The sequence below is a fragment of the Lactuca serriola genome, chromosome 2, assembly GCF_051521515.1.
Source record: "Lactuca serriola cultivar US96UC23 chromosome 2, Lser_US96UC23_V15, whole genome shotgun sequence".
NCBI classification, from domain to species: domain Eukaryota; kingdom Viridiplantae; phylum Streptophyta; class Magnoliopsida; order Asterales; family Asteraceae; genus Lactuca; species Lactuca serriola.
This window is the reverse complement of record NC_136409.1, coordinates 149,859,599-149,920,546: the sequence shown is the minus strand read 5'-3', so window position 1 is coordinate 149,920,546 and position 60,948 is coordinate 149,859,599. Positions and strand designations below refer to the sequence as shown.

The window sequence follows — 60,948 nt, the reverse complement described above, 5'->3', positions numbered from 1 at the left end:
CTACTCTGTGAACCCACTGGTTCTAACTCTGGGAACCCTCCGGTTCCAACTCTATAAACATGTACAGCATAAATCACATAGAAATAATGCAGTACAACACATAACATACATATAGCATACAATTACTCTGTCACATAACTCTGGTTACCTACTCAAGGTAAAGTATAGTGAGAAGACTCACCTCGTATATCTCGATAACTCGCGAATCCTGGAATCACTCGTGCTCGATCCTCCGAGCTATAATCCTCCTATAACATCATACATCTCTAATTAACACTTTTACCACTAAGGTTGACTACCCCTATCAAGTCAACACTGGTCAACTCTGGTCAACGGTCAACTTTGACCGGACTCGGCGAGTGTACTAGAGCGACTCGGCGAGTCTATACGGGCTCACCAACTCTCTAGGATTCTCTCTCGACACGTCGAGTACTCCCCTGACTCGACGAGTTCCACCTGGCATGAATCGCGGGGCCACCACGACTCAACTCGCCGAGTCTCAAGAACAACTCGGCGAGTTCCAACTCGACTCAGTCCACCTGTTAACCCTCTCTAACTCTCCCTGACTCACTGAGTCGACCCTTAACTCAGCAAGACCACTCGCTAAGTGGTTAAGGACAAACTTCATGCTACTCGCCGAGTCTGTTCTTCGGACTCGGCGAGTCCATGCCATGCACCAACTCAATCTCACTTCTGAGGTCAGATCCGCTCCAACAACTCATAGATCTGGCCCTCACAAGCACATTCATCACGTAAAGTTCATGTCTTGGTGCTCATAACACACCCCATAACTCATAAATGGTGTTTTGACCTTAAGCACAAAGACCCCAATCCAAAACCCCCATGGATTCATAAAAAGCTTGGACAAAGGGACACTTTGGACCTCTAAGGGTCCAGATCCAGAACCTAATTCGCTTAAGGGACCAAGGAAGCACTAGATCTAGCCACAAAAGGGCTCAATAAGCCCTAAATCAACATGAACATCAACATAACAGAGAATAGCTTGAAGATAGTACCTCAAACGTGATGTTCTGGACCTCAAACCTTCAGGAAGTGGCTCCTCTTGTTTCCCCTTGGCTATTGCTTCCTTTCCCTTGCTAGATAACACCTCCAAGGTCAATAATGGCTCCTTGACTTACTCCAAACGCTCAAGCTCACTAGGGTTTCAATCAGGGGACTGGTGAGCACAAATGACGGCCATAAGGCCCTTTAAATAGGATCCAAACCCGAGAAATTAGGGTTTCATTAAACAGCGCGGACTCGCCGAGTCCAGGCGCGAACCCGCGTCCAGAACCGCGATCCTACTCGGCGAGTTTGAGCTCCAACTCGCCGAGTCCCCTCACAAAACACCAAAAATATATGCATAAAAGATACCTGGAAATCCGGGCTGTTACATAAAGTACCGTTTTACCCTCGTTCCATACCAGTTTCTACTTTTGAGTCTAAATAAATCAAGGACCAAGCAGTCAAATAACAAATAGTATGGCAACCATTTAATAACCTCATAAATACTTGCTATTGTTGTTATTTAGATCTTATTTAAGCTTATAGTTTAATCACTTGATAAAATAATTTATAAATTGTAACAACTTATTTTGTTTCCTTAGGCCTCAGAAATCTGGAAGAAATCAAACAACAGTCGCTATCATTAATGCATTGCTAGACCTCGGAATCAAAGCAGTAAGTCATGATCATTTTAGGCTTTTCAGCTGTTAACAAATTATAATTTTGTATATTAACATTTGACTAAAATCAAATAGAATAGATAAACTTATATTTATGTTCAGTGACAATTATTTATTAATTTCTGGAAAGATATTCTGATTTTTTTATTTTACTTTTTAGAGAGCAGCTCCATAACAAACGGATATTTTCTCTTTCATGCCAACGGCGGATTGAACCAAATGAGGACATGGGTGAGTTCTTATCCCTCCAAATTTATTATTTTTAGAATTCTTACATGTTACAATTTTTCTATTTTTAGTAAGGGTTAAACCAATATTAATTATTATTATTATATATCTCAGATGTCTACTTTTAATAAAACCAATCTTATTTATAACGTCAGATATGTGACATGGTGGCTATCGCCAAGATAATGAACGCCACTCTCGTTCTCCCATCTCTTGATCATCAATCTTTTTGGACAGATCCGATGTACTCAATCCTTTCTACTCTTGTCTATAAAGAAATGGAGTATTAATTTACTCTTCTAGAACAAAGGAAATCAAATGAATGAAAAGTAGATGATTTTTTTATATATATGTTATATGTAGAGGAAGTATGAAGAAGTTGTGTATACTCTTGCTCAAATGGAAAAGAGAGTTGTAATGGCAAAATCTACTTTAGAGGCAACAATGCAATACAATTATGGCCAAGTTAAAGCAGTACAACCAACAGGGTAAGGCTACTTACTTATCTTATATCTATTATTATTATTTATTGCTATATGTTAATGTTATTTTTTTATTAATATATAGGTTAATTCGTCTGGAATCTAACACAGTTGGAAGAAGGTCGGGGATACTTTCATTTGGACTTGGTTATACAAATAGGTTATATAGTTAGGGAAAACCTCTTAATACCAATGTACAATCAGATCCCCTTAATACCAATGTATTACAATTTTTTGACATGATGTTATTAGATGAAATTGATTGTTTTGGTATATATTTGTTTCCATATTTTTGTACTATGCGTAAATGAGTATCGAAAAGACGTGTCGTAAATGTATATCGTAAATGTTTGTTGAAGTTTATGACATGCGAATGTGTGTCATCTTCTTTTATGACAGGGGCTTTAATGATACGCAATGTGTGTCCTAAACGCGTGTCGTAAGGTTATGACACGCAAATGCGTGTCATCTTCCTTTATGACAGGGCCTTCCTTGACACGCAATGCGTGTCGTACACGCGTGTCGTAAATGTGTGTCATAATTGCGCGTCGTAAATAGACGACGCGCAAAAGCATGGCGTCTCTCGTTATGGCAAGGCCTTCCTTGACATGCATTTGTGCATCGTCTGAGCGTTTTACGACACGCATTGCGCGCCGTAAAATGCTTTTTTTTAGTAGTGAATGGAACCTCTAGTTTTCTTAAGCATTCTAAGGCATGTCCCAATAAACCCAATCATGTTGCCCAACATACTTTATTATAATTCCACTCTAATACCATTAGTGGAAAAGAAGGAGAATGTTCACTTTCATATTAGAGATACAACACATGTTAATCATGGACGAGCTGTGACATCCCCAAAATCTCGGCCAGAAAAGACCGATTTTCATTTATGCTTTTAAATATTTTCAGAGTAAATCCTTTTGATTTGAAAGAATTGCGGAATTTGTTCCCAAAAACAAAACATGATAAAACATTGTTTACCGAAGCATTTCATAAAAGAAATGTATTTTCATTATAATCAAAACTCGGGGTGTCATGTTCCGATACAGACCAATAAGCATAAACGAATACATTACAAGTCATATAACAAATATAAACATATGCAGACTTGTAAACAAAACAACTTGATGGTTCATCCATCTCATGCCCTTCCGCCACTACCTGTAATACAATTTAAAACTGAGTGGGTCAGGCTTGGGAGCCTGGTGAGCATATAGGGTTTTCAACCCACAATAAATATCATATTTAATTTTCACCAACCAACAATAACCCAATTACCCATTCCCGTTATTCTCACTTTAATGTCCCTAAAACAACTAACATAAGGGACCTAGTCTAAGAATATTTCATCGGGGCGACAACACATGCTTCGGGGGTACCTCAGCAATATAAGTCAAATAAGGCAACCATGAGGGGGATGGAGTACAGCGAATGAACACCCAAGTTCATTAACACCTACAGGTGGCGAACCTGCTAATGTTTCCACAAGACTGTCTAGAATAGCCAGTGGTCGTCATCTAAACTCCGCTAGATGACTCAATCAAACAACAACGAGGCCTCTCATCTGTTTATTACACACCAACTGTCTACCCATGTTCTACCCAACATATTAGTAGATAAAAATATACATTTGTATACATAGTTTAAAGAAAACCTGTATAGCATGCTTTAATCAACACATATATCACAAAACAGATGAGGCACACACACACATAACTCATATTTCATAAAGAAATAAGCAGATCTGTAAGATAGAAGAGAGTGAATACTCATTCACACATAACACAACCAAATATATACACATAGCACGTATTTTATATATAATACTTCGTATTATTGTATTTGGAAAGAAAATAACTACACACTCACTTGATCAGAAGATGATCGGACAGCACTACGGCTTATAGAAGTAGTAATCCACAGCAGATCTGGAAGATCTTCACAAAAATCGAACTTCTCGCGGGCAGAGCTTCGACTCGGGAACCGCACTTCTCGGGATCTTCGGGATCTCGGGACTTGCTTCGGGGCTAGAGTATGATACCGGGGCTTCGGGGTAGCTTCGGGGGTTTTTGCGCAGAGCTTCGACACGAAAACGAGAGGGAATTGGCAAAAATACCCGGAACCCTCGCATCCTATTTATAGGAGGCTGGAGCCTCGGAGTACGCGGGGCGTACTGCCCAAAACGTCATTGCTTACGTATCCGAAGTGCTCGAGTGCGAGTGTCGACATCCCTCGGAGTACGCGGGGCGTACTCGAGTACGCGGGGCGTACCTCGGATCAGATCGGTGACTCCTTCGGATAATGCTTCCGAATTTTGATTTAAATTTAAATACAAAATGATTAATAAACTTTGGAAATTCATAACTTCTTCATACGAACTCCGTTTTCGACGTTCTTTATATCCACGGAAAGGTGAGACCATGCTCTACGACTTTCGTTTAGACTCCGTCGGCTAATTTTTGACTTTATTTTTATTAATTATTTTTAATAGGCCGGGACAGAAACTTTCGTTATAAATTCATAACTTCTTCGTTTGACGTCCGTTCTCGCCTAACTTTTTATCGCTTCGATACCAATAATGAGATCTTCGATTCTCATTTAGATTGCTTCGGCTAACAACCGCTCGATCTCAAATCGAGTAAAACAGGTTGTATACCGCTAAGCCGGAACTTCGATAAATCATAACTTCCTCATACGAAGTCAGATTTGGGCGTTCTATATATATTCGGAAACCTCGTTTCAATTACTACAACATTAATCAAATATATTAAGTTTATTTTACACTTAAATTTTGACGCTTATTTTTATTCTTAATTAATCAAACCACATAATTAAGCAATTAAGCACAAAACACAAAATACTCAAATAATACAATCTTATTATTTCAAAACGGGTTACAGAGGTTAACCTAGACTATTACATTGCTAAAAATGGCAAGCCCGGAAACACAGGCGTTACACGAGCAATCATTCTTATTTGTTTAGAAAGGGGGTTTTAGACATTTCATGTCAATTACTTACCTTAGATTTCAATTTCCTTTCGGATATACCTAGATGAAAGAAATAAATTACAACAATGGTTTGCTAGGAATGGTCGACGTACATCTCACCGCTATACTTGGATTTCATTATACAGAGTGAACTACATGCGTCTTAAAGCACATTTTGTTGATCATGAATGGAATTTATGCAAGAAGGTTTTGAATCTTGTCCCATATTGAGTCACAAAGGGAGTCAAATTGGATAGAAGATTGAATAATGCTTGTTGGATTAGGGGATTGATACATTTTTAACTATCATTGTTTGACAATGCAAGCTCTAATGACACGACTGTAGCTTACATGAAAGAAAGAATGGAACAATGGGGCAGTGATATACCGAAGGGAAAACGTATCCACGTGAGATATATTGTACCATATCATTAATCTAACGTTGAGGTTGAGTTCTTGATTCTTTTAGCCCTAAAATGGTCCAAGCTCTCTTATATGGACCCAAGATTGAATCTGAAAAATCCCATAATATTTTAAATTATGAAGAATAGATACTTGAAAATGAAGAACTTGTTGAATGTATGTATTATATCAAATTTTAACATTTAATTTTTGTAAACTTTAATTCACAACTTAATCATGTGCTTTTATTTTATTTTTTTAGAGTTGAATAAGATGACGGAGGATCTAAGCACTCTTCATCAATGTAGGAATCATCTATAACATGAGAAATATGGAATATCTCATTGATGAGTTCTTCTTGATGGTTTCTGACAAATTCATCAACTACCAAAATATTATATCAGATCTTGAATCTGATAATTGACTTTGAGTCATGAACACTGAGATGTAATCCATGTCTTATGATCGAGCATGGGCTTGATTAATCTTCCTCCCTATAGCAAGGCTAGAAGGAGTAAGTAATTTTTTTAGAAATAATACATTACATGTCATCTATACACGTTTAGTAAGACTTGTTAAAGGATTTAATCATACTCATGTCAATGATATGATCAAATCTTTTCTCAATTAGCTATGATTAGATCAATAAGGATATTATTTACCATAACTACATATTCTTAATATGAGATATGGCTAATAGATTTCAAGAAAAAACGCTTTAATAGAGACCTATTTGGAGATGTCTATATAGCTTAGCATGTAGGTTCTCTTAATCTAAGTTATCCTAACAAAATGTGTATGCCTTAAGATCCATTTGTGGATATAAAAAATACACATCAAGGTCGGAATCGGCATTTTAATATGAAAATACAAGGTATGTTTTTAGATCAAAATGAAGATAACAACTATGTTTACATTTAGACTTGATTAGGTTATAAAATACAATTTAAGAAAAACAAAATTTAGCAGCAAAACTAACTAGAGAACAAGATTTCTGAAAAAAAAAATGATAAAAAATACTTACATTTAGACTTGATTCTCCCTAACATTATGGTTGATTCATACAAAATGCAACAAATATTGGTCATTATTCACTGATTCCTGAGTTGATTAGATCCATTGGTCTATTCACTAATCCTAATGATACAAGGACTATAATCACAATGGTCCTATAAACTAATCATCCCTAAATCAGTCTTTATTTTCTCATGTAGGACTTAATTTGGTAATTAATCTCAATGGTCATCATAATTTATTTATGCATATAGTGGTCATCTAATGCAAATCGTTTACATTAAATCACATACAAATCCACTCATCTTCTTAATCGCCTTCCAACCGCGCATAGGGTAGTAAATACTTGATGACACCCATGGAACTCTCTCGAATCCATATCTAACAAAATTTATAAGTAAATTACTTTCAAATAAAAAACTAAAACTTTGTTTATATTATTTAAATCATTCCTTGAATGGAAAAAGAAAACCAGAGACATGTACTTAAATGGTTGGGTGGATTCGTTATTCTGATGACGATTTGCATGCTTATGTATTTTTTTTAAATATTTGTGCATCTCAACAGAAGTGTTTGGCCACAAGAAAAAAAAAAAAACAATCCCTCATGCATATCCATTATACAAAGAATTAAATCCTCGACCACTGAAAAATATGGTCAAGACAATTCAATTCAAATAACTAACTGTCAAAGAGTTATATGTTTGCTCTAGAAGCATCGTGGCACGAACATTGATTCAACATTGGTCATTTCCTTATTTTCTGATCTGCCAAATTTGAATCTGGTTAGTAAGCAAAAAATTTAACATTCACATTACCCTGTAAACAATGAGTGGGTCTACCCAACATCCATACGTGGTGGACCAAAATAACTCGAGTTATCTTCCTTGTTAAAGAGTTTATTTGCATTCATCTGACCACTAAATGTGTACACATGCTACATTAAAGATAACAAATAAAATGTTAAAAACAAATAAAAAATAAGTTGTTAATCATTTTCTAAAACAGATTTGAGTTTCTTGCAGATCCTAGCTGCGAAATCTTACCTTTTTCTAAGAAAATATTAGATTATATGTGTTTTTTTCCTGATAGATATGGAAAAATAGATTTTCAGGTAGAAAAACGTCAACGCGTACTGTTTCAGGTAGAACGTCGTCGTTTTGTGTCATTTTTCTTTGCAAATATTTGTGTAGCCTGTATGAGTTTTTGAGAGAGAATTATTTATGGTTTGCGAAAATCAAAAGTAAAAAATGTGAAAATAATTTTTTTACCTTAAATAAAGGGTCCATAATAGACCCGTAATTTCGTCTCATTGTGTGATTTTCGAAGTCCATAAAAACTTCTCCGCAGCCCATATATAATATTTTATTAGACATGTTTTGTACCAAAAATAATATTTTATTAGAAAAAAAATAGATTGTCGCGGATGGGAGGAGATTTTTGCGTGTCTTATCTGCAAAAAAAAAATAAATAAATAAATAAATAGCTATTTGGGTATAATGCCTAATTTTTTATTTAATCTTAAAAAAATAATAAATAAAAATAGACTTATTTGTCTTTTTCTCATATATTATGTAATAATATAGAGGTTACTTTTGCACATGTTAAAAAGATAACCCCATCAAATGAAATTTAGCCTTCTATCTTTTGTTTCTCTTTTGTCTTTTCCTAAAAAATAACCCCTTTTAAAGCAAAAACAAATTTGAAATCGTACAACCATCTAATGATCCAAAGCCATAATTCTTCAAAATATCTAGTACCTTTCTAGCTTGAATTACCAAAACACCCCTGTGGTTTGTATGTTATTCCATCCTAGACCCTCCATATCTATTGCTTTAAATCCCGCCATTAAGAACACTTACCAATAACATTATTAAAAAAAAAAATCAATTTCTTTCATATATAACAAATAAACAAGGAAAATAATAACACATACTTGTATACAAGATTACATAATACTAAAAATCATGTCAATATGTACACATAACTCATGTATATGGAAGATGGTATATCATTAACTTAATAATTAAAATATATATATACATTTTCAAGGCTCAAATGTGGGAACTTGATGCACGGGGGTTAAAATCGGTTGATTTACAAGTCTATTAACAATCCCACGATAAGGATCCTCCTCTCTCTTCTTAATCAAATAAGCCATACTCTTTTCCACTTCAGACTTTATCTCCATATACAACTCTTTTGCATTTTCTCTATCTTTCAACATCTTTTCTTTTCCCTTTGTTTGTATTGGCTTCCCAAATAAATAGTAGAATCGACCAGGTACCTTTGGTACAAGGCCTGGAAGGAATAAGTCCTGATTACCAACTTCTCCATCCATTTCAGCCCTAGTTGACCAAAACATTGTACATTTGACTTTTTAGATCAAAAGGCTTTTTTGTTTTTATATTTGAAAGCAATCTAGAGAGGATCAAAGGAGAAGTGAATTTTACCTTACATTGATAGCCTCTTCGTTTGATTTTTTTATGTAATTGTTTAGGATAGGGATTTTCATCATGTCATCATAGTCAAGAACCAACTAAAAAAAGAAGTCAAAGTATTAATGTCTGTTTATCTGACTTTCCCTATTAAGTTCTTTATGCATTAAGTGAAAAAGAAACACATGTATATTTATAGGTTACCTCAGTGATGTCATCTTCTCCAACACTTCCAAATGGTATGATTGTAGCCCCGAACTTTGCTGCCATTCTTACAAATTCGGGTTCATCAGGCCAAAACAACTTGTATTCCTCACCCTGCCACGAGTCATTAAACATTGTAAATGACTATTTTACCCCTTACATTCCAACAAACATATTTATAGACTCAAACCATCTGAATGATTTAGTAAAGCAGCTGAAATCGGTAAATGATGTCTTTGTATACATAATATTTGTTTCTTTTCTAGACTGAATAAACCATCTGAATGAAAACTAAATGACCATTTTACCCTTGCATGGGTAAAGCAGCTGAATCGGTAATGATGTCTGTCCAGATAAAGTGTTGTATACACACCTTTTCTAGAATCTAGACCGAATAAACCATCTTAATGAGACCAAATGACCGTTTTACCCTAACATTCGAACAAAAAGAATTTCTAGACTGAATAAACCATCTTAATGAGACCAAATGACCATTTTACCCTTGCATGGGTAAAGCAGTTGAACGAGTAAACAGTTTTGTACATAATGTTTGTTTCTTTTCTACACTGTAATCACCAAATAAACCATCTTAAGGAGACTAAATGACCATTTTACCCTTACATCCAAAAAAACAACTTTTTAGACCGAATAAACCATCTGAACGAGACGAAATGACCATTTCACCCTTTCGTGGGTAAAGCGGTGGAATCGGTAATGATGTTTGTGTGGATAAAATGTTGTATATATAACATTTGTTTCTTTTCTAGACCGAATAAACCGTCTTAATGAGACTAAATGACCATTCTACCCTTACATTCCAACAAACAATTTTCACAATATTCATCAATTGAGAGGAATCATAAGGAAAAAAGGACAAACAAGTAAAGGCCATTCTGTCCAGATTAAGTGCTTAACCATTAAAAGGTCAACAAAAAGTCAACTAACCTTACGATGAAGAGCCTCACGTGCACCACCAGGGTAGAGCAATGCAAATGATTTTGAGGAAAACAATTTGAAGAGATTGGTTGGAGTAACAGGTAAAGCACCAAAAACTTTCATCAAATCAACATAAGAAAATTCCGGAAGCTCATTTGTAGAATTCATTTTAAAAAGCTCAGGGTGGGCCACACCACGAACCATAACATTTTTTTCCCTTAAAAACTCTAAAATAATTGGAGCAAGTTCTAATCCCATCAGCATATGATAACCAACTAACAAAACAGGACCTTCATCTGGAATCCCACTAAGTCCCCTCACTATTCTTCCATCTTCTAAAGTTGAAAACATCACTGGACTTGTAGCAATTTGAAACCACCTGATTTTTTTATATTATCATGCAATTAAAAACTTTTTCATAAGTGTATAAACTATAAATAATAAAAGAAATATTACCCGTTTCCTCCAAGGGCACTTTTGTACTCTAACATGCTAGGGGGTATGAAGTCTTTTACAAAGTCATGTTTCCATGTTCTTCGGTATTTTAATCTTCCTTTGATTATTGTTAACAAATTAATCCCATCTTCCTGAAAGAACAAGAAAATTGGATTTGATTGGTTATATAAAAGAAAATCATAAAGAATAAAAGAAAATTATTAAGTACCAGTAAAAGAGTGTGGCCATTGTCCTTAAAGTAACATATCTTGCAGTTTTGCAACGTTTTTGAAAGCCTTTGAGCTTCATTGCTACTTGGAAGCATGTTATCTTTTCCACTAAAACACAAGTATATAATTTATGCTTCTTTATGTAAATTAGATTACAAGTTTGTATTTTTTTTAAAAAAAATCCCAAATGAAACTAACCTTGCAAGAACTAGAACTTCAGCTTTAACAGCATGAAGCCGAGAATTAGTGTATGCAGCAGCAGATTTCAGTAATTTCAGCTTCCATAAAAGTGTTGATCTTGGAATAATATCAGACAACCCCTGGAATCAAATATAAAACGGATGAACATTACAAAAGCTGTTTGGTGATTGCAAGGGTAAAATGGTCATTTAGATAATCCCTACCGAAAGGCGAGGAAGCAAAGCAGTAAGATTGTCAGCTACTTTCCCAACATTTGGAGTAAGTGAGGTTTCAGCAGTCACCATTGCCATCTTTAAAGGATCACCTGATACGATAACAAGATTTAACAATGTTAGATAATTAACCATAGTTATTAACCATAGCATCTAAAAGAAACAGATGATAGATGATGTATGATGTATGATGTATGATGTACATACCCATAACAAAGCTAAGAAGATAAGGGATTGTGACATGAAGTGTATCAGGCATGACCTCTAAAGCAGGAAACAAAGGCTGCAGTTGTGACCTGTCAAATGAAGTTGCTGAAATAGATAATTTAAATAAGTTGTTTTAAAAAAAATAAAAAATTATGGATGACAGTTAATTTTTTTAGAAAAAACTGACCTGGATTTGAGAGTATAACTACAAGATCTATAGCTGGATTACGTGCAGCAACTGCAAGAGCTAAACAGCCTCCAAAAGAATCTCCAACAAGATATATCGGCCTATTTGGAAATAAAGCATGCTCAAACTTCAAGGTTTCCTCCACAAATGTCACCAAATCTTCATATACAAAGTAAAAATGATTTAATTTATGAAGCATTTAAATGTAGGGAGGTGAATAAGTTATTTGATTAACATAAGACCTTCAAATGGCGTTCGATCTTGAACTGGGATGTGTAAGCATCGAACTTCAAACACCCTGTAATAAGATTATAAGAATAGATCTTTATAATAAGGTGAAATATGTCTTATATGATGATTAGGTAACATGTCAACAATAGCAAAAGATTTCACTCACTTTTTAAGAGATTTGTGGTGCAAAATGAGACCTAAACCAAGCCCATCCATCCCTACATACATCACCAAGTTCAAACACATTAATAGAAAACTATATGTATATGTGTATACATACTGAATCTTCTGAAGAGAAACAAGAAATTACCTGGTAAAAACAGAAGAACAGGTGAATTGGGTAAAGGAGTTTCATTCCCATCTGCAACAACAGGGCAAAACCATCTGGGAGGTCCACCATCGGGTTTAATGAAGTCTTTGGCTAAATCAAGGTAATCTTTCACACTCTGAGTTCCATATCCATCATCCCACAAAGGTTCAAGCTTTTCTTCTTTCCATCGACTCTTGTCATCTATAATAGCATTTGAACCAAGAAACTCCCTCCTTTCAACATCATTCAGAGACCCAACTCTCTGATTTAAAGAAACTCCATTTACTTTAACTGAATCTGTAGACTCCACAAGAGATGAATCTGCTGCTGTTTGTGTGCACTTAACTGAAACTCGAGAGAATTGATTCTTGTAACCAGATTTCAAAGCAAAACATGGTGACAAATTCACAATTGATGGTGTAGCTTCTACAAACATGGCTCCGAATCAGATTCAAATTCGGTTTCGTGTATCGGAATTAGCTAGAAGTATAACCACTTGCAGTTTGCATTAAAGATTGAGGGTTGTAGCTTCAACAAGAATGGTTCGAAAGTCGAAATCAGTTTCCAGTTTTGAGTTTGTCTTGTATCACAGTACAACAATTTGAAGTTTGTATCATGTGAATGGTGGAAACCCCATACCAGGACAACGAAAAGAAACGTGAGGTTTTTTTAACTAAAATAGAAATTAGAAGGTGAGTGGGTCTACGAGTACCAAACAGAAAGTTTTCACATAAAGAGGTAGAGAGATAGAATCCTAGAAAGGGGATGATGTGCAAGTGAGCGGAGGAATGGTGTTTTCGTTCATTAACAGTGTTCTAATGCCAGTTAAAATTGGCGTAGCTAAGTGAATGATTGATTGATTTGGACAGATGAGTGAAATGATGTGGGTGATTTCTGACCATTGCTTCAGCAGAATAAAAAATTCGGGTTATTCGACCACGAAAACGATTAACCACCTCTGAGATTTGATTGTTGTCCATGCGCCACGAAACGATACGCATAAACGCATGCATATGAGAAGGTTACAGTAACAAAATCATGATCTAATCGCAACCTCGAAGACCACAATGGACGGTTGGGAGTATCGCAACCCCACCCCGCCACCAACAAGGTGGAGAACAACCTTGCTCCGCCGCCAACATCGTGGAGAGGTACAAGGGTAAACAGGTAAAGTAAAACTAATTGATAAATATTAATTATGTAAATAATTTAAGGATTTATATATCATATTATATTATAAATAAAGCATTTTTCCTTTCACTACATTTATTTGAAACTCTTATGTATTTTTCTTTTCATCATATTCATTTGAAACTCTCGTTACTTTTCAATTTCTTTCTAATAATAATTATAAGTTGGTTAATAAGGTTAAATAAATATCAAACCTAAAGTGGTGTAATCATATATAAACTAAATTTCAATATTAAAAGAATATATTTACTTCTATTTATAAAGTTATGTTTTTTTAACTTTTAACATATTATACTTAATTTATTAGTTTTAATATATTGTTGGATGTAAACCATTATCATTTTAAAGCTACAACTTTTGAATAATTTGTATAAAATACTTAAATTATAAATTTAAATATAACATTACAGGATCAACTTAAATATAAATTTTAGTTTAATTTAAACAACCAAAAGAATATTTTATAAATAGTTAAAAGTGATAAATTATAGTGTCTTTCTAATAACGATTATAAGTTGGTTAATAAGGTTAAATAAATATCAAACTTAAAGTATAATCATAAATAAACTAAATTTCAATATTAAAGTAATATCTTTACTTATACTTATAAAGTTATGTCTTTAACTTTTAACATATTATACTTAATTTATTATATTTAATATGTTGTTATATGTAAACCATTATCAGTTTAAAGCTACAATATTTGAACAATTTGGACAAAATACTTAAATTGTTAATTTAAATATAACATTACAGTGTCAACTTAAATATAAATTTCAGTCTACTTAAAAAACTCAATGAATATTTTGTGAATAGTTAAATGCGATAAATTATAGTGCTAAATGCAAAAAATAAATTATAACCTCAATTTAACTAAAATATTTCCTAAATATATTTTGATAATCGTTAAAAGTTTTCAAATAAGTAGCTTAAAATAACTTACAATAACAATAGTTAAAAATAAGTCTATATAAATGATTATATGGTTACCTTTAAAATCAAAAAACAATGTTTGATGTTTTAAACAATTATAACGATAGAAATTAAAACGTTAAGCAGATAAATTTTAAAAAAATAACTAAAAACAACAGCAACTATAAATAGCATTAAACCATATATTATATTTAATTTTATTCATGAGTAACTCGCGGGTGGAAGTTATTCAAATGGTTGAGATTATACAGTTATAATAAATGTATATATTATCATATAATTTCAAAATATTCAATATATTATATCAATTTAGTATACGAATTATTATATCAAATTTAACAACAACTTTATTGTTATATTTAAAAAAAACATATATTTGTAAAGATTTCAACTATATAGATATTTTTGCGCAACGCGCAGACATTCGATTAGTTCCAAAATAAAGCTATCATCATATTTAAATAGATATATGGTTGTTTCTTCGTTTGTCTTGTCATTTTCGTTATACTAAATTATAAATTATAAAAATAAAAAAATATTAGCTAAAATGTTAATTAGGTCAAACTTGTTATGTCTAGTTTAATATTTAGTCTGAAAACGATTATGTTAGAATAATTTAGTAGAAGGGTTCTAGACTTATAATCATTAACTTAGAAGTTTGACTAGGTTAAGTGGTGTACAAAAATAGGTATTAGATAAGCTTAGATGTCAATTAGCCAAACATTAGACATAACCCAACTCTTTTCTCCCTATGTGAGAAAAAATAACTTAAAGAAGGGGCAAAGGAGTTTCATGACGATTTTAATATTATGGACGTGTATAATTGAGATTTGAAGAGTTTTGAAGATGAGAAACTAGGAATTTCACTATAGAGTTTGTTTCTCATGAATTCGGCCTACGGTTTGACTTTCTAACCAAATCAAAAGTTTGCATGTTATTATATGATTTGCATGAGATTTGGGACAAGAAACATGCATTAAATCATCAAAGAAGCATTATCCCACCCTTGGAATGATTGATTCCACCAATATTGGTGGATTTCGAGAAAATGGAACCCTAACTTGGTGAAAGGGTTAACTATGATTCTAGATCTCAAGTTGAATTGTTCTCTAGCTTAAATGTGTAGTTTTGAATTTGAATTCATGATTCGCAGTTGATTAAGTGAGTTATATGCATCTATTTTGATTTTGTATATGATTTCAATGATTACATGGAGTTTGTGAGTTCAATTTTTGATTTTCAATAACTCTCATTTGGAATCGAAGGAAATAACTTAAATCAGTTGTATTCTAGCTGAAATGTGTAGTTTTGAAACTAATTCCATGATTCGAAGTTGATTAAGTGAATCATAGGTATCTATTTTGATTTTTTATATTATTACATAGAGTTTTTTAGTTCAATTGTTGTTTCCAAAGGTAATTCTCCTTTGAAATGGACTGACATAAATTCAAAATAAAGGATTACTATCAACTAAAATACCTTATGTGGAAATATGCAACTGCAACAACTATCATCTACTTTGAGAAGACAAATAAAGGATTTATATGCCTTCAAGAAATTTGCATATAAATGGCTTAACAAATACCACCACCATACACAATGAGAATGTGTGTAACTATTTTAATCATTTTGTGTTATATAATATTCAAAATTGTGACTACATGTACATGTTTAAACAAGGTCGGACATATTCTGATATTTTTTTAATAACATGAGATATTTATTGTAAAACTTATAGATTATAGAAAAAAAACCCATAATATATGTTTTAGAGTACATAATAAAATACCTTAATTATGATAATGATGTGTAATGTTCCAGAGGTAATTAACAAATGTTATGGTCTATTAACACCAAGTGCTGCAAAGTTGTATGTCCTAAAAATTAAGACTAAAAATTTTGATTTTTAAATTAGTAAAACTATTATCCAAAACATCATAAAAATCGTAGTAAATTAGAGTGTATCAATAATCATCCCAATACATCAGAGTAATACAAAATGTTGAACAATGTGGTGTGCGCACTGTCATCATCCCGAACTCCTCCCCTTTGAACCAGAAGTACATGAAACATAAACTGGAAAACGTAAGCACAAAGCTTAATGAGTTCCCCAAAATACCACATATCATATATATACTACGGTGACGGTGGATAAACATGAAAGTTTAGAAAACAAAAGGATGAAAGTGACAATTTACAAAGTTGAATGTGAAGGGGTGAAAGTGTTATTTTAAAAAGTAAAATGATGTAAAATATCATTTTACAAAATAGAATGGTTATAAACAGGAAAAAGTGATAATTTACAAAGTTGAAGGTAAATAGTTGAAAGTGATATTCTACAAATAAAAAAAATCTAAAATATAATTTTATAAAATAGAAAGGTTGTAAGTGACAAATAATACAAAGTTAAGAGAATGAAATAGTACTTTACGTACTAAAGTACTTGTATATTGTGCATTAGAAAAACTACTTTTAGCTACGGTACATCTCCTCATATGAGAAGTTGGGTTTTGTTAATATTTATAAGACCATCTCGTATACTTATACGTATCACTAACCACTATAATAGAAAATGTTAAGTCATCACTGCATTCAACCACTAAAATATTGAGGATACATACGACTACAGAGACTGAGAAAGAGAAATAAGTTTATTGTATGTGATCCTACCATAATTAATTCTTCCACCACTAAACATATGAGGTGGTGTTTACAATTATGGTGTGTGACCACATAAACTACCTATATTTTCATTGTAAGTACATGGTCTAATATAATTACGAATCAAATAGTTAAAAGTGCAACAAATCTTTTATTTTTTTTAGAAACAGCAATGATATTATAAAGGGAACGCCTCAATAGCAAGTAGCTAACAGAGGCCCCAAACCAAGTACATGAATAGAGAAGAAAGTAAATGAATTACAGTTAACTCAAATAAAAGGTGAGACAATCCAATCTTTCCAACTACAGAATTCACCCTTGCCCCTATATTTTATCCAAATAAACACCATGGACTTAATGTTCTCGACAACTTTACGCGGGTTAAAGAAACTCGCCTGAAACAACCTTTCACTTATGTTTTTCCAAAGCATCCAAATTAGACCATAACAGATAGCAATGAGTCACTTTCGTTTTTTTGGATTATTTCCCCATTTAGCCGCAAAGTCCACAATATCCACCACTTCATTTACTTCAATCAAATTAATCTCACACCACCTAAAAATCATCTCTCGCACCATTACCGCAAATGGGCAGCTAATAATAATATGGTTGGCATCACTCACTGCCACTGCTCACCCCAGGCACTTATCAAATCACTTCCCTCTAACTTTGGCTTTGATTTCCAAAGATTTTGGTCCTCCATCATTCAAGTTTTTCAATTCTTGGCTCACGGTGGATGGAATTGACCAGATTGTTAGCAATGCATGGATCAGTTTCAGACTTTCAATGGATACGGTCGGGCGGATGTTTACCTGACTGCAAAACTTAAACATGTAAAAGAAGAGATCAAGAAATGGCGTAAGAGTGAACATAAAAAAGAAGCCCAAGAACTCACAAATTTAAAAGTAAAGATCAAGGCTTGAAAAATGTAGCTGAAACGCGTACCCTGTCAGAAAACGAACTATTGATCCGATGCAATGGTCTAAAAAGGATTATGGAACTCGAACGTATGGCAACATTAGATCTTAAACAAAAAGCCCGGCTGAAATGGGTGGTGGATGGAGACGAAAACACAACCTTCTTCCATGGTCATGTTAACAACAACAAACGGAAGAACCAAATCATTGGTCTAACTATCAATGGTAGATGGTCAACTGATGTAAGTGATATCAAAAATGAAACTTACAAATTCTTTCAATTGAAGTTCAAGGAGAGATGGAAGTCAAGGCCTAAATTTATTAACACAAACTTCAAGTCTCTATCGATGATGGACGCCATACGTCTTGAAGCTACATTCTCCGTTTCTGAAGTTAAGGCGGCCGTTTGGGCTTGTTGTGGAGACAAAGCACCAGGGCCAGACGGGCTAACGTTCAAGTTCATAAAAAAACTATTGGAACCTGATGTGTGATGATGTGATGAAAGCCATGCGTCGCTTTGAAGACCGGGGATCACTTGCCTCATGTTGTAACTCTTCATTCATAACACTTGCTCCAAAAACAAAAGACCCTACAAGTCTATCAGACTATCGCCCTATCAGTCTGATTGGATGTTTCTACAAGATAATAACCAATGTTCTAGCAACGAGAATAAAGAAGGTGATTGGCAGTGTCATCGGTGAAGTACAATCTGCGTATGTCAAAGGAAGGAATATTTTGGATGATCCTCTAATAATTAATGAAATATGCTCTTGGGCAAAAAGTATTAAGAAAAAAGTCATTTTATTCAAGGTGAACTTTAAGAAAGCCTTTGACTCAATTAATTGGGAGTACTTAGATTCAGTTCTAGCCCAAATGGGTTTTAGGAACAAATGAAGATCCTGAATTTCTGGATGTTTGACATCCGCTTGTGCTTCTGTATTGATAAATGCAACAAATCTTCTAAACAAGAAAATGGTGTAAGAAAATATAGAAAGATTATAGACAAGAAGATCAAATTAATGTAGCAAATGCTTAGGATTAATTGTATCGAAAATTGTATATTATTAAATTAAAAACCAAATTATATTGTTCACTTTAAAGTTATATAAATATTTATTTTTCCTTAATTTTATCAAGGATGCGCTAACGTTCACGGCAAACCACTCTATCTTGGAAAAGAAATGGTTGTATTTGATTTAATAAAATTTATTTTTAAAAAATCATAAATCCCCAAAGTTCTGCTAATTGAGAGTAGATGCACAAGTGGACCGACTTCCACCTTTTCTCCACGTATCTCTTTCTCTCTCGTTATCTTTACAAATCACAATTCATCATTTCTCTGCGTTCTTTTGAATCAAACCCATTGACGCCAACTCACCTTTCCTGAAACCCCACATGGAGGATGCTAACGGTGAGTCTTTCATTTCTTTCGATCGCCTTTCCCTCCACATGGCCTTCCTTTTTCGTTTTTCTGTACTTTTGCTTTTGCTTTCAATGTTGTTGATCATGTAATGTCCAAGTCGATCTTCCGATCTTCATTTTATATCATTGATTGCTTCTTGTGTGGTGGGTTTTCATCTGATGATCCCCAATTTAATTTCATATTTACCTAACAGATCCCATTTTCCCTTTGTTAGGTATCGAAATTGACAATTCATAGTCGAACAGTTTTCACAATTTTGTTTTCGTATTTAGTTTTATGTTTGCGTCAATGATCTTCTCATGGAGTAGTACTCTTACTACTTTAGACTTGACAGCTTACGAAAAAGGATAAACGTCAAAGATGGAACTAAGTCAATGATAGTACTATATATTATGCATTTATAACTATATCATTTTTTTTTAAAAAGGATCCACAATCCGATGATTGATCTTAAGATGAAACCCTGGTATAAATCTTATTGCAAACTTGTATTGAATCACAGGCTAAATCTCTCTTCATCAATCGTACATATTCCAATTACATCAAAATCGTAATTGGGATTCTTTCATTTTAACTGGTTTCTGAATCGCTATAGTCTGATCTTTAGTTTTATAATTAAATCGGGTCTCATCGTTCTTCCTTTTCTTGATTAGTTGTTGAAACTAAAGATGGAACCATCGCTGTTGCTTCTGCTTTTGCTGGACACCAGGAAGGTAAGATAAAAAAGATACAATGGTGAATGGTGAATAAAAGTGATTAATGCATTTTGCTTATAAAGATTTCAATTCTGGTGAATTTTTTTTTGAGCAGCTGTGAAGGATAGAGATCACAAATTCTTGACAAGAGCTGTTGAAGAAGCGTACAAAGGAGTCGATTGTGGAGATGGAGGTCCTTTTGGAGCAGTTGTTGTTCGAAATGATGAAGTTGTTGTGAGTTGCCATAACATGGTTCTAAAACACACTGATCCAACTGCACATGCTGAAGTTACAGCAATAAGAGAGGTTTGATCTTGTTGCATATTGAATATTGTATTTTGTTTATGTATTTTAATTTTTATATTTTTGTTTTATATCAGGCATGTAAAAAGCTGAACCAAATTGAGCTCTCAGACTGTGAGATATATGCCTCGTGTGAGCCTTGCCCAATGTGCTTTGGTGCCATTCATCTTTCAAGAATTAAGGTTCTTTTTAAATATTGAATTTTATATAATCATTTGAAGTTTTTTTTTTAATCTTTATTTGTTATTTGCAGAGGTTGGTTTATGGAGCTAAAGCTGAAGCAGCAATTGCAATTGGATTTGATGATTTTATTGCAGATGCATTGAGAGGTACTGGATTCTATCAGAAGGCTAATCTGGAGATTAAAAAGGCAGATGGGAATGGAGCAATGATTGCTGAACAAGTGTTTGAGAAAACCAAAGCCAAATTTGCCATGTATTAATTCATCTCAATTTGCATATTTCTAACTTTGTAATTGTTCAACAATTTGTTGCTGTTTACTACTGATGATTAAAAATGGTATAAATTCTGATGTTATAAATGATCAATTCGTCATACGTAAGTTTGTTTTTTTGAAGTGTTAGGTAGTGTTTCTTAAAATAGCATTGAAAGTGAGAGACAATACTCTTTTTTTGTGGATATACACTTTGTTGAGGTTTTCTGAAACTGAGAGTTTTCCAATTTGTTGAAGGTTTTTTTAAACAAGAATTTTCCAAAAATGGAGTTTTTGGAAATGAAGTGTTCCATAAACAAAACGCTTTAAAAGATATACCCATGTGCAAAGTACAACTTTCGGCTTTTTAAGATAATAATCAATTATCATCCGTCTCTTCTTATTATAGGTTTGTTGGTGGATTTTATTTCGATCGACTCAAATAATAGTCGTTTGTTCATATTCATTCCATTATAAAAAATAAAAAAAAAACCCTACTATTCTTAAATGTCCCATCAATCAGTTTTACAATCAATAGATACAGAATATCTAGTTTTTCTGTGTATTCAAATGTTAAATATTTTAATTAAACTTTAGGCCATCCGGCATGGAGGTTTTTTTTTCACACACAAAAATCCTATATGGATGTGATTTTCACTAGTAAACATCATCCCAAAGCATAATAATTGTATTGTGGAGTGGGGGTGGTCACAATGCTTAGGGGGAGTCTCTCTCTCTCTCTCTCTCTCTCTCTCTCTCTCTCTCTCTCTCTCTCTCTCTCTCTCTCTCTCTCTCTCTCTCTCTCTCTCCCTGAAATGTGTAGATAATGTGTTAGGAAAATACATGATGATGATGTGGTTTCGTTTTCACTCTTAAATGTATTGTAAGGATACCCTTTCACCTTAGGGACAAATAAATAATGACATTAGTAATTGATATTCATCACCATTCATGACATAACTTACAGATTTTCATTAATTATAAAAATTAATCGATATACTTTAATAATTGACATATGCTTTTATATATATATATATATATATATATATATATATATATATATATGTGTGTGTGTGTGGTTAGGTTATTTTGTTTTTACTAAGTATTGTGTGCCAAAATGCACAGATCTGGACCAACAGATGAAATTAATCAATGAACATGATTTGAGAGTGTATGATATTACAATGGGGTAACATGTACCATATAATCACACAATTTTTAGCAAAAGGGTATTTTGGATAATTAACTACATTTATAAAAGGAAATTTTCGAATTTTTAGGGATGATTAATTCTCCTAATTTAAAAAAATCTGAATTTTTTAATTAATTCAATTTCAATTTTTACCGATTTTATTCTATCAGAATATTTTTGTTAGAATAATACTCTTTCAGAATTTTATTCTAATAGAATATTATTGAAGAAAAACAAAATTCATGAATAAGATGTTGAAAAATAACAAACATTCTAATATATTTTTATACATCCGAACTTAAATACAAATTCATACATATTCTTACAGACTAAAAGTCTTGTACATTTTAAATATAGTTATAAATATTCTAAATGAATATCAACAAAAATGAATAATATTCTTAAAAAATAACAACATTCTGCTAGAATACTCTCGTTCTTCATGTTTTCTTCTTGAATTCTTGAATTCTGAAAGAATGCTGCTGTTTTTGGATGTTGAATCCTGAAATTCTGAAAGAATATTGTTGTTTTTCTTCATTTTTTGAGAATGAAGTATCACAAAGCTTTTTTTCATAAGTTACCTCATCATTCCTGCATCATCCTAACATACATTAAATTCCAACAGAATATCTGAATCATGAATATTTGAAAGAAACACATGTTCCTGCTTACATCACCACAAAAATACACACCAACTTTTAACTTTTGTTTTCTTCTTATTATCTACAAAACTCAGAAGTTTTTACTTTTTTTATATAATTTTACTCAATTTAAATGGTTTAGAAAAACAAAACAACTAAAGCATAGTTGAAAATTGGAATCGATTTAGATATTCTGTTGGAATTTAATGTATTCAGATATTATCTAGTCAAATCTCAGATAATAGAATATTGTAATCAATAAAGAAAATAAGATATCTGATTGAGTTTTAAATTAACTTTTATTTTGTTTCAACATGTGTTTCCTTTTGATTGACAGTCAATGAATCACCAAAGAAGCAACATCCAGTTTCCTTATTTCTTCTTCTGAGTATCATGTTCCGGTCAAGAACACGGTGTTGTTCATGACAAATCAATCAAGAAAATGGGGCATCAAACCTTCATTGTTTCTCCTTCATTTTCCCTGTCAAAACACCAAAGCTCAAACACCCAATCCAAACACCCATGGATTTCTTTCAAAACTCAAACCCATATCCCCTTTATTATATCGATTTTCTAGGAAAACCCAAACACCCCAATGATTTCTATTAAAAATCAAATAAAAAAGAGAATTTTTTTTACCTGATTGATGATCGACGAAATGTGGAGACGAAAAAGATTTGGAGAAGATTACAGAGAGAGGTTGGTTCTAGGTCATCCTCCGCTGCAGTTTGAGGAACGGAGACCTTTTTTGGGTATAATTTGTGTAATCTGATACCTGATTCGAAGAAGGACAAAGACGGGGCAATCAGAGGGGGAGCTTTGTATAGTAAAATCCAAACCAAATCTTTAAAATTTTGGCATAACACAAAAAACATATAAAAATTCAAAATCGATCATTGGAGATTGACTTTGAGAAACTGCGGAAGAAAAAACGGAGATTGCGTGGGCAAAAACTCCATCTCCGGTGGTATCTGTAAACGGTTGTAGTCAGGGAATCAGGTGACTGAATTCAGTAGTCGGTTCTTGGTCTAGAGAGATTCTGGTAGGTCGATTATACGCTAGGGTTTTCCAGACCATGTGGTTAAGCCCTAAATCTGGAACGAACTTGTGGAGATCTTCTCCAACAATCGCCTGCTGTGGGTGGCATACCAACCCAACCTTGATCCGGCCCGGAACAGTAAACGATTCTCGTGCTGCCGGGGCACACCTCCTGCGGCCAGTCAAAGACCGAAGACCCTTCCCTTACTTCCCGTCGATCCTCGATTTCAGCCTCACTTCCCTTCATCCTCTTCTCTTCCGATCGCACAACCCCTCCCCTCCAGATTTCTCTTTCTCGGCCGATAGCAAAAAGGGAACCAACGCAACACGTCCTCACACAATGGACTTGGATGACTAGGGTTAGTTTATGGCCTTTTATGGTAATTGTTCCATTAATTAAGGAGTTTTCTATCTATATAAGAGAATTATTTTTGGTTTAATAAATGAAGGTGATGTAAAGTTACAAAATTACCCTTATATTATTTTTTAAAAATTTTATTATTCTTAAATTCCTATTGGTGCATTTATGCACACAATAGTTGCTAAAAACATTTGAACCTAACTCTCTCTGTGTGTGTGTGTGTGTGTATATATATATATATATATATATATATATATATATATATATATATATATATATAACATTTCCATCCATTATAAACTTATATTTGACGACTGATGTACTATCAATTAATTATCTATGTTTTTTCTAAATTCATATTTTTAATTAATAAATATGTTTGAATGTCTGAAAAATATGTTTTTCTTAAGAATATTAAATTACAACCTTTTGTTTAAAAAAATATTACAGCCTTAAACCGTTTATTGAACAAAACATCAATTTTTTTTCTAAAACTATAAAAACAAATATAAGTAAAAACAATATTAAATAATAAGACGATGTTAAATAATAATTGATTTAATAAAAGTAAAAGAAAAATAACTATTATATCAACTAATTTATAATAAAATAAAAAAACAAAAAAAAATGATCATGAGTTTCATTGGAGCTTATTTAAGAAAAAACAAGGGTTAATTTAATATCAGTCTTCTAAGTTAAACTTGAGAACAAGATGGTGTAGGGATTCCATTTCAATTTAATCATTTAATTCAAGGAAAATGTCTACACCAACAAAATGACAAAAAAAAATAATAGTAAAAACATGAGAATAAAAACTTATACTATAAAAGGATAACTAAAAAAACAAAATAAATTTATTAAAAAATCACTTGATTGTAGCATTCCAAAATAACAACACTTTTTGGTCTATACTTGTATTACATCTTCTACACTGACAATACTTTCTAAATAAACCTTCTTTTTTCAAATTTTAATAAGAATATTTCCAAAGCATATAATGGCTGCAAAACTATATATATTATATAGTCCACAACAAGCTGCAAAATCATCAAACAATAACTAATCTATTTACCCTTAAATAACACACATCATCTACACACCTTGTTCATATTGAAGAACACCATTTATGTCAACTTTGGGGGATCAGGGCTGATTAAATTCGCCCATAAATTTGCAATTGTTACAAAAAATGTTTCTCCATTCCATATCACCATCTTCATTTCTGCATACAGCACAAAAACCAATTATAGGGTCAGTTTGGTAATTTCAATTGCTACTCTAATTATTCATTGATTTACACACCTGGAACTATTCGTGGTGATAAAAGTGACAGCTGGCATTGAGATTCCTCTTCATCAAGATTGACAATTGAAAATTCATCAAGATCTCGAATATGACTAATGGACTCTGATAAAGAGTCAACAGATATAACCTCCTCAAGTCCTGAAGTTGACCACAGAGAGTCACATTCTGCTAAAAGACCATAAAGCCCCTCTAAATTTACACCATTTAACAGAATCCACGGTTTGTAAAACTTGACTGCTGCTCCTAATATCACCACCACTCTATAAATCTCTCCAATGGCATTCACAAACTGTTTACCTAAAACAAAAATAAAAGATTAAATTTGAGATTGTGTTATAAATTATAACACAATCATAAATTTCATCATAGCAAAAAGCAAAAAGTACCTTGTTGTTGAGAGAGTATTTGATGATTGATGTTCTTTTGTAATGATTGATTCAAAATCCATGTGGCATGTTTGAGTTCTTGAGAGCATACTTGAATCACCTTAAACCATTGAGTGACATAATTACATGCTTCGCCCTTTGGAGCTAATTTTATAATTTTCAACACTCTTGTAATGTGGTTGATGAGGTCAATGGCTGTTTGCAAATCTGATTCTGCCTAATCACAAGATACAAGTTAGATTTTATGCAAATAATCCCTCAATCACAAATAAAAATAAAAAGTTTGTAACTTTATATTTATATGAATTGATAACTACATACTAATGGCAATCTTTTTGATATGTTATATTCTGAGTCGAATATTAGAAAATGTGGCTCATGGAGAGTTTTGATATATTGGTTTAAAGAAATAACTAGTGCCACGTCATCATCTTCATTGACTTCTGTGGATATTATATCTTTTTGGTGAAGCTTCTCAAAGGCCTCCTACAATATGCAAAATAAGTTATTGTTTTTATATAATGTTTGCATAATCGTAAAATTTACTAATAAAACAAATTTAAAAAAAAAAAAAAAAAAAACCTGAATTTGTTTATCAAGAGCAGCCACTTTCATCTCTTCACCAGCTAGAGTAGCAGTAATTTGAGCTTTCTAGAAAAAAAAAAAAAAAGATATAGAAATTACCAATTTAGTGATTTACTAAATCAATATTTTAAATTAAAAACATATTTAGTAGAGCACTGACCTTTAGACCATGAAGATGGTGTCTTGCAACAAAACATAACTCATCCTTTAAATTGGAATATAAATCAATGAAATTGTTTAGTTTCTCTTTAAATGATAAATTCTGATTTTGAGCTTTTGATTGAGAGGAAGCATCCTTGAATTCCCATGAACCATCATCAAAATTATCATCATCATCATCATGATTATTATTCACTACATCAGAACTGATTGGCTCTGATTGGCTGTACAAATCGGATAAAATATCATTTATTGATAAATTTGAGCTAAGAGTACGCATGTGTTTCCCATGTGATGATGATGATTTAAACAATTCATGCTCAAGATTTAAGGAATTATCAACTTCAGTTTCCTCTTCAATGCCAAAAATGGAAAGTGGCACAGGTTGTTTATAATTCTTTGGACTTGGCTCGTATCCCTAAAACAATCAAAGAATCATAAAAATAAAATTAATAAAAGGGTTGATGAGATGAATATTGGTAACAAACTATCTGAGATTTTTTCATTAAGTCTGAATGAAAATGCTATAATAAAAGATATAATGGTAGGAAATAGAAGAATAAAACAAGCTTAAATAGTTAAATCTACCTGTGGCTTTGATTCAGCTTCTTGAAATGATATCTCAGATTTCCCAACATTTTCATCATCATTTTCATTACCCTCAACAGGAGGTTGTGACACTGTGGCATTTTTACTTTTGTTTGACTCAGTTTGAGAGAATGAATCTGAGGAGACAATGTTTTGAGCCACTGGACTTTGTCTGAAATCAAATCCATTGTTCTTCTCCTTGTGTGAATCATCATTAAGTCCATTTGGAAATGAAAATAGATCATCTTCATCGGATATTTCCTGCATGTTTAGGTCAACCTCAAATTAGATGTGGTCAAACCTGGATATCAATCAAGTGTATGATAAGGTGATAACTAATGTCGACCCTATCATAGAGTAACAGTTTTGATTCATTTAAGTTTATAATTGCGTAAAAGTAATTAAAATGTTGGGCATAACTTATTAATTGAAGGAAAGGGGATTTGTTTTGATCAACTATATAATTAATTAAAAGATTTGGGGAAGATAACATGGAAGTTATGTTATGGAAAGGGACAAAATATGCTGCCATTTAAGTGTAAGTGAAGTTGTAATTGGAAGTTTAGGGAGGGTAGTTTGGGGAACTCACTTTGATAGCTGGTGGTTAGTTAGCCTAAGGAAGCTATAAATAGAGGGGAAGGAGAAGATTAAATCCCTTAATCGCCTTTTTCTAATGAATTTCACCATAAAAACAGACTAGAGAGAAAGGGGAATTTGGGCCCTTAATCAAGTTTTTAGTGTTCTTGAGATAATTAACACAAACTGATGAATTAAATGAAGTTTGGTAATTGGTAGTGCTAATTTGTGCAATTTCAAAACAGCAAAAATCGTTCAGTAATCATTAGCAATAGAAATCATCATAATCCAGAATTGAAGATCACATGTAAGAGGAAACACCAAAACATCAGGATCCAGAGTTGAATGTTCATAGAAATCACAAATCATAGAGAGAAATGATTTCATATTTATACACAGAAGAGAGGAATCATACAAATCGGAAATTCCTATCCACAGAATTAGGAAATCATAACACTTCATATCATAGAAATCACCTATAATGCTTTTATTGAACAACCATAAATTCCGCACATGTGCAATAAAAACTCTCAAAAGGAGTTTACATCTTCACAAGTTATGTTAGGTTTCAAATCTACAAAAAGTAGTCTTGTTAAATGCATTATGCATATGCAAATGATACTTATGCCTTTTGATTCTTTATGTTTTAAGTGTTTTTCACGATTGTTTACATATGTGCATATTTCATTATGTAATATAATATACATGCACCTCTGAATGCGATAAAACAGAGTTTTCTGGTGGAACAGAATCAAATGGAGTTTTTGGATGAATGTGAGTAGGGTTTATGGATGAACTGGATGTAATGGAATGATAATCATGCCCTTGATATTATGCGATAAAACAGACACTCAGATTGTACATTATGCATCTAAGCAACATTTGAAAGAATTTGTCCCAGTTATCTCTCATCAAGACCACCTTAAAATAGCCTAATATGTTTGCTTCATAAGATTTGAATCTGATTCATTTGCTTCATTCAACACTGATATTGAAACATGTGCCACATATTTTCAAGAAATAACAAAAAAAGACTACAAAAAAAAGTCATGTGATTGTGTACCTTCTTCTTTGATGGTTGTTCCATAAATGCAGCCTCAAACTCCCCAAAACTATCAACACTTCCACCAAGTGGATTTGAATTTAACTCGTTTGTGGTATCTTTCGAATTAGCTTTTGTGTCAGCTGCAAATCCATTCTGAATGTTTGTGATTGGCTTGGAGTTGAATCCACTATCAGTTACATGAGATTCAACAAAAACTCCATTGCTTGGTGCTCCAAATAGATCATTAGGCCTATGCGAACCATTGTTTGGTGTTCCAAACGGATCATTAGGCCCATGTGAGCCATCTTGTAGACTTGGAGGAGACACATTCTTCTCAGAACGTTCCTAAAAGAGAGGATTCAAATAGTCAAGGTGCACTCTTTTCCTATGGCGGAGTGTAATTGTAAGCAGACGCATCAAGTGAAATTCCAGAAAAGGGATTACGATCTCAATACTAACATGAAGCAACAATCATTACCTTATTATCCTTCCCATTTTGCGCTAACTTGGACTCTGAGTAGGCATCCATGAATTCCCAGCCGCCTTCATCATCAGATCCATGATACCCAGAAGCACCAACTGAATGAAAGCTAAAAGAACTCAAGGATTCCGATTTTGAAAAAGGATCCTTGGATACAGCTGAATTTCTTGCAGTATAGTTCAATCCATTGCCATTATCGGCCGCCTTTGTGGCAACTGAATGAAAGCTAAAAGAACTCAAGGATTCCGATTTTGAAAGGGGATCCTTGTATACAGATGAACTTCTTGCAGTAGAGTCCAATCCATTGCCATTATCGGCCGCCTTTGTAGCCATCTGCTGCTGTCTCGGACCATAAAGATCCGCGATCAGGTCATTGATACCCAGATTAGCATTACTTTTATCAGTATTGTTATTGGATGGAAAACCACTATTACCAGGAAAAGATGATTGCTTAGCATCATTTCCTGCCAAAGGCATAACCGGTTTCTTATCTTCCTCCTCCTCCTCTTCTTCACCTCCAAATAGAGATAGCGGCAAAGCTCCTTTTATCTTCTCCCACTTTGGCGTTGTCTGTATCTGTGGCTGCGGCGGTGGAGAATTAAGATTGTGATCTGTTGCGTTGTTTCCGACAAAATTGAAATCCCCCCAATCGTCGTCGTCGCCGGTGGTGGCTGGAATCTGAGAGGAGGAATTAGGCGTCGGCTGGTTAGAGGCGAATGTGAATTCACCGAAAGAGTCGTCGTCGTCGTCGTCCGCCATAACTGTGGGTTGCTTTTCTTCTCCGACGCTCCGAATAGTTTGATGCGCACAAGATGGTATGATCAATATCTTCGTCTTGTGCTCAAATTGTGAGGTTTCATTGTGAGTTGGTTTTGCATCGACACATATGGGGTGTTTGGACGTGCCTTTTAAGGGTTTTCAGGTTTTGCAGAATTACACAAAGAGAAATGATACTTTTAGTTGCTCTTTTGTATGATAAAAATTGAATCTTTTTCTAAATCTGATTCCTTTTTCTGATTCACAATGTTCTTGGTCTATGGATTGTCAAAATTAACGGTTAATTTGTTAATACGTTGAAATAACTATTTAATATTTAATATTTACTGTAAAAAAAAAAAAAAAAAATCTTGTGTATTCATCTAGATTTAGTCTTTATATGTATATTTTTTATTCATTTAAATCCCAAAAATCAGAAATCAAATTCAATTGGACCATTTTATATTCATTCATCTTTTAAAAATTATCCTTTTGGTTCAGATTTAAAATTTTTTGGTTGAGATTTTAAATTTTATTATAAATTTGGTCTAAAATTTACCTCTTTTGCCCAAATTTTAGAATTTTGTTATGAATTCATCATAATTTTATTTTTTTTAGAATATTTTTTTCTCAAAAAAAATCAAATATATTTTTTCTTTATAAAATCATATTTATACAAAAAAAACATATTTTCACATAAACAATTTTATATTTTCTATATAAAAACTTTTTTTAAAAAACTTTTATGTATGCGAAATACCTATTTATAAAAATAGGTATTTATTAGATACATAAATATATACAAATCCATTTTTAAAAAAATATAAACAAACACGTATTTTACAAGAAAAAATATATAAAAACATCTATTTTTGTAAAAACATATTTACATGCATCCAAATAAATATTTGTATACATTTCTTTTATAAAAACATATTTCTATATTTTTTATAAACACCTATTTTATAACAAACACGTGTTTTATAAAAATATATTTAAACACGTTTTTATAAACAAATATATACAAACATGTTTTTATTATATATATATATATAACACAAACAACGTTTTCGATAAAAAGCATCATTTGAGAGGTAGATTATCGACAATTAAATTATCCTTATAAATATATATTCTAAATAATAGTTATATAAGAATTAATACCGTAAAATAATAACTCATATTTAAATTCAAAATGAATTTTGACCACTGATAAAAAAATGTGTGTCATCAAATTAAAAAAACAAAATTTATTGTCATACAACTTTTTTTCAACCCACACAACGTTATATTTTTGTTTTAAACCCAAAATAATATATCAAATGGGTTAATTTCCAAGTTATAAGTTATCATCTTCAAAAGCAAATTAGATTTCACTGTTAGGGTTTACATTTTATGTGAATATATGTTTTTTTTTTGTATAAATATGATTTTTTTTAAGAAAAAACATGTTCAAAATTTTTTTTTGAGAAAAAAGTTGTAAAAATACCAAAGTTAAAATGAATTCATAACAAAATTCTGAAATCTAAGCCAAAAGGGTAAGTTTTTGACCAAATTTGTAATAAAATTTAAAATTTGGGTCAAAAGTGTAAATTTTAGACCAAATTTGTAATATGGGCCAAAAGTGTAATTTTTGAAAATTGGATGACCTGTTGACCGGGTAAAGGGGTTAAATTGAATACTATTACCGATTTTTATGACTTAACTGAATAGAAATATATATATAAAGACTAAATTAATTATGAAGTCAATATGTAATGATTTTTTTACAGTTTTCCCTTTAATATTGAACAAAATGATCATTGAATAACTTAATAAAAAATGCTATGTTTTTTGGTTTTGGGTAAATGAAAATTTTGTTTGGTATTTTGGACTAACTTTATGTCATTTAAAAAAAATATATGACAAAAAAGTATATTCAAGACTAATATCTACTCTAATAAATGAAGGGGTTTTTTTTGCCACTTATCACACTCTCATTCAATTTGCCAAATGTCATTTTGTGGTTATTTTGAATTAATTTTTTTTCACATGTCATTTTATAAGTTTTTCTGTTTTTTTTTTTATTTCACATAATATTTTAATGTAATAATTACAATAAATATAATAATAAATATATATAAATTTCATTAATGACCTTACCTTTTAATTTCAAAATTCTCAAACTTAAAGCTCATTAGTTTCTTATGTTTAAATATTTAAATTGTTTGTTTAAATTTAAAAAATAAAAAATATATTTTCATTATAATAATTTATTATTTTTCTTATTTTCTTATAAATTCAAAGATCTCAAATATTTAGACATTTATATATATATATATATATATATATATATATATATATATATATATTAAATTAACTCATGTAATACATGAGTCTCACAACTAGTTGTTAACCATTCGTGAATCCAGACAAATTAAAACTATTCTAGAATTTTGAAGAAAAAATCTAGAATTTCGAGGGATCTTTATTTTTACTAAAATCCAACAACAAATTAAAGAATCAAAAACAAATGAAAAGTAGATACGATAAAAGGACTCGGGTATATGACACTTAAATAGAAAGATGGTGATATAAATTTCAAACCGGCCATTTAAAACATAAATAGAGATAGTTTTTTTATTTTTTGGTGAAAATAAGAAAAAAAAAAACATATTATATATTTTGATTAGTCTGGAATAACTCATTTTGAACAAAAAAAATTAATTTTTTAAAACACACTGAACTTTTTATTTTAACTAAGTTCTTCATCTGTAATAGTCATTTTTCTTGATATCCTTATTTTTTTTTCATTAACGTCTTCTTATTACATTATTGTTAATAATAGCATGGTCACACCTTCCCTCCCAAACCGACAGTTGACCATGACAAATAATTGATAAAGATGAGCACCAATCTTCTGTCAAAGTTAAACTCAACAGTGAGTCTTCCACAATAAAACTATAAAAATACAACATTGCTACTTCACATCCACCCTTAGAGATCATTGACATATGACTATTTTTTAACATTCAAGACCAAAGTTTCTCACTTGATGATGGCATTGAGCTTTATTCTAAATTGTTTTTCCAAAAACACTAATAACAATAACAAAAGTCTAAAAATAGAATAAACTTAAATCTATTTTTAACTCGCTAATGATTATTTTGCAAAACATTAAAAGATTAACAACCATATAAGAAAAAAGTGTTACAACATTTGAAGATTTTGATTTCTCTCGGGAGATTAGAAGTTGATGAAGATGACAAAAGACTCACATGAGATCTTCTCTAGAGGTATCCACCAAGCAAGAGAAAACTACTTTAAGATACTAGTCTTCACTTGTATTAAGTTGTTCTTAAGACATTAAGACTTATACCAAATAATCCTTAAGAATAACCAAATTATAAAGCCTTAAACTCTACACCGCTCAAAGCAAGAGAGGGGAAAGGAGAGGAGAGAATGTCTACGGTTTTGGCAGCCCAAGAGGAAAGAGAAAGAGTGATAAAAAAAAACTAGCAAGTTTTTGGTCATAAGACTCCTTTTTATACATATACATTTAAGGAAAGCACTAGGAACATGCTTCGGGCCGGAACTGATACCCAAACCGGACCGGACCCGAATAACCCGAAACCTGAATTAGATGAAAAGTTAGAACCAAAACCTAAACCAATTATATTAATATGGGACCGATTTGGTTCAGACAATACGAGTTTTGGTTCGGTTATTAACCCAAAATAACATGTACACTATGTTTTGAACCGAAATGACCCGAATAAACCAAATAAAATGAAATGACCCAGATAACCCATATGAGGAAATATTATATCTAGTTCAAGAAAAAAAATATTACACATTGATAATTCATATTCCAAAATCCATCAATTTCTACGTCGATCATTTTGGCCCGATTAAACCGTTATTCGGGTAACCCAGATCGAATAACCTGAGAACCAAATAAGTCTAAAATACATACCCAATAACTGACCCGTATAACTTATTCGGTCTTAATTCGGTTCGGTTTCGATATCGGTTCGGGTTTTCGGTCTAAACGCTTATCCCTGTAAAGCAATATGCGTCATTAAGTGTCAAAGTACTTGAAGTGTAATTGAGTATGGGATGGAAAAGGGAAGTCTAACACTGAAACTCACCCATCCCTAACAACCCACGACTTTGACTCTCTTAAGAGTCAAAGTTGAGTGTCTTACACATAAGATATAACTAGCTAGTTACAATTCAACTAAATGACTTACTTAAAGTGTCCAAACAGTTGTACATAACATATATATATATATATATATATATATATATATATATATATATATATATATATATATATATACACACACACATATATATATATATATATATATATATATATATTCATACCTTATGAATATAACTAGTTTTTGCTCTCTTTTGTTATTATTTCCTAGAAAAAATAATTCTTAATATGTTGGTAAAGTATTATTTCAATAAAATAATGTTTTTCCAATTAAATACAATTATTGATTATATCTATTAATAATCAAATTACTCTAATAAATAAGCAATAAGTAATAACTTGCTATAAGGTGCGACCTTATATGATCATATCCTATTAACAAATATCATTCTATAATGACTCTTGGGTATAAAAATCTTTCTGACGAGACCTAATATGTAATATCAAATTACAAACAAAACCTATAATTTAAATTTCCATAAAATTAATTTTCAGCATAAAATGATTTAAACTCTTTTAAGACATGCATATAAAAAGGGATCACATAGTGTAACACCCTGTTTCGAATCGTTTCATAATTCGGGGTCGTGACCTGAAGATCAATTATCATAAAGCTTCAGACTTTAGGGGAAATAGGGGTTTAGACCCCTTTTGATGTGGGTAATGTAGAGTAAGGTGATCTGAGAGTTCGTTTTGTGCTTTAAGGCACAATGGTATATTGGTAAAAGGGTGATGGTCTGGGGCTTTTATGAATTTAGGATTTAAGTTTGAAAGGTTTTAAGTCAAAAGAGAGTTGATATGATTGTAGAGCTTCTCGTTACCTTTTTGTGGATATAAGGATCGTCAGAATCAGAGTTAGAATGAATAATTTATGGCCACCGAAGGATAAAGTGATAAGGGGGTTGCCGAGTACGTTGGGCGTACAAGGGATGTACGATGGGCATACCTGGTTGGAGTAATCGCGAAGACTCCTTCGTGTACGATGGCCATACGTAATGTACGATATGTGTATGCGACTAAGTCTAAAACCCTAATTTAGGGCCTTGGACCCTATTTAAAGGCCTTAACTCATTCTCGAACCCTCTTATCTTCAGCCTCCATCCCATATGACCCTAAGTTAGAAACCCAAGCCTCTATTGTGTGAATTTCAAGCTTAGCTTGGTGTGTTCTTTTGGTGTGCTTTGGAGAATAAGAGATATTGTTAGAAGCATTGATTGGCTTAGAGCTTGTGGATCAAAGCTCTAATCATCTCCATCAACTTCCAGGAGGTATAAAGTTTCTAACTTGATGACTCTGTTGGATTAGGTATCTAAGCCCATAACTATAATTAGTATGTACTTGACCCGATAATAGTATGGTCCATTTGGGTTGCCTTCACCAGAATAATCTGACATGATGGATATTTGAGAAAGAGGATATTTATGATTTACTAATATATTATAAGTATAATATATTAATTGAGAAATCATAATATTTAATTAGTATTGATCAATAATTAATTTGGAATTAATTTAGTGATCAAAAGAGACTAATTAAAGAGTAAATTACTGAAATCGTCCCTATGGTTTGGTCAAAATTGCATGTTTGGTCCCTAACTTTTTTTTTTGACTCGGATCCTCCATGTGGTTTAATTTTGTTGCGTTTTTCGTCTCTTACATACATAAAGTTAGGGACCAAACGTGCAATTTTGACCAAACCATAGGGACAAAAAATGCAATAAAATCAAACCATAGGGACGATCCAAGTGCAAAAAAAATGACCAAACATGTAATTTTGACCAAACCATAGGGACGATTTCAGTAATTTACTCCTAATTAAATTAACGGTGACTGATTATGTAAATCAGTGTATATTGGTTGGGCTATTGATCCATGATGTGCTAAGTTTATGTAAGTATCCATGAAGAGTTAGCCCACATGAGATATGGATCATAACCTAAGTGTATGGATTAGGGTTTACCCATGACTCTTGGAATCCTACAATATATATGTGTTATCTGATACCTCTTAGCTAAAATCTGATGGGTTTGAGACTTAAGAACTTTCTCTAATTGAAATGTAATGTTTCCAAGGCTTATAATTCTAGATCCAGTGAAAACAATTGAATCATAACATATGAAATCAGATTTGGAAGAATACCTTAAGTTGCTTGCTTGAATCTTCTTGTTCTTGGAGCTTAGAGTCACAATTGTCACTCCTCTAATGACTTACAAACACCAACTAGCAAGAGGATGATTTGGAGAGAGAGGAGAGGTGAGGAAATCGCCTATAGGGTTTTAATCTAACAAGAATGGCCGATTTCCCTCACCCATAGGGTCTATTTATACTATGAGCTACTAGGGTTACATCCTTAACCCTAATTGAATAACTTAGGCCCTAAGCAATCCAAAGATCCTTTTAGATATGAGGCTTGGACGAATTTTAAGATATCTAACCCTAAAATTCGGCCACCCTAATATCCATAAGGATCCATAGCCCAAAAACACAACTATCACACATTTGACAGTTTATGCCCCTTTATTCAAGTAACCTCTTTTAGTCACCAAATTAATTTCTAATTAATTTATGACGTACATTAATCAAATAATATTATTATTCCTTTAATATATTATTCTCATAATATAATAATATATCTTCTCTCTTTATAAATCACCATGTCAAGTTGCTTTGGTGAAGACAACCCAAAAGGACCATGCACAAGCGGGTCAAGTACTTACCAAATATAGTTACAATCTTAGACACTAATCCAACAGTCTCCCACTTGGATAAGTCTAGTAACTATAAATGCAAACATAATCCGATTAGCAATCGTAGCTCCCAAAGACGCTGTCAAACTCTAATCTTATCAGTATCATGTCCTTCAGATAAGGGATCGTATAATCCTCTGTTCTAGATATTGTGCGGACAATTACATGGAACATTGGCATACTTATTGTCCAACAATTGGTTTCTTGATCTCAGATTCATTTGACGTAGAACTTAATTGAACACATCAATTCAGTCCTGACAGAGACTGACACATAAGTAAAATCAAATCATCGAGGGGCCCTGATATCGCTTTTACCCTCCAAGGATAAAAGGAACAGATAAACTTCGACTTATATTCATTTACTATTTACTAATCAAATCATACACAACAATGCGTTTTATATCATCAAGTTACTGATGCGTTTTCGCATTATCAATGCACAACCAATCAGCAAACAATAAACCATATATCTAGGTTTTAAGACCATATGATATTATCGTCTTGCGATCACTCGTGATAAATTCCATGAAGTGATTCCAGCAAGCACGGGTTTATTCCAATGCTCAAAACTTGTTCATAAGCACTCATGAATGTTGTAGCAAACTTTTGCTATGTCTAATACCTTTTAGACAATCTACACACCTATTCATGGCAGTCTTCATTCATACCTACTTCCAACATATGATCGAATGTGGACCGTTCGAATAATTTGATTATTCTTAATAACTCAATTATTCAGGAAGTCAAAACATGCAAAGTGAAACAATAGTTAAACAATTTGATGGGTTTTGGTCATAAGACATCCTATGTGCTCATACAAACCCTAAAGCTCGGATCTAGGTTTCTCTATTGTACATACTTTGAATCCAAGACTTTGAACCCTAATACTAGCATATGGAAATCAGAATTCACATGTAAATAGGTTTAAGAACATACCTTGATTGTTATATAGCAATAACAATCTAATTCCTCCTTGAATTGACCTTAGAAAGCAAAGAGTCACAAGTGTCACTCCTCTAATGGCTCACAAACACCATAAGCAAGTGGAGAAGGTATATAGAGAGAGGAGGGAGGTTAGAATTCGTGTTTTGGACTTCTTGGGAAGGGATACACGAATTCATGACCTTGGGGTTGTTTATATAGGTGTAGAGATAGGGTTTCAGTCATTATCCTTATCTAGTTGATTATCCATTAAGCAACCAATAAGATAATCCTTGAATCCTTATCATACTCGAATTCTAAGGCTTTCCAATCTTAAATTCGTTCACCATACTTATAAGATAATTCTTACCTTATTTTGTAACTATCACATAATTACAATTCAGCCCCTCTAGTTTAATTAATTACACTTGATCACAAAATTAATTCTCAATTAATTATTGACCAATATTAATTAAACAAATATGATTTCTCCTTTAATATATTATTCTTATAACATATTAATAAATCATATTATCCTCTCTCTCTTTATTCATTTCTCCAATCAAGTTGCTTTGGTGAAGGCAACCCAAAAGGACCATGCACCATCGGGTCAAGTACATACCAAAATAGTTATGGACTTAGACATTAATCCAACAGTCTCCCACTTGGATAAGTCTAATAACTATTCTGCGTATGACTTCGGATCCCGATCTGCAATCGTAGCTTTCCAAAGCCGCTGTCAACTCTGATCATATCAGATACGCGTGTCCTTAAGATAAGGGATCATATATTCCTCCATTCTAGATATCATATGAGATATGATTTCAAATCATTCTCTTTGTACTATATCTCGATTTCCGATTTATGACGACAGACTAATTGAACAAATCAAATTAGCCCTAGCCCGGCCGAGCATTTACGTTTGTCATCACTAAACCATCGAGGGGCCCAAAGATATCGCTTTTATCCTACTTTGGATAAAAGGAACGGATAAACTTTGATACAATGCTTGCTTGTACTCACGCACCGAATCACACACAACAATATGTTTTATAACACCAAGTTACTGGTGCGTTTACATATTATCAATGTGCAACCGATTCGCAAGATACAACTCACACATCTCGGTTTCAAGAATATAAGATGTTATCGTCTCACCAATCACTCGTGATACAATTCATGGAGTGATCCAAGTGAGCGTGGGTCTAATCCAATGCTCAAATCACATTCATAAGCACTCATGAACGTTGTAGCAAACATTTGCTTATGTCTAATACTCTTTTAGACAATCCACACACCAATTCACGACAGTCTTCATTCATATCTACTTCCAACATATGAACGACTGTGGCCCGTTTGAATAATTCGATTATTCTTAATAAACTCAATTATTCTGGAAGTCAAAACATGCAAATGTGAAACACAAGAATAATACTAATCCCATATGGCCTCAAACCTTTGAGTATAAATAAAACTCCTTTTATTTATCACCATATCGATTACTCATTATTTGTCGTTTCGGGTAATCAACTTCTTACTTGAATTACAACACTTGTCCCATGCTCCTAGCATGCACACAATGTTTACCTATGGTTCTTACTTTGTGAAATAGATCATATTGAACACATTTCCAATCCTTCTCATTTCACAACTCCAAATCCGTTTTTCATAAGTTAAAGAATATCAAATTCTTGTTACTTATAGAATATGCTAGATTCTAACATTCTATGCAACTATCCTTTCGTAATGTCACTGCACCAAAGTCACAAAGACTATTGCCAATGATATTACAAAGTCTTCTATCGGAGATTGTTACAAGACAATTCCATAGATGTGATGTCTCTCACTCAAGGTACTTTCTTTGAACACCCTTTTGCATAGAAGTTTCTAATCTAGTCATAGATTTCTCAATATTCAATTCCCAATATGGACACACTTCCATATGTTCCATATGACAACTCATTCTTAATAGAATCTTATCTATTCGTAATGATGTCGATACGGTCCATCCAATATGGAAACATTTCCATATTTTCCAATACTATACTTCCAACTACTCACAAGCGACCAATCTTCGTCGAACTTGGATTGTCCTTTGATAGTTGTTTAATTATTTTAGTCAAAACCAATTCTAGTCCCTTTTCCCTCTAAATGTGCTCGTCATTTGGAAAATTTTAGAATGGTCAAACATTAAGCATTTGCAATCGATCCTATACCCGAAGCGTATGGGACACGACGCATAATGTTTTATTTGCTATGTTCTCAAAATTCGAATTGTGAAGAGGGATGCCGTAATCATAATCGAAATTTTAAGAACACACTTTGTACCTATGACTAAATTTATTAACATTTCTCAACCTAATCCTTTAGATTTGAAATGAAGCATAATATTCTCTCCCTTAATTATAGTAAAACAACCTTTCAACTCTTACAACTTTGCAAAGTATGACTCTTGTTTTCTATAATTAATATTGCTAACCTTGCAATACTTTCCTTAATAATCATACAATCATAACATTTATGCTCCCACTATCATGATGATTATTATAAAACATAACACTTATGCTCCCACTAGCTTCGACATGTATTCATAAACATCTTAACTTTCAGAAAACAATACTTATTGAATTTCTTAAGTTCATGTTTCTAATGCTTAGTGCTTTGATAATCCTTTATCAATGCTTCTTGAACTTATACACCTTTGCCTTCGATAGTTCATATGTGTGTCTAAACAATTAAGACTAATTGCCAAACCTCACAATTCAAATTATGGAAAGGGATGCCGTAACCATAATTGAATTCGAGAATGCAATTTTACAATCACTATCTTCTTAAAATCTTTCTTAGTGAAAGCATTTCCTCACAATCATTTTCATGAAGGAGGAAATCTTATGACACTTAGATTTTAAACGGTGTAAATGTTGCTATCCATGTGAATTTGTCAAAACCAACGTTTACGACAAATTCAAACTCATATGGATCGAACTTTCTTAATCTTGATTTCTTGCCTCATGGTAGCACAGCTGCCCACCACGTCTTCCAAGTAGTTAAGCATCTCACCCTTTCAAATCAATGTACCTTTCATTGATTAAGGTGCCTTGCCTTTTATGCATTCAAGATGAGAACTCATAGAACTCATATGCATAATTAACTCAATTGGAACAGCACATAATTAAAATAATGTCAATACGATAGGTTGTCAACCTCAACTCGTGTGCTAGTGATGATTGGTAAGGTTTATTTGATTTGTTCTTGAAACTATTCAAGACCATTAAGACTCCCACTGACTCCTTGACATATACGATTCTTTTGTCAATAACCATTTCTTGACAAACAAATATTCAAGAGTTAGTGTAGCTTTTATCAAAACACTTCATAAATTGGTACTAGTTGGCCTTTGTCTTATTCAAGACATCACAACTTCCTACATTTGATGAATGTTATAAACCTTTAATACTTTTCACTCATTGTCACAATCTTAACTTTAAGACTTGTTATTGGAACGAAGTATGATTGACTTATTGATTTAACCATTTCTTCAATTCTTGATTCCTCTTCTCAGACATACAATTGTACTAAGACTTACTCAGAGGATCAACTGAGATATGGTTCTTAATCACTAAGACATATCATAAAGCATAAAAGCTACTCTCCCTTCTTCTTAGAATGGAGAAACTTTTATCTTTCTGCCTACTTGATTCTTCTTATTCGTTATGCTATTGATCTAAACCCTTTAATCAATTCAGAATTACACTTAATCTTGTAAGTATAATCATATTTACTAAACCTTTAGTAAATCATGACGAATATCTTTGTTACTCTTATGGTGGACTTGATCAACACGCAACTTTGTGTGCTCGGTCTCTTAGTCCTTCACTTGACACTTTGTCAACGAATTGGTCTAATTTCCAAATATGAAATTTCTCATTCATCGTGCAACCAAGTTGCATGATTCCAAATTTCTGTCCAATTAAAACTTGGGCGATGAGAAACTCTCCCTATTTGGTAAATTCTCGACTTTTCCATAAACACCATAAATAAGAATCATATCCACTTGTTGTAGAAATATGCAAACACTAATTTTTCATAACGATTTCATTGCAAGGAAATAAATAAATAAATAAGTAAGTCAAACGAAAATTTATTTTATAAAAGCAGCGGAAAACATTTGTCCTTACAATGCAAAATCCATTGAAAACTACGTATTTCAAAAGAAAATTTTCTAACAACTCTATCATAACTATCTAAGCTCAAAATCTAATCTTCAAGTCCATGCGATCAAGATCCATTCCTTGTGATTAGATTCATTTTGCTCTTTCACCAAGCTTCCTTTCTTTTCACCGATCCTGTAAAACATTCAAATGCAATCTTATTACATTATGTATTAAGAATTAATGAATAGGAACTCAATGGAGTTAGATAGTGGATTTTACCTGAAGCGCAGCCATACTCTTTGACTCTCCCAGCTTCTGGACTCTTCAAGCTCTTTGGGCAGACTTGTATCCAACGCCCTCTCTTTTGGCAGCAAACGCAGGTCGGTTCTCCTAGAACGTCCTCGGAAGCATGGTTGGTTGACTTTTCCAACAAATACGCTCCATTGCTTCGCCAAATCATTTCTGATTCAGCAGCAATGAGCATGTAAGTTAGGTCAATGAGGTTGTCGTCATGATCCATCATATAATATTTTCTTTTGAACTCATTATATGATTCAGGAAGTGACTGCAAAACCCAATTTACAGCCAACTGATCTGGGAATGACACACCCAACATTTTCAACCTATCAATGTGTGATTTCATTCCTAGAACATGGGCACACACGGGTTTACCATCTTCATGTTTCATTTCCAATAGGGCTTTAGTGATATTGAACCTTTCAATTCTTCGATCTTGTGGGTTGGGGAGAACAATAGGAGGAGGAGGAGGAAGTGAAGCATGATTTCTCGTTCCTCGATTAAATCGTGGAATATCATCTTCACGTGGAATGCTTGTTCCACGGGATTTTGGAAGACCATAGTTGTCGAACTTTGACATCTACAAAACGGGAGAAAAACAAATTCAAGTTAGTTGATTGATGGAGTCCTTAGTAAATCACCCAAATGAGATACTAAGGCTAGGACCCAACACAATATTCTACAACTCGGGAGAGGGATGCCGTAACCCTAATTGCAGAATATTTGAAGGTAAGTGAATGACGATTCACTAATTTCCACCACGAAAAACGAAAAAGAAATTTAAGTTTTAAATCTATGAAAACTCCTAGATCCTTTGAGATACATTGAACTTTCAATGGCATGTTTATATCTCGATATGCCCCTCTTGTTTGTGACTGGGATGCCGAGGATCACAAAGCGGGTGTGAATAACCATGCAAACTTACATGGTGCCCTCACATGTTATAGTCACCTATTCGATGTGCCGGTAAACCACACACGCTCCACCGAACTATGAAAAACATTGAGTCACCCTTTGCTACCTTTGCTTAGACCCATTTAGTGTGCCGGTTAACCACACACGCTCCACTAACGTCTTCGCAAGGGCACAAAGTGTAATTTCATGGAATTGCATCAATTCACTTTTGCCTAAGTAACTAAGATTGGGAATTTTATAAAACATTTAGTTACTTGATAATTCATTATACTTATAATGGAAGGTTTCGTCCTATCCTACCCGTTCGGCTAACGACCCTCCACTAGTCAAGAGTGCGGTGGGTAAGAGTGGATACCCATTCAATCGCCATTTTATAGGCAATTTCCTTAAACACCCCTTATAGACCAGCTTCGTGAATGAGGCCTACTAACGGTAAGACTGACTTTTAGTTATACATATATATATATATATATATATAATGTTAGACTTTTAATGTTATATATAGTATAGGGTGTATTTTATAACCTTTTTAAAATACTATGTGGTTAACTTTAACAATTATACTTTTAATTAAATGGTTAACCTAAACTTTTATGGATTTATTAAATCTCTTTTAATTATACACCTTAATTAATTAATAAAACCATAAGGGTGTATTTGAACTTTTTCAAAACTATACTAGGGTTTTAGAATTTAACATTCCTAATTAAACTTTTAATCAACTTTTAAATTCCAAAACTTGAGGGCAAGTTTTGAAACATTTTTTCAAAACATTAGGGTTTCAACTATTTAAATTTCAAAACAACAAAAACTTTTGGGGTTCAAATTTAAACTATAAAACCTAAAGGACCAAATATGAAACTTTTCACAACAACAAGGATCAAATAACAAATAATTCAAATTAACATTTAATCACATAATTATCCATATTTGATGATTTCTTGCAAAATAATTTATCAATTTACTTAAAATAATTAATCAATTATCTTATAAGGAAACAATTATCCTATTAATTGATAAATATCTTCAATTAGATTAAAATTATAGTCAAATATATCATATAATCGGATTAATATTAATCTAACATGATAAGGTAATTATCCCAATGCAAAAACAGCAAGAAATCCCGAGATAAGCACTGTCTGACGCACCGACTCGCCGAGTCACCCTCTGGAACTCGCCGAGTAAGGCTGACTCGCCGAGTCCAAGAGTGACTCGCCGAGTCAGGTCGAACAGTGAGGCCAAAACACGATTTTCAGTTACATCAAGCATCAATACAATAGAAACCAATCATGGCTCTGATACCACTGATGGGTTTTGGTCATAAGACATCCTATGTGCTCATACAAACCCTAAAGCTCGGATCTAGGTTTCTCTATTGTACATACTTTGAATCCAAGACTTTGAACCCTAATACTAGCATATGGAAATCAGAATTCACATGTAAATAGGTTTAAGAACATACCTTGATTGTTATATAGCAATAACAATCTAATTCCTCCTTGAATTGACCTTAGAAAGCAAAGAGTCACAAGTGTCACTCCTCTAATGGCTCACAAACACCATAAGCAAGTGGAGAAGGTATATAGAGAGAGGAGGGAGGTTAGAATTCGTGTTTTGGACTTCTTGGGAAGGGATACACGAATTCATGACCTTGGGGTTGTTTATATAGGTGTAGAGATAGGGTTTCAGTCATTATCCTTATCTAGTTGATTATCCATTAAGCAACCAATAAGATAATCCTTGAATCCTTATCATACTCGAATTCTAAGGCTTTCCAACCTTAAATTCGTTCACCATACTTATAAGATAATTCTTACCTTATTTTGTAACTATCACATAATTACAATTCAGCCCCTCTAGTTTAATTAATTACACTTGATCACAAAATTAATTCTCAATTAATTATTGACCAATATTAATTAAACAAATATGATTTCTCCTTTAATATATTATTCTTATAACATATTAATAAATCATATTATCCTCTCTCTATTTATTCATTTCTCCAATCAAGTTGCTTTGGTGAAGGCAACCCAAAAGGACCATGCACCATCGGGTCAAGTACATACCAAAATAGTTATGGACTTAGACATTAATCCAACACAATTAACATAAGACAGTAGCTTTACTTATAAACTATACTCCTTTATTTAATCATCAAATGTCAATTACATTTATCTATTACATGTTTCTAAACTATCTAATCTAAACTAATATCGTCCTTCAGCCCGATGCTCCTAGCGTGCTGCAAGTGCTTAACCCTACTCAGTCCATTTGTAAGCGGATTTGTTGGGTTATCCTCTGACGATACCCTCTTAACTCAACATATGACCGAATGTGGACCGTTCGAATAATTCGATTATTTTTAATAACTCAATTATTCAGGAAGTCAAAACATGCAAAGTGAAACAATAGTTAAACAATTAACATAAGACAGTAGCTTTACTTATAAACAATACTCCTTTATTTAATCATCAAATGTCAATTACATTTATCTATTACATAGTTCTAAACTATCTAATCTAAACTAATATCGTCCTTCAGCCCGATGCTCCTAGCGTGCTGCAAGTGCTTAACCCTACTCAGTCCATTCGTAAGCAGATTTGTTGGGTTATCCTCTGACGATACCCTCTTAACAATGAGGTGTCCTTCTTCTACCCGATGTCGAATAAAGTGATATTTTCTGTCGATATGTCGAGATCTACCATGATCCCTCAGTTCCTTGGTTAAGGCAACCACTCCTTCATTATCACAGAAAATTTCCATAGGCTTCTTTATGGCAGGTACAACTCCAAGGTCTCCAATGAAGTTCTTCAACCATATCGCCTCTTTTGACGCTTCGCTCGCTGCAATGTACTCTGATTCGCACGTTGAATCAGCTACGGTTTCTTGCTTGGAACTTTTCCAAGTCACTGCTCCTCCATTAAGGGTGAAGACCCAGCCCGACTGCGAACGGTAGTTGTCCCTATCGGTCTGAAAGTTAGCGTCACTATACCCTCGCACCTTTAAGTCATCACTCCCACAGAGGACTATAAACCATTCCTTGGTCCTCCGAAGGTACTTAAGAATGTTCTTGACTGCGGTCCAATGTGCTCTGCCAGGTTCCCTTGATATCTACTGACCATGCTCAAAGCAAAGGCCACATCAGGGCGAGTACAAGTCATAACATACATAATCGAGCCAACTGCGGAAGCGTATGGTACTTGGCTCATCTATGCTATCTCGACTTCGGTACTCGGGTATTGAGTCTTGATCAACTTGGCATTACTTTGGATTGGTAACTCTCCCTTCTTTGAGTTTTCCATACTAAAATGTTTTAGTACTTTCTCCAAGTAAGTATTCTGACTAAGTCATATTAGTCTCTTACTTCGGTCTCTCAATATCCTTATTCTTAGAATATAGGAAGCCTCTCCGAGGTCCTTCATAGCAAAGCACTTCCCGAGCCAGGACTTAACTTCCTGCAGTGTCGGGATGTCGTTTCCTATGAGCAGTATGTCATCGACATACAATACAAGGAACCTAACTATACTCCCACTGGCTTTGACATATACACATGATTCATCTTTGCTTCGTACAAACCCAAACTCTTTGACTTTCTCATCGAAGCAAAGATTCCATCTGCAAGACACTTGCTTAATTCCATAAATGGACTTCTCAAGCTTGCACACTCTATTGGGATGCTTCGTATCGACAAAACCCTCTGGCTGAGCCATGTAAACATCCTCAGCCAACTTCCCATTAAGGTAAGCGGTTTTGAAATCCATTTGCCATATTTCATAATCATGAAATGCAACAATGGCCAACATCACCCTAATAGACTTTATTTTGGCAACTGGTGAGAAGGTCTCATCATAGTCAACTCCGGGAGTTTGAGTAAAGCCCTTCGCAACCAATCGCGCCTTATATGTGTGCACCTTCCCATCTATGTCGGTCTTCTTCTTGAAGATCCACTTGCGCCCAACCGTCTTACGTCCGGGCACATGGTCAACCAAATTCCAAACTTGGTTATCGTACATGGACTGAATCTCGCTGTCCATCGCCTCTTTCCATTTTGCAGACTCCGTGCCTGCCATGGCTTCCTTATAGCTGTTAGGTTTACCTAAATTTATTAGCGTACTATCACTAATATACGTGTCCCCTTCTATAGTAATATGAAAACCATATAACTGGGGTTGAACTCTAACTCTTTCGGAACGTCTAAGAGGTAAGGACTCGTCAATCGGTTCAACCGAAGTTTCCTCCTCGGGTTGAGCGCCAACGTTAGAGATTTCTTCATCGCTTGGCTCTTGAATCTCTTCAAGATCGATTTGCCTCCCATTGCCCCCTTGGCTTATGAGTTCTCGCTCTCGAAAAACCCCTATCCTCGCAACAAAGACAACATTGTCACTCGGTCTATAAAAGAGATATCCAAAGGATTTATGCGGGTAGCCGATGAAAATACAGCGCTCCCTACGAGGTTCGAGCTTGTCGTGAGTCTCTCGTCTTACGAAAGCCTCGCAACCCCAAACCTTAATATGTGCCGACGAGGGAGCTTTCCCTGTCCACATCTCGTGAGGTGTTTTGGCAACCTTCTTTGTAGGGACTAAGTTAAGGATATGGGCGGCAGTCTCTAAGGCATACCCCCATAATGAGAAAGGTAGTGAAACACGACTCATCATGGAACGAACCATGTTTAGCAAGGTTCAATTACACCTCTCAGCTACACCATTAAATTGTGGTATCTGAGGTGGCGTCAATTACGAAACTATTCCGCATTCCTTGAGGTAGTCGTGGAATTCAAGACTTAGGTACTCTCCTCCTCGATCGGATCCAAGCATCTTGATTTTCCTGACTAATTGAGTCTCCACTTCTTGTTTAAACTCTTTGAACTTTTCAAAGGTTTCTGACTTGTGCTTGATTAAATAGATATACACATATCTACTATAGTCATCGGTGAAAGTCACATAGAAGCGGTTTGCATCCCTTGTGGTGGATCTAAAGGGCCCACATGCATCTGTATGTATGAGATCCAATAAACCCTCACCCCTCGCACACCCCTCGCACAAGTGCCAGTGAAGGGAGACTTGGTCATCTTTCCAAGTAAATAAGACTTGCACACGTCATCGTCCCTAAGGTCGAATGACTCCAACACTCCATCCTTTTGGAGTTGGGCTATGCGTTTCTTGTTTACATGTCCAAGACGACAATGCCACAAGCATGCTTTATCCATACTATTGGAAGAATCCACACACAATACATCATTTCCTAGGTTATCTACAACCATAACAGTTTCATAAATTCCATTACAAGGCAATGCTTCAAAATATAAAACACCATTTAGATAAGCATAAATTGAACATTTTTCATTATCAAACGAATATCTAAATCCCTGTCTAAACAAACCATGAAATGAAATGATGTTTCTTGCCATATCTGGCGAATAGCAACAATTATTTAAATCTAAACCTAATCCATTACTAAGCGCTAAAGAATACACTCCAATCTTGGTGACAGGCGACGATCTTCTGTTTCACATGATTAGATTTATTCTTCCATGCTCCACATCCGTATCTCTTCTTAGTCCCTGCAAATCAGAACATATGTGAAAACCACATCCTGTATCAAGAACCCAAGAAATAGCATGTGATGAGTCATTAGATTTAATTGTGTAAATACCTGCGAAAGATGGCTTGATCTTCCCATCCTTGATGGCTTGCAGATATTACGGGCAGCTTCTCTTCCAATACCCTATTTTGTGGCAGTGGTGGCACTCTTTGGGTTTGAGTTGGGCTTAGCAGAACCAACTTTGGTTCCACTAGAAGAGGTACCATCTTGGGATTTACCCTTGTGGTTGCTCTTGGAGGGAGCCTTCCTCTTCTTTCCCCTCCCTTGCCATATGGCCAAAACAGGAGCAGCAGTTGGAGTGGGAGTTGATGCAGCAGACTTGTATTTGAGATTGCTCTCAGCAGTTCTCAGCAATCCTTGGAGCTTGCTCAAGGTGACCTCTTCTTTATTCATGTGATAGGTCATGCGAAACTGGTTGTAGCAGGGAGGCAAGGAGTGAAGGATAATGTCAATTGCCAGGTCTTCATCAAAGTTAACATTCAACTTCAGCAGACGGTCGACATATCTCTACATCTTTTGCAGATGAGCGGTAAGAGACTCTCCACTGCCCATTTTGGCAGTTATCATCGAAGTGATGATCTCATACCTCTCTTGCCTCACACTTTGATGGTAATGGTCCACCAAGTCTTGATGCATCTCATAGGGATAGTAGTCCTCATAGGAATTTTGAAGTTCAACAGTCATGGTCGCTAGCATGATGCAATGGACTTTCGTAGCATCACGCTCATGGGCCTCAAAGGTAGCGATCTCTTCGGGAGTAGCAGTGTTGATGTTCACCTCCTTCAGCTCCTTATCGAGGACATACTCTTTATCCTCGTAAAGAGTGACCATTCGGATGTTTCGGATCCAATCATTGAAATTGGTCCCGTCGAATATCACTCTCCCACACAAATTCATGAGTGAGAATGAGCCGGAAGCATTGTTGTTGTTTGAGTTCGACATTTGACATTGAAAAGAACAAAGTTTGATTAGAAATGAATCCCTAATTAAACACCCAAAATGAGAAATTAGGGCTAGGATCCAACAACGTTATTTACATATTAGAAAAGGGATGCCGTAATTTAACACGCAAATAATTTGAAGGTAAGTGAATGACGATTCACTAATTCTTCACCATGAAAAAACATAAAAGAGATTAAGTTTTAAACATATTGAAAAACTCCTAGATTCTTTTTAGATTCATTGAACTTTTCAATGACATGTTTAAATCTCGATATGCCCCTCTAGTTTGTGACAGGGATGCCGAGGATCACAAAGCGGGTGTGAATAATCATGCAAATATACATGGTGCCCTCATTGTTACAATCACCTATTCGATGTGCCGGTTAACCACACACACTCCATCGAACTATGACAAACAATGAGTCACCCTTTGCCACCTTTTCTTAGAACCAATTAGTGTGCCGATTAGCCACACACGCTCCACTAACTTCTTAGCAAGGGTACAAAGTGTAATTTCATGAGATTGCATCAATTCACTTTGCCTAAAGTAACTAACATTGGGAATTTTGTAAAGCTGTTTAGTTACTTTATATAGATTCATTATACTTATTAATGAGGAGATGATTGCCCTATCCTACCCGTTCGGCTAACGACCCTCCACCAGTTAAGCAAGCGGTGGGTGTGAGTGTACACCCATTAAGCGCCATTTTATAGGGAGCAACCTTATACCCACCTTATAGACCGGCTTCGTGAATGAGGCATACTAACGGTAAGACTAGCATTTAAATTATATATATATATATATATATATATATATATATATAAAGCTTGTAATTTATAATAGTATAGGGTTGAATTTTAAACTTGTAAAATTTTAGGGTTTGAAATTTAAATTATTCAAATTAAACTTTTAATCGCAAAACTTAAATTTCAAAACTTGAGGACAAGTTTTGAACTTTTTTAAAACATAAATGATCAAATAGCAAATAATATAAATCAACTAATTAATTTAATGATTATCTAAATTTGACCTAGTCAATATTACTTGCAAGACAATTTACCAATTTAATTCAAATAATCAATTAATATCATATAAGGAAATTATCATTCAATTAAATGGTAATTATCTTTTGTTTGGTCAAGGATATACTCAAATATATGATAAAATTCAGATATTAATGACACATTGCAATTAAGGCAAGTATCCTCAAGCAAAACAGCAAGAAATCCCGAAATCTGCTCTAACTGACGCTCAAACTCGCCGAGTTCATCATTCAGGGGCACAAAAAACGATTTTTTCATGCAAAAAGCAATCAACCAAAGCATCAATTCAATAGAAATCAATCAAAGCTCTGATACCACTGATGGGTTTGAGCCATAAGAACTTTCCTATGTGCACATGCAATGTTTCCAAGGCTTATAATTCTAGATCTAGTGAAAACAATTGAATCATAACATATGAAATCTGATCTGGAAGAATACCTTAAGTTGCTTGCTTGAATCTTCTTGTTCTTGGATCTTAGAGTCACAATTGTCACTCCTCTAATGGCTTACAAACACCAACTAGCAAGAGGATGATTTGGAGAGAGATGAGAGGTGAGGAAATCGGCTCTAGGGTTTCAATCTAACAAGAGTGGCCGATTTCCCTCACTCATAGGGTCTATTTATACTATGAGCTACTAGGGTTACATCCTTAACCCTAATTAAATAACTTAGGCCCTAAGCAATCCAAAGATCCTTCTAGATACGAGGCTTGGACGAATTTTAAGATATCTAACCCTAAAATTCGGCCACCCTAATATCCATAAGGATTCATAGCCCAAAAACACAACTATCACACATTTGACAGTTTATACCCCTTTATTCAGTTAACCTCTTTTAGTCACCAAATTAATTTCTAATTAATTTATGACTTACATTAATCAAATAATATTATTATTCCTTTAATATATTATTCTCATAATATAATAATATATCTTCTCTCTTTATAAATCACCCTGTCAAGTTGCTATGGTGAAGGCAACCCAAAAGGACCATGCATAACCGGGTCAAGTACTTAGCAAATATAGTTACAATCTTAGACACTAATCCAACAAAATCGGCCCTAAGTGTTATAGGAAGAAAGATAGCCGATTTTGGAGTGTCTAGCGTCTATCTCAAAGTCTTCATTTGTTCATGGTTTTTGTGAACCATCTGAGACATCACACTTAAGGCACTAAGCTATTGAAAGGCCAAGACTACAAGCTACAATAAAGAGGTATTATTCTAACTAGTTTTATGATTCATGTACCAAAATTGTATGCTAGTTGTAGGCTTCATGCTTTGGAAATTTTATTGCATGTATAACTAGAGAAAACTTAGATCCAAAGCTATTAGGGTTGTATGTACACCATAGGAGTGTTATAATACACAAAACCCAACAGTAGTATCAGAGCCATGAGTAGTTTTATGTTATATAGTTGCATTTGGAAATTGTTCAAAGTTGAAAAAACTGAAATGGCCTTCTGTCAAGTTGAACTCGCCGAGTCCAAAGCCTGGCTCGACGAGTTGCATTGGCAGATGGCAAATTTTCGGGTTTTTTGGCCTATATTGGATCGGGATCACTACCATAAACTGTTTTGTATCATAAAATATGTTTTTTCTGATACGGTAGTGATTATACTCATCCAATCAAAAGATAATTGTCAGAGTTTTAAGATAATTGTTGGTTATATGATAAACAAAGTTATTTGTAAATTGTTGATTTGATATTATATTGCTTTATGAGTTTAATTAGATCAATCATGAATTATATGATAATTTTATTTGTTGAAATTGATCTAAATGTTTTTAATGAGTTCCATAACCTGTCCTCAAGTTATGGAACATGAAAAGTCTCATCCATTAAAATAACATTAAACTCATAAGTTATGAAATTCAAGAATCTTGGATGGTTACAAAACTTGTCATCAAGTTGGAATCCAAAAGGTTTTGAAGAGTTTCAAAACTTGTCATCAAGTTTTGGAATTTGAAAAGTTTAGTTAAAAGGTTTTAATTTGTAATATTGAATTCTAAAACATATAGTAACTGAAAGGTTTCAAAATATGCATCTCTTGGGTTCATAACTTAAAAATTAATTAAATAGTTTTAATTTTGAATTCTTAATGACCTGGATGCCTTGAATAGTTCAATTACACCTTATGGACTTTATTAAATTAATTAAAGTGTTTAATTAAAAGAGACGTTCAATAAATCCATAATAACATGGTTTAAAATTATTTAAATTATGAGTATAATTTATTATGAGTTTAGTTAGATCAATAATGAATTATATGATAATTTTATTTGTTGAAATTGATCTAAATGTTTTTAATGAGTTCCATAACTTGTCCTCAAGTTATGGAACATTAAACTCATGAGTTATGGAATTCAAGAGTCTTGGATGGTTACAAAACTTGTCATCAAGTTGGAATCCAAAAGGTTTTGAAGAGTTTCAAAACTTGCCATCGAGTTTTGGAATTTAAAAAGTTTAGTTAAAATGTTTTAATTTGTAATATTGAATTCTAAAACATCTAGTAACTAAAAGATTTCAAAATATGCATCTCCTGTGTTCATAACTTAAAAATTAACTAAATAGATTTAATTTTGAAATTTTAATAACCTAGATGCCTTGAATAGTTCAATTACACCTTATGGACTTTATTAAATTAGTTAAAGTGTTTAATTAAAAGAGAAGTTTAATAAATCCATAATAACATGGTTTAAGATTAATTAAATTAAGAGTATAATTTATTAATAGACTAAATCATCTAGTATTTTAAAAGTTTAAAATACACCCTCATATTATATAGAATTAAAAGTCTAATATATTATATATGTATAAGTAAAAGGTCAGTCTTACCGTTAGTATGTCTCATTCACGAAGTCGGTTTATAAGAGGGGGGGGGGGTATAAGGTTATTGCCTATAAAATAGTGGTTTAATGGGTGTCCACTCTCACCCACCGCTGACTGGTGGATGGTCGTTAGTCGAATGGTTAGGATAGGACATTAAAAGTATAATGAAAATACCAAGTAACTAAACACTTCTAAATTCCCAATCTTAGTTACTTAGGAAAAATGTGAATTTGGTGCTAACCCATGAAATTATACTTTGCACATTGTTAAGTCGTTAGTGGAGCGTGTGTGGTTACCCGACACACTAATCTAGGACTGACAATGTGTGGCAAAGGGTAGTTTGATATTAATCATGGATCAATGGAGCGTGCGTGGTTAACCAACACATTGATTGGATGATTTGTAACATTAAGTGTACCAAACTAATTTTCATGGTTATTCACACCTTGTTTGTGATCTTCGTCATTCCAGTCACAAAACTTGAGAGGGCATAATCGAGATTAAACATGCCATTGAAAAGTTCAATGAATCTCAAAAGAATCTAGGAATTTCAATTAGTAAACAACTTCATTTTCTTAACAATTTCCCAACAACTTTGTTTCTTCCTCATCATTTTCTGGTAAACAAGTCTCAAACTTGCTTAATAGCTTCTTATATCTCTTTATCATCTTTTTATTGAGTTTTTGGTCCAAGAAGCTTGATCTTTGGGATATGGACATCCTAAGTGAGTGAACCACCAGATCTGGAATCATTAAGGGCTTTCATGGCATAAAGGTGCAAACTTTATGGCCATTGAAGACCCATGCAAGCCATAGGATGTTATTTTTTATCCTTTTAAGCTTCAAAAGCCCATGCATGGAGTGAAAGGTGGAAACTTTGTGTGTTCATGAAGTGTTTAAGGCCTAGATCTTTGTTTGTATGCTATAGTTTGGTGCAAGTACGACTTGTGGACCAAGATCTAAGTCCTAAAGAGTTAGGGTTTGAGCTAAACCAGTCAAAAGAGGGTATTAATGGGTAAAATTTGAAACTTTACCCTTAAAAAGACGTTTTTAGTGTGTATGAGAAGGAAGAAGCTTAGATATGAAGTATAGAGGCTTAATCCGTTAAGATGACCCAAACAAACAGAGGAACTCGTAGAGTCCATAGAAGAACTCGACGAGTTGGGTTGGAATGTCCCGATTTTAAATATGGTAGAACTCGACGAGTCTGAGGATGACTCGACGAGTTGACTCGCTTTATCACGACCATAAGTAGCCAGGGAACTCGGCGAGTCAGGGGGGATGACTCGACGAGTTGGATCACGATTTCAGGACTTTTGATTTATATAACTCGGCGAGTTGATGGGTCAACTCGACGAGTTGAGTCAACCCAAAATGTTGACTTTTACCAGAATGTTGACTATGACTAGGGGTAAAATGGTCATCTTACCCTAAGAAGGATTATCAGATTTTGCCCAAGTGTTATTGTGATAATGATAGTTAGGGAGTCGTTGGAGTATCCGTCAGAAATTCCTCACGCGAGATTTCACGGTTAGTTTTGCGAGGTGAGTTTTCCTCCTGGTATGAATGGGTTGAAGGCACCAAGGTCGACCTGTATATGTTTTGATCAGTAGCTGAGTATGGGCGAGGCCCGTATCTCATAGATAGTCGAGTGTAGGCAGGGCCCCGTATTTCATAACATTACTTGAGTATGGATATAGGGCTAATCGATAGATTGATTATACTTGTTGTCTGTGTGATACATGTATGTATGTTTAGCAGTTGAGTGTGGGCGGGGCCAGTATCTCACAGTTAGTCGAGTGTGGGCGGGGCCCGTATCTTGTAGTCAGTCGAGTGTGGGCGGGGCCCGTATCTCCTTGAGTGTGTGGTGGTGGGGGGATCTCTTAGTAACTTGATTATATTTATGGTATGTGGTAGTTTGGGGAGACTCACTAAGCTTCGTGCTTACAGTTTTCAGTTTTGGTTTCAGGTACTTCCGCTAGTAAGGGGAAGAGCCCGGGATGAATACATTGCACACACCACAACGTTTAGCCTGGGATGATTTACTCTGATATTTGGACATGTTATTTTGATACAGTGTTTTGATATGATGTATTAAGATACTATCATTTATGTTTTTAATGAGATGATTTGGATTGTTATGGTTTCATTTTTAAATTAAAAACGAAACTTTTGGACCGTATTTTTGGGATGTTACATGAATTGCTAATAACATAATATTTGATAACCAACTTTAATAATCCATAATTAGTAGTGAACTATAGAGGAGAAGTGGATTCGAACTAAACAGAAGTGTTTTTAGTAACTAACTGAAATCGTTAGTTAAGTGTTTAAGTTTGTCTGAACTTGCAAAATCAGATAAAAACCAATTTAACTTTTGCTTGTTTTTAGGTTATTTTTTAGTAATTAAATTAAATAATTAAATCTGTTCCCAATGCTTGATACACGACTGTTAGTGCTATATTATTTGCGAGAAGGTACACTACCTTAAATCGTAATAGTTAGTTAGATAGCTGGTAAAACTAATAGGTGTAGTAATATTACGTATCAATTATGTTCAATGTGAGGATTCCAGTAGCAATAACACATGTTTTTGGTTATCTCAGATTGGGGTGAGTCTCATTACTGTACACGTGGATCGAAGGCACCAATGCCGACCCACTAGGATCTGTTATGCTAGTTGTCTTTGTGACTCTTGCATGGTATGTTAGGCTAGGCCCATTGTATGATGAGCTAAACCTATTTGTATGTTGGGTTGAGCCCATGGACGGGGAAGGGCTAGGCCCAATGTATGTTATGTAGGATGCTAGCTGCCTTTGTGACTATTGCGTGGTATGTCGGGTTAGGCCTATTTTATGCGGGCTAGGCCCATGTGAGGGCTAGTCCCAATGATATGTATGGTATGTGGTATTTTGAGGAACTCACTAAGCTTTGTGCTTACGATTTTATGGTTATGGTTTCAGGTACTTCCAATTCGAAAGAGAATGACCTGACTTTATTTCAGTGCATCCACCCATGTTTCCGCAACTTTATGATTTTGAGATTGTACTATGATAACTATTTTTACTCTAATATACTTTTGAATGATTGAAAAAAAAGATAAATAGTGTTTATGGTTAATTTAAAAATGAAAATTTTACCTTATAATTTTTGGCGCGTTACACATAGGGTACTAGACATTATGAGTTTGACAAAATTATGTTGGCCTCATATTGATTGTTGAAATATGACTACAATTACGGGTGACGTCAAACGAAATCATATATGACCAGACGTCATAAATAGTGTTTATGGTTAATTTAAAAATGAAAATTTTACCTTATAATTTTTGGCGCGTTATACGTAGGGTATTAGACATTATGAGTTTGACAAAATTATGTTGGCCTCATATTGATTGTTGAAATATGACTACAATTACGGGTGACGTAAAACGAAATCATATATGACCAGACGTCATATGCACTTTTGTAATGATAAATTTTGAAAAGAAAAATTATACTTTTGATGAAATTGCATATATAACCCCAAAATTAAAATCAAAATGACGAAATCGCAGACCATGAAAGTCCACTGATGGTTTGATGACTATATGAGTCATGTCTTAATTATTATTGTTATTTTTAAAATAAAAAATTTATGTTAAATTTGTTTTCTTCTCAAATAATAACGATACCACCTCGTATGCGAAGTCAAATAATAGAAAATGACATATAAAATGGTTTAACATAACATTAAAGATCAATAATCAGTTTAAAATGAAATGTTAAAATTGTTTGATTAGAGCCAATGCTTTAAAAATTGGTTCTAACCGTGTGGTAGGACAGGAAATTGGGGACGATATCGTTTGAACAATAACCGATTTTATGTCAATTTCTAGACCAAATTGAAACCAACGATTATTTAAAAAATCAAGTTGTGTGATAGAACCGATAAAAAACCTGTTTGAAACGGTTTATTTGACTTGAATAGTTAGATTTAATCATTTAACTAAACAGTTCATTTCAAAAGAAAATTAAATAACTCGATCAATTAGGTTATCTAAAATATACATAACTACACCACTACTAGATCAGTTGAACTCACAATTGAATTGATTGAATCGAAAACCAATTGTCTATGTTAAACTAAAACACCTGATTTTAAAATCTGATGAGAATACATTGGTCTATTAGAAAATAAATATATTAAAATATAATAAGTTTTAAATTAAGAAAGAAAAGGTATAACTTTTTTTAAACTTAAAACTGTGGTTTAGAACATTACCATCGCAAGCTTTCCTCTTTCTTTCTAAAACCCTCACTCACACGTTAGTCGTTGCCGCGACCATGGACAGCAGTGGTACAGCGAGCGATGTTGCCCGAGCTATCGTCGCTGCCCTTGGCTGGAGCTCTTCGTCCGACGATCGCAAATCGGCTATGTCGTACTTAGAATCTGTATGTTCATTTGTGTTTTATTTTACAAAATTTTTCATCGATCTGTGAGTATATTACGTCCATTCTCATGCACTATTCGGGTTTTGGTTGCAAAACGTGTTTATTTCACAAGTTTGATCATACGCTGCCTACGAATCAGTGGATGTGGCGTATTTTGAAGATTTTTTTTAGCGTATGTGAAGTTATGTATGGAAATGCGATGAACGAACTTCTGCAATGTTGTGTTAGTTGTTAGTAATTGAGAAAAATTAATTTTAGGTTCATCTGAGGTTCCACATGTTTCACTTCTCAATAGATTTTGAAATTTATTTCATGTCACTTTTGAAAAATCTGTACATTCTTTTGATGTTTTTTGGCAAACTTAATCCTTCATATGATGCTGGAGTTGAAAGGTTTTACAAGTTAGAAATAAACTATCGTTAAAAGTATTGAGAAACAAAAAGAACAAAGAACTGGACAAGTGTTATAGAGAAATTATAGTATGAAGAATAGAAGAGTGGAAAGCTCAAAGCTATACATACAACTGTAGGCCTAATGTGAAACCTGATTGTGTTAAAGGAGAAGAAGATGTGCTTATACTAATGATCAAGTTGTTCCAGTCTATGCATCACCTGCTACAATTTACACCTATTACTAAAACCTGATGTCACTGTTGTGGGTACTGGAGGGTCTAAAAAGTATTGGTTGCTGAGGCATATGATTATGTCATAAACCCTTGCCATCTATAGTTTATAGTGGACATCATTCACCTCAAGTAATGTAGTCTTCATATTCTCTCTTGGATTATCAGAAGACCCAAGAGAGAAAGGAGCAGTGGCATTAACGCAATAAGAATTATCAGAATCAGATATTCAGACTTGACGAAAGAGAAATTGAGTAGTTGAAGAAGATGATGGACAGTAGAAAAGGATCAAATTCAGTCTGATACCATGTTACAGTTGAAAGAAGAAAGAGTTGGAAAAATGGAAAAGTTTTCTTCATTGATTGAATGAATTGTTACAAACGAAATGAGAAACATATATACACATTTTAACTAATCACTAACAGAATGGTAACTAACTTAACTTTCTAACAACTTATATGCTTGTGATAAGCATGTGACTAATTACAAAAATCATAGCTAACAATTCCCTACATGTCTCTAGACACTATATGTGATTGGGTTTCTTATATATTGTTATGCAATGTCGATCTATGGAAAAGTATTTGCTGTTTTACTATGGATATCGGTATCCACATACATTTTGCTTAGTGAGCCTTAATTATCCTTTTTTTCTGTAGGTAAAATCTGGGGATGTTCGTGTTTTGGCAAGCACATCATTTCTTTTAGTCAAGAAAGATTGGCCTTCTGAAGTTCGTCTGCATGCATTCAAATTATTGCAGGTTCTTTTCTTACTTCTATGCTGATTTTTTCTTCTCATCTAGTGATGTAAATAAAAGTAACATGACTGTTTATCTTTGCCAAAACCCTTCTTTATCCTTTTTCTTTTTTGAGTTTTATAAACAAAAATTTAGGAGGCTGTAGGCATTTGGTTACACTTTCAATGCTTTTGACCTGTTACAGATAAAACCTAACCCTAGTCCAAATCGACCCATTTTTAGGTAAATGGGTCAACATAACTGCCTCAAACAACAGATCTTTTTTTAATGATTATGTTATTGCATGCAGCATCTAGTGCGACTAAGATGGGAAGAATTGAGCCCTGATGAAAGACGGGAATTTGCAAAAGTTTCTATGGATTTAATGAACGAAATTGCAAACAGTTCTGGAGAGTGGGCTCTAAAAAGTCAAACAGCTGCTCTAATTGCTGAGGTCTACTTCTATTTTCATTTTGAACCTTTTTAGCTTCATAAGTTCCATGCAATTGGTTTATTTGCTTTGTCATCATCATCATCATCATCATCTTGTATCTATCTTTGATACAGATAGTCAGGAGAGAAGGCGTAAGTCTATGGCAAGAACTTGTTCCATCTCTAGTAGCTCTTTCCAACTCTGGCCCCACACATGTAAAGAAAATCCATTTCCTGTTCTTTTTTATTTGCTTTTCACTAAATGTTGAAGCTGATTTTTGTTCTAGTTGTAGGCTGAGATGGTGTGTATGATGCTGAGGTGGCTTCCTGAAGATATCACTGTTCATAACGAAGACTTAGAAGGTTTGGAGTTACAAGTTACAACTATTCTCTCTTATCTTATTGATATTTCTTTATAAAATTCACTAATTTTTTTTTACTTTTAATCTATACAGGTGATCGACGTAGACTGTTGTTACGTGGGTTAACTGAATCTTTGCCTGAAATCCTTCCATTGTTGTATACAGTAAGTATTATTTATTGTTTAATTAATGGTTATGGATGTCTGTATTAACTGCATCCTTGTTCTTATTTTATTACATTTCTCATTCAGTTATTAGAAAGACACTTTGGAGCTGCCATGACTGAAGCAGGTAGGCAACAACTTGAAGTTGCAAAGCAGCATGCAGCTACAGTAACAGCTACTCTTAATGCCATCAATGCATATGCTGAGTGGGCCCCAGTTCCTTATCTTTCAAAATATGGCACAATCCATGGGTATGTATCATCTTTTCTACTTTTATAAAAAACACTTCCACTTATTATATTCTAAATTTCTAACAACCATTCTTCCTTTCAACTAGTTGTGGCTTTCTACTATCTTCTCCTGATTTCCGACTTCATGCGTGTGAGTTTTTCAAGCTCGTGTCCTCTAGGTAAGCAATTGGTATGTTGGCTATGTTATAAGTTTATTGACTTTTTTGCCCCTGGTTTCACTTATTAAC

General features: G+C 33.6%; 4 protein-coding genes across 5 annotated transcripts in view; 2 read left to right on the top strand and 2 right to left on the bottom strand.

The window, feature by feature from the left end:
* Positions 1-8,715: 8,715 nt before the first annotated feature.
* Positions 8,716-13,199, bottom strand: LOC145086993 (phytyl ester synthase 1, chloroplastic-like). The gene is made up of 13 exons (XM_079024878.1): positions 12,391-13,199; positions 12,247-12,298; positions 12,092-12,147; positions 11,850-12,008; positions 11,663-11,767; positions 11,447-11,547; positions 11,241-11,362; positions 11,042-11,150; positions 10,834-10,964; positions 10,387-10,756; positions 9,442-9,555; positions 9,253-9,338; positions 8,716-9,147 (listed from the first exon to the last, which is right to left on the bottom strand). Exons 1-13 carry the CDS (start codon positions 12,824-12,826, stop codon positions 8,847-8,849), a joined length of 2,142 nt encoding a protein of 713 aa, XP_078881004.1. The 5' UTR covers positions 12,827-13,199; the 3' UTR covers positions 8,716-8,846.
* Positions 13,200-19,344: 6,145 nt separating this feature from the next.
* On the top strand, positions 19,345-21,054 carry LOC145086992 (guanosine deaminase). Its single transcript, XM_079024877.1, has 5 exons — positions 19,345-19,503; positions 20,169-20,228; positions 20,326-20,516; positions 20,591-20,695; positions 20,767-21,054. Exons 1-5 carry the CDS (start codon positions 19,488-19,490, stop codon positions 20,953-20,955), a joined length of 561 nt encoding a protein of 186 aa, XP_078881003.1. The 5' UTR covers positions 19,345-19,487; the 3' UTR covers positions 20,956-21,054.
* A 3,960-nt stretch (positions 21,055-25,014) lies between these two features.
* Positions 25,015-30,259, bottom strand: LOC145086991 (uncharacterized). Its single transcript, XM_079024875.1, has 9 exons — positions 29,301-30,259; positions 28,841-29,167; positions 27,202-27,462; positions 26,615-27,031; positions 26,452-26,520; positions 26,191-26,355; positions 25,870-26,086; positions 25,481-25,780; positions 25,015-25,400 (listed from the first exon to the last, which is right to left on the bottom strand). Exons 1-9 carry the CDS (start codon positions 30,060-30,062, stop codon positions 25,303-25,305), a joined length of 2,616 nt encoding a protein of 871 aa, XP_078881001.1. The 5' UTR covers positions 30,063-30,259; the 3' UTR covers positions 25,015-25,302.
* A 27,724-nt stretch (positions 30,260-57,983) lies between these two features.
* The window catches only part of LOC145086990 (ARM repeat superfamily protein), a 7,782-nt gene continuing 4,817 nt past the window's right edge, over positions 57,984-60,948 (top strand). The window contains exons 1-8 of one of the 2 annotated variants that reach the window (XM_079024873.1): positions 57,984-58,153; positions 59,435-59,536; positions 59,823-59,966; positions 60,080-60,160; positions 60,238-60,307; positions 60,400-60,470; positions 60,558-60,721; positions 60,808-60,879. In XM_079024873.1, coding sequence (XP_078880999.1) covers positions 58,046-58,153; positions 59,435-59,536; positions 59,823-59,966; positions 60,080-60,160; positions 60,238-60,307; positions 60,400-60,470; positions 60,558-60,721; positions 60,808-60,879 — 812 coding nt within the window. In that variant the 5' untranslated portion in view covers positions 57,984-58,045. Of the gene's footprint in view, positions 58,154-59,434; positions 59,537-59,822; positions 59,967-60,079; positions 60,161-60,231; positions 60,308-60,399; positions 60,471-60,557; positions 60,722-60,807; positions 60,880-60,948 lie in introns of those variants that run through there. The other variant, XM_079024874.1, reaches the window with a different exon arrangement.

Coding starts and splice junctions, on each gene's coding strand:
- LOC145086993 (XM_079024878.1), bottom strand. CDS start 12,826: ATGTTTGTAGAAGCTACACCATCAATTGTGAATTTGTCACCATGTTTT. Junction 12,299..12,390: donor TGTTCTTCTGTTTTTACCAG/GTAATTTCTTGT, acceptor TGATGTATGTAG/GGATGGATGGGCTTGGTTTA. Junction 9,556..10,386: donor GTGAGGCTCTTCATCGTAAG/GTTAGTTGACTT, acceptor GACTCGTGGCAG/GGTGAGGAATACAAGTTGTT.
- LOC145086992 (XM_079024877.1), top strand. Junction 20,229..20,325: donor TTTTGCTGGACACCAGGAAG/GTAAGATAAAAA, acceptor TTTTTTGAGCAG/CTGTGAAGGATAGAGATCAC. Junction 20,696..20,766: donor TTCATCTTTCAAGAATTAAG/GTTCTTTTTAAA, acceptor TGTTATTTGCAG/AGGTTGGTTTATGGAGCTAA.
- LOC145086991 (XM_079024875.1), bottom strand. CDS start 30,062: ATGGCGGACGACGACGACGACGACTCTTTCGGTGAATTCACATTCGCC. Junction 27,032..27,201: donor AAGCTGAATCAAAGCCACAG/GTAGATTTAACT, acceptor TGATTGTTTTAG/GGATACGAGCCAAGTCCAAA. Junction 25,401..25,480: donor ATCACCACGAATAGTTCCAG/GTGTGTAAATCA, acceptor TGCTGTATGCAG/AAATGAAGATGGTGATATGG.